Below are 72,089 nucleotides of genomic sequence, written 5' to 3' on the forward strand. Positions count from 1 at the left end.
TTTATTGATTATATCACATTATTTTTATTCCCGAAATATTTTACTTGTGTTTTTAAAGCAATTGAAGTGCATAATCAATGTAATTATCTTACTCTTCGCTAAAAAATTAATCACTCATTCCAGTCCAATTAAATTGCTTTCATGGAATGTTGCACGTTAATTAACAATTAATTTTCTTGCACTTTCTATTTTTAATGGAGTTGTTACGATATGTATATAAAATAATTACTTCTTTCCTATCTTTAATAAGAGTGAAAAAAAATTCTTTTTATTGATTAAGTTCCTTAAAGTCCTCGAGAAATATCGTTTCAATCTATATATCGAGACGAGTTGATAATAATAATAATAATAATAATAATCAGTGCAGAGCCCAAACGGTTAGGAGTTGAAAGTTGAAATTTGGTACACAGGGTACGTCACGAGAACGCACACTAAGAAGGGATTTTTCAAAATTCCTCCCCACGGGGAGAGGGACAGGATTAAGACTTAACACTTCCATCAACAATGGAAGTGTCAAGTAACAATGGAAGTGTCAAGAGAAAGCGACGTGCAAGACGCAGATGCAGTTTTTTCGTTTTTGCGGGAAATCGAACATATTTTTAGACCCAACTAAAAATTCTCTAATTAGTCTGGAAACAGGGGGACCCAATTCTTGCATTTTGTGAAAACGGGTAAGGTTGATTATAACGTAATAATCTTAATCTTCGCTATCGTTACTTTTGCCCGATCAACGCCGGGCTTACCTGCTTGTTTTAGAATAAAGTAAATAAATAAATAAAAACACTAATGTTATAAATTTTCTGAAATAACAAAACCGTAAACTTTGAAGTGCAAGAGTGCAAGTGTCACAAATGAGTTTTTAAGTATAACTAAAATTATTTTTTTCAGTTTTTTTTTTGTATTTATAACTGTAAAGTTTTCTTGCACATACAGAACATGAAGATTAACATAACAATTTTAATAGTTAATTGAGTATTTACAAATACATTTTTAGAAATAATAATCGATTAGAGTTTATTCAATTATTTAAACATTTCTAGTGAAATTTAATTATTTTGAAGTTTCTGGTTTTAATTTTCGTTTACAAATTTTTTTTATTCGAACTGAATTATTTAATTTTATTATTATTATGTTTTCTTCTGTTAACGAAACAATAATTAGATTCACAGAATGTTACTTTCATTTGTGTTTTCTAATAACGTTTGTTGTTTTGATGTATTGGAATTTCAGTCACCAATGTTGGTATGTTTTTTTTTTTTCATGTTTTAAATTTAATCGTACATTTGTGTATATATATATATATATATATATTTTTTTTTTTTTCGTTCAATTCGTCTGTTTATTAGTATTAAACCCTGTTTGTTTTAACGGTTCTTTCTACATTTGTTCGTTAACATTACAGTAGAAAATGAAAATTCCAAATTAAAGCTAATATCTGACGAACATTTTCTCATAAATGGTTTGATTAAAATAAACATTTAATTTTTACTTAATCGTCTCGCTTAGAAGCTCTGTAATTACTTCACGGCTTAGTTGTCTTGAATTTAAATTTTAAATTGTTTATCACTTGAACAGAACTCTTTGATCAAATTATATAGTTTTGGTATTATCGGAATTGAAACTGTTTTTGACCCTCGATGTTGAACCGTCTCTAGTCCGAAGCAGTTTCGCCAGAACTATCCACCCTATCTGAATTGTTCGAAATTAAAACGTAACACAGCATATTTGTCTTTTATTGGATACGTATTCGAATTTACGTATACGAATTTCGGGCGAGAATAGAAGGGTTGAGCTTCAGTGGACGTTAGTTTATTTCATTAAATTGTGTACAGTTTATGCATTTTATTATATTTATTTCAAAGTTTATTTTATGTTTCGTTTTTACTTATGGTGATAAAGTGATAAAACTTTTATCACTTTTGTTGGACATCCAAAGAGAGGAGGGAGTTACGGAAACTTGGAAAAACTGAGAAGGGAAATACACATTTTAAGAAAAATGCGGACGTAATTTATGGACAATTACTAATGGAAAACTGGACGATTTGCACAAGTCTTGTTTTGCCCATATTTTACAATATTGTACTTTTTTTCTATGTTACCACCAAATTATATCCAATAATCCTGCAATTATATTCCCTGTTAGGTACGATGTCAATCATACACAAATTCGGCTTAGCAACGATTATTGAATTTGTACTTACTATGACACAAAACGTATTCGTATATACGATTCTATAAATTACCGTAAAATACCAACGGAATTTAAAGTATTCTTACTGAGATTATATCCTCATAATAATACTGACATCTCTGAACTTTCCGAGAGTACAAGCAACGACCGAATAAAGTCAAGTGCTATTTAATCGTTTTCTGTCCTCTTAGTATTTGGTGTCAAACCCGATACAATTCCGTACGATCATAAATAAATGCATTTTCATTGGTTAAAAATATTTAATTTGTCTAAATTATAGCATTTTTCGCAGATACCATGTAAAGCTTCAAAATATATATAAATGGTTTGCTGTATATGTAGATAATGTGACGAATTTAGCCTCTGCAATCCAAATTATTCTTGGTAGACCAATCTCACAGCAATCTTGTTGGCAAATTGATTTTATTTTGTAAAGACTACATCATATGCATTTCGGGCTGGTCTAATATTTTCCAGTTCCTCTTCAGTGCTACAATAACAAAGAAAGCAAAATGTTTAACTAAAACACGACGTAGATGTATAGCTACACCAAATTTACAAACTTCGGAGGAAAACTTACAATAAACGTTGGTGGTAATTACAACAATATTTCCATGGATAGGGATGGTAAACCTTGTACACATTTACAGGTATCCTAAAATTTCAATTATCTTTTTTGTACATGACTAATATATGGCTAATACGAGTAATATTGTAAACAACACTTATACTTACAAGTTTAAAAACAGTTTCCACACACGTGTATAATAAACACACTAAAACTCCCAATTACTAAATAAGCTGACACACAATTGTATAGATATTTCCAAAGCACCACAAATTTACGACATATTAGCACAAGTATACTTCATTCAACACGTTTACAACAGTAATCAAGTGGTGACGTCTTAATACTTATCAATTTATTTTATCCTAGCGCCATCTATCAGATTATACCAACTATAATTAATTTCCATCCCTTTCGACTGATTAATTAAATTATTATTATTTTGTTTTCTAATTTCTATATGTTCCTTAAATTTCCTTTTATACATGTCTTTTTCAATATGTAAAATTTTTACATTGTTTCTATTAATATTACAATTATTGCTATTAATGTGGTTAAACTACGGAGAATTATTATACTTGAGCCGAATGGCTGCTTCCTGTTCTTTGACTCTAATTTCTAGCACACGCCCGGTTTCTCCTATATATATACACGGATTATGGCAATTACATTCAATTTTATAAACAACACCAGCTTTTTTTAAAGGGTCTAAATGATTATTACTTATTTTATTAATATGTTTACAAATGTTTTGTGAAATTTTATTGGTCAAAGATGGGGCCAAACAAATATTATGATTATTAATACTTTTCTTGCAATGCTCAAAGATATTTTTAATGTACAGAAACGTTTTATATATTTTATCAGTTTTAAACTTAGTATTATACCTATTTTTTAAATAATATATTTTCCATTTTTTAAGGATAAAGTTTGGATAATCGTTCAATAGGAATTTCGTATTTAATTCTTTTAGTTTAATGTTTATGTTATAATTATCAGATATTCTTGTATATATGTTTTTAATTCAACAATGTATGCATTCTTTTTAATGTAATCCGGAATATAAGAGTGGTAATTAATAGTTTTGTTAACGTTACAAGATTTTTTATAAGTTATAAAATCAAATTTTCTAGGATTATTAACTATGGTAATATCTAAATAATTAATTTTCTTATTTATTTCCTCTTCAATATCAAACTGTATATCCCTGTCTATGTTATTTATTAAATTATATATAGTTTCTTTATTAATCAAATTTTATTATGTACTATCAAATAGTCATCTACATACCTCATTATTAACTTTATACCCCTAATTTTACTAATTTTTTTATCGATGTCAATCATTACCAATTCAGCTAATTTTGGCCCCATCTTTGACCCCATACTGATACCATTTTTTTTTGTCTATAAAACATACCTTCAACTTCAAAATAATTATTTTTATAAGCAAATTCTATTAAATTTACCAAATATGGAAAATATTAGACCAGCCCGAAATGCATATGATGTAGTCTTTACAAAATAAAATCAATTTGCCAATAAGATTGCTGTGAGATTGGTCTACCAAGTATAATTTGGATTACAGAGGCTAAATTCGTCACATTACCATGTAAAGCTGTTAGTTTGAAAAATTAACAGCTAATATTTCAGATACAAGCACGCGTATTATCTGAAATAAGCCCATGGGTTTTAGAATATTGAAATTTTTAATTTGTTTTGTGTTTTTCTTCATGTTTACTTTAATGGAAACTAATAGTAAATTTTTTCTTTCTCGTCTTACCTTTCCTATCAACCGGGTGTCGTCGTTTTTTTCAGAATTTATCCTTTAAAACCAACTGTGTTTTGGTTTTATAGGTTAATCTTCGTATTTAGTGAAGTTTATTTAAACATTTTTAGGTAAGTCATATTAAACATTTTTTAACCGTAGGTAAGCAATCATTCAAAAGGTGACAAACACAATATGACAATATCTCGGAACTCGAACACTCGAACAGTAGCTCGGTACTGTACTGAACGAATGCGATTTGCTAATAAGAATTTTTAATTAATATCATATTTTGTTTCATCATTTATAAAAAAAAAACTTTTACGATAAAAATAAAATATATAGCAACGAGTTGCTTAACTTTCCTGCCATATTTAGTGGCTCCATTGTGTGAAATCTTCGCTACAGTGTGAGTCGAATTTTAAGATGATGTCGAGGAAGATTAAGATGATGTTGAAGATGAAAGCATTGCAATAGATAAGTGGCTTTAAATTTGAAGAATACTTAAAAGTGATTTGTGTATTTCATTAAAGTTTTTTCCACATTTCGACTGTTTTAACCTTTAGTTCATTGTCACCATCGTTTAATGTTTAGAATATTTCCGTTTGAAATTTATACATTTTATAGTTTTAACAAGTTTATTTCTGACTGAAAGTTGTTAATTTGGTCGTAAAAAATAAAAATAAACAATATTATTTCTATGCGATATTTTTTAACTTCCGCTAGAATATCTATTTTTTTTACGGTACTTTTCTCATTAGTTTTGCATTAAGTTCATTAATTGTAGTGTTTAGAAGCGATAACATGCAATTAATTACGTTCTGTCGTATTTTTTTTTTTTTTTGAATTATTGCCCTAAGAAGGTTTTTCCCTATACTCATGCTGTGTTCGGTTCTGCCAATAATAGGGGTGACAAAAGTGGAAGCCAGATATAATTAAGACAGGCTACTTATAATAAATTCCTGGGTTTATTGACTGGATTTTAACATTTTCGGCTTCGAAGAATCACCTGTTTTCGCTTATTTTTAACAATGTTTATTTTACAATAATCTACACATTAATTCGACGTGTTATTGCATATATTTGTTTATAATAATACTTCACAGTAAAATCTTATAAATGTTGATTTATACAAAGTAAAATAAATCAGTATTTATCAAGTGTTGTTTCAAACTTCCTGAAATAAAGAGCTGGATTTTTTTTATGGTGTATGGAAACACAACACGTGGGAGAACAAAGGGTTTTCTGTGAGAAACTGGCCCCTGGTTTATGCATTACACAAGTAAAGAAAACTGTAAATAATCCCCGTGGCCAGGCAACTACATAGTTGACGAGAGAATCTACTAGCAACCAGCACTCAGTGGTTTTATTTATTTGGCCACTGAATGAATAAACTGGAAAAACACGGTAATATATTTTTAGCTATTGATAAGAAGTGATAAGAATGATAAAAATAAATACGGTTAATTCTCAAAAATGATATATAAGGAATGATAAAAACAAGAAATGGCCTAAAATAAAACTGAAAGTTTATTAAATTTAATTAATTAATTAGTTTTCCACTGCAGTAATAAAGTACAACTCGCATTGTGACGACGTCACAATAAATAATTGCTCGTATATTTATAAATATACACACAATATATGATAAAATAAGATAAAAATATGAGTTTAAAGTAATCTTTATAATCATTTCTTTGACAAATTATAATAAATTTAATTAGTTTTATTAACGAGTATCACATTTTATTTTTATTATAACAAATTTTTATTTTATATTATTTTGTCCTGCGATATATAAATACTCGAAACCTCCACTCCCATTCTATAGAAGATATTGCTTAATTAACTTATTAAACATAATACATTTATTATAAAATTACTTATAATGTGTTACATATAATTTGCACGATATAAACTATTAACACTTCTGTTTTCCTAGATAAATTCAATTATCATTTCGTTAATTACATTTAAGTATAATTAATTATTTTTGGAGTAATTAACAAATTAATAATACGTAATCTTTACTAATTCTTTATTTATTTGATAAGTTTTGTTTATAATTAAAATGTCTATCATCGGAGCAGCTGCCTGGAAAATACTTTTTGAGAATTTAACTCTCTCAACAGCCGTAATGCCTCACTTCTTAAAACAGGGATAGGCAGGAAGTTCGATAAAATTTTATTCTGATATGATGAAATATTCTTTACGACTTATATATACGTCACACCAACGTTATCATATCTGTTAATTCTACCTGTTTGCATCAGTAGTAAGTATGGTTTTTTGCTTTGAGTATATGTAATTTAAGTAGATATACTTGTTAAATTTAACTGAGTTAAATGGTGTATTTTTATAAGTAGAATCTTAAGAATTATTACATAAAAGTGTATTCACTCAACGTAAAAATCGACTAAAATTATGGCTTAATTATCTGTTATAAAAATACTTTCTAAGATTACACCAAAGGGGCACGAGAAAGAAAATATTATACATTGTTTACAGTGTTTTAGACATTCTAATCTTCATTAGAATTCTATTTATTTAATTGTTAAATATAATTCTTAATGTTTAAGCTGGAAAACTTCACAGAAAATTTTTTCGGTTGTACGGAAATTTAGAATATATTCATGTAGAAAATTTCCTTATATTATAGAGTAATTCGATTGAAAACAGAATGATGAAATCTCTCGTCTTAGTCTTTTTACTGGTTCTTCTGATTACCATAATAGGTAATGTATTCGTTAAATTTTTCATCCTGATTATTAAGCATTATAATATATAAAAATAGCCATAACACTTATGTAACCATAATATATTATAAGCTTACGTTAATATTGAATTTATCGTATAGGGTTCGTTTATATGCAAGACTTAATATGCAATCCCAGACCTTGCAATTTATATTGCATAACTCGTGGCCGCAGAGGAGGCTATTGCTCCGGAAGTCATTGTATTTGTAACTGGTAAAAACAGGGTACGAAAGAAAACAAACTTAAAAATTATTCAGTAATAAATTTAAATGTGTAAAGTTATGTAAACAATGTTGTATCCATGCAAGAATATATTGATATATTCAATAAATATATTTTAATTTTTAAGACAGTATTCGTGTTGTATTAAATTGTCCGAATTATTTTCTCGTGTGTGTTTTTGTGTTTTTAGAGACTATAATACAATAATCTTAATTAATATTTTTGGATTTATGGAACCGCTTTTCATTATTATATATTTATCTCTACATGTAAGAACATTAACTCAATACAACGCTTGCCTTTTTACTTTTTCGGCTGTTATATATAACAGAAAGAGTCTCTCGCCCTCTTAGTGCCCACAGGACGGAAACAGTTTTTTAGAACTATGATGACTATTCACATGACACATATTTAACCCTGCCAATAGTCAGTAAAGTAGTCCATCGCGTACTCCTAGATTGGTCATACTATACTTTGACGTAGATGAAAAAACATATCTTAATGGAAAATGGCAAACATTTGGATATATTCGGCTAATTCCGAACATTTACCGGAAATGTATTGTTTGATTTAAGCATTCCGTTCGATAGCTGCTCTCTACGTAAATTTATCTGTTATTCAAAATAATTTTCCAATCATATAATACAGGATACCTCGTACAGTACAGATTTATCACACTAAGCCCAATTCTGAATGTTTATTGACAAACTATCCTAAAGTTGTTAACCAAATGCATTTCGGCTTTTCCATGCCTTTACGAAGTGGTATTTTTTAAAAAGACTTATACAGATATTAGCTATGAAACCCACCAACAGATCCATTCAGATCTGCAGACAGCATGCAACACTGACTAAAATTACATTATTATTTTCAATTAATTTTTACCAGATATTCACTAATTATCAAACAGTTTTATTTCAAAGAGGACTTTGACGAAAGTAGTTGTAAAATAAATTAACTATTTACATTTAAAAACATTAGAAACAGATTACTGTACTCACTTTTATAACTATTGGCAACTTGTATTTACATCAGTGGCCTACTTTCTAAAACCTGTGTATTTATATTTTAAATTACTTCGATGAACTCGCCACCACCTTTACTAATGTCAGCGTTCTCTCTGATATATCAGTAATTATACCAAAGTTCTATTACTTTTCCTCTATTTTTATCATTTAATTTCTTATATATTTTTTATTTTCATAATTTTTAAATGTCCGTACAGTTGTTTTTAGAACAAGTTCCTTTTTATTATTTAGGTCAGGCATGCCAAAGATACGGCCCGCGGGCCAGTCATGGCCCGCGACATCAATTCAATAATGCTATTTGTTTATTTTTTTATTATCTTGATATCAAAGAAAATGTGATATTTTGTACTTAAACAAATAATACTTAATAAACAAAATTGTTGAATTCAATTATTACTATTATTGTTTTTGTTTTTATTTTTATTTATTCATATTACTTAGAGATATTTATTTTATTTGATTTATTTTTGTGTTTAATTTCTTGTTTACATTATGTTTTCTCTATTTCATCTTTTGAATTTCAAATTAAAATCCGTCTCGTCATGATCATTTATTGGATAATTCACATGATTTTGCATATAAAATGAGTTTTCGACATACTGTGGGTGATCGGTTAACGAACATAATCCGTTCCATAATTGTTCGCTATCCGAATTGTTCGTTAACCGATCATCGATTTTCCATATGTTTTTATGGGAATTTGATTAATTCGTTCTGGAAACTCCAAACAATAAAAAACACATACTTTCTTACTACGTTTACAAGTATACCTCGAGTTACGTCGTTCTCGATTATACGTCGTTTGTCAAAAAAGTATATGGAAAAATAAAAATCAAATTTAAGTCATTTTATTCGACTTTATATCCGTCCGCCACAAATATTGAAGTCGTAATATCACTAGAAAAGCGTTAAAGCACATAAAATCATATTAAAATATGTACATTTACAGTAAATGTTAATATAATTATCATAAATCCTAGAGAACGAAACATGAAAACATCTGTGTTTCTGTGTTGTCGTCTTATTTAGCGGTCTTTAAGTGCATTATTGGCGTTTTCCAACGTAGTTTCGACTTACGTCGTAACTACACAAGGAAATTCGACTTGCGTCGTCTTACGTCCCTCTCCTGAAACCAATTACCGACGTAAGGCGAGGTATACTGGTATTTATATGTAATAATAAAAATACATACAGTCGACTCCACATAAGTCGTCATCTGGATAACTCGACACATTTCCACTTTCCCTTAAAGTGTCGACTTATGCGGACTCGACTGTATATAGTATACACAGTACACAGTCTTGCATTTTTTTTATTCGTGTTTTTTCCGTTTGTGGGGTTTAAAAAATCTGTCTGATGTCGATTGCTTTTCTCTTTCCTTCAGGATTTTTCAGAAGTAATTAATAGCATTGTAATTGTAGAGATCCCTCTACCAATTAACCTCAACCTGGTTTTGATGCCATTCTAAGACCGTTGTTCTGACATCCTCCCACTGGTTTAAAAGATGTTTAATAGCGGATATCGGCATTAATCCTCTTTTTCAGAAGAAAACATATCTCTCCGAGTTCCTTGGTGTTCTTCATTCAAGGGTTCTTGGCGTACTTCTGTCGTCAGATCCGTTTCAGGTTCCATTATGAGCTCTTCAATGTTCTTTATTTCTCAGATGTGATTTTTGTTTATCCTTTAGCTGCTTGAGTCTTGTTGATTAGACTGTATCTTTCTTAGATAAGATTGAACTGCGGCCTGCTGTAGAACTGTACAAGCCATACTGCCCAGCGACATCAGACATCTTCTGCCCACACTCTATCTTTGCTATTATACTCTTACTTTTCGAAGATAAAAACCGACGCAAAACTTAACGATTGCCCACCCGAATACTATAAAAGAATTGTTTTTGTCAGAAAAATAAAAGTCTGAAATTACAAGGTAGAGTTTCAAAGTTCGGAGGAATACTATCCGATTAGTATATATCGGGTTGAGCGTCGATGACGAAGTCTCCCGCGCTCCGAAAGATTTCGAATTGTTGCCTGAAGACAAGGGAAGACCAATCGGTATTTATTATTTATGTGCTTCTTTTTCTGTATGTTCTGTGAAGTGTTCGTTGCCCGAACATAAAAATCTTTCGCGAAAGTGTTCGTTATCCAATTTGTTCGTTAACAGATTCCCCACTGTCTTAGTAAATTACAGTTTATGCTTGTATTTTGATTCTTGTGATCCTTATTTCCGGATCAGTTTGCAGACCTGCTTCAGGTCTGTAAATTGGCCGAAATTGTTTGTTTTATGATTAAAGTTATTGCTGAAAAAGTACAAATGGTGTTTTTTTTTATTTTATTGTCAAATCTCGAGTTATTAAAAACTAATTTTTTGAGTCGGCTACTTTTTAAAAAATTTTTGGCTACAAAAGCTAAAAACATCTGGCCCGCAGAAGTACTCGAGACAAAAAATTGGTACTTAAGCAGTTTGAGTTTGACACCCCTGATTTAGCTAGTCGGGAAACTAATTTCGCTCCTCTCTTTCTTACAATGTTTGGAAATTGCAGTATTATTCTACGGAAATTTTTTTTGATGGGGAGGGAAAACAGACTCGGAACCACAAAGGCGGTACGTGCTTCTCCTGTTCGGAACGAACGAATAATGGTTATTAGAAGGCAGTGCGGTTTTGACGCGATGTCTACCGAAACCCTGAAGAAAAGTAACTTAAAGAAAGCATAGGAACTGTTAAATTCGGACACGTTTCCAAACTAATAGATTTCCATGGATAAGAACACAGATCCAAATGTGAATCGAGGTTCAACTGTCATCACTGGAGAAGTTGTTGGTTATATACTTTTTGGTTATTAGGTTTAGGTAACAGCTTTTTACAATAAATATTAGTTTGGGTACCCACATCATTTCACGTCATTTCACAAAATAAGAGTGCAATTCTATCTGTGCTATAAAGTGTTTACCCTACATCCGTTTGTGTTCCAATGGCATGTTTGGTGATCACAGGTTTCGGTGTCCACATCCATGCTGTTATCCACACTCTCCTCCACAATTTCTTCTTTCCTTCTTGCTTGCCTTAAAAACTTATCAACATTTCCACAACCCCGTTTCTTATATCACATTGGAAAAAGCGGGAACGTATGCTGAATGGTGTGGATGATCAATTTCCCGTCTACCTACAAAATGCTGACTGCAGACTTTGCTGAAAACTTTTTCAAGTTTTACATATTATATTGCAGTTATCAGGCGACTTTGGTCACTTTTTGAATAATGAATTACTTGAAATGATCTTTAATAGTGTATCATGGCAAGTAATAACACCATTAAGCATTTTTTTAAATTTAGTTGTTTATTATCAGAATTTTAGATTTTTAGAAACACAACGAGTTATTACTCAATGCACGACGTAAGCAATGGGTAGTAATATATAGTGAACTACACCTATTTACCGCTAAAAAACACCCTAGCGTTTTAAAGAGATAATTACAATATAATGCTATTAATTAAATGTCACAGTTATGTATACACACACAACTTTAAAAAATACCTTCAATGAAAATGCCCAAGAATAATACTTAATTGCAGACAGCTATTTCTCTTTCTTCCCAAAGTATTGTCCATTCGGGAACGAATAAAACTTTGTACCTGGCGGCGCAGTAATAGGCCTATAGGTAACACTACAACAGACCACACAACAGTTATTTTTTGAAATTTTGTGCGGCAGAAAGCTGTGGTTCATTATCACAAGAATAAAACAAGCACCGCGTTTCAGTACGTATCCAACCCAAAGACGCACGTTTTCCCGAAGCAGTTCTCTTTGCCTGCGTACAGGTTGCGCTCAACCCAGTTCCACTAGCTCTATACAGTACTTAGATTTTTACAACTGCAACTAAACTTAAACACATTTTTCTTATCTAAATGTATTTTTGTTTCTGCCATCATTTATTAGAGAATAGTACGAGATATAAATATGAAATTCGTTTTCTATACAGCAAGACACAACTTTGAAAAACAGGTTTATTCAGAATATATTACAAGATTATTTATCCGTTCCAAAGTAACAAATTCTTCTATGGAATTTAAAGTCATATTTGGTTATTTAGATATAATACAGATTCATGTTAGATTAAGTAACAGATATTATCACTGTCTCAAGCAGGCCGCAATATTGAATTATGACGTCGTGGCAGTCCTCGATCCTGATTGATCGAATATAGTTACATGACGTAAATTCGAATTCAACAAGCGCGGCTGTCATTTCTGTCATCTGACACGTTTTCACCAATCAGTTGCGAATCGTACACATATCGTCATTTATTAACAGTCAAATAATGTATGTTCACGCTATTGTAATTACTTAAACTAATCAACTTCTTACCACCTTACCAACACCACCAATTTATTATACAATGTGTACAACTGTGTAAAGGCAAATTATTTCACAATAGCACCAATAATTTCAGTTTTTTATTGTGTGGAAATAACTAATCAAACGTTAATCGTCATACGTTTTACGATAATACATACCAATTATAGAGCACTTTACCTGACACTTAAAAATATTAATAATAGTTAAATTTAGACAAACTTACTAAATTAAAAGCCTCACCGAAGCAGAAGGTAAAATCATTAAACTTACTAAAGCCTTAATTCTCCATAATAAAAAAAATTGACGAAACGATTGTGTGACCATAGGGCCGGTATCTCTTTGATACCACGTCAGGATGACACCACTGTATCCTTAGATCGATACAGAAAATCAATTGCGCGAGCGGTTACGTATGGGTTAGACCCGGAATGAAGCGAATGGAGAGGATGACGGAAAGAACGCACCCAGAGATTTATATATAAAAATATACCCGTTTATTTTTTCCATAGGACTAATTAGATACAAGCGATTACTTTACAGAGAGACACGTGATAAGGTACATGGCTCACGATCCGCGAACATAAATTCTACGCGGATTAGAGAGAGAGAGGAGAGCTTACAAATATTCGCGTGTAGGATAAATACCTTAAGATATGTAGTCGAATGTCGATGTAATAATCGATGATATCCTTATAGACCGTTGTAGGCGTTCGGGCTAAGAATAAATGATCTTGTAGTAGATCGTTGGTAATGACTCTGTCCACTAACAGGTAATAGTTGTTCAGTTAGGAAGTGTAACGACGACAGTTCGGCTTGAATATAGATGATGAGGGAGGATCGGCGGCGACAGGTAACTATCCTTTTGAGCGCACAAACACACGGTCAGTAACAACTTCTCCGTCTTACTCATCGTACTCCCTTTTTATATGGGGAGGGAGTTAGCAGGCCCTTCTTTGATTTCGTCAGAAGAGATGATCTTCTTGGACCAATAAAATTATTGGTGACGTAGTCGTGTCACCGAAATTTGACTCATCTTAACAAGGAACTCAACTCGTGGGAATCGAGTTTAAACTGTTCTTATCAACAGAATTTATCAGTTGATTTCCCGTTTAACTAACCCTTTTTGGTCTATTTCGTTCCGTTTTTGTATAAAATGTAGAGGTTGTATAAAATATAGTTAAAAGATTATAAAAGTACATATAAATGATAAAGTTCCCAATATCCCGATCGTCACAATTGCATATTACTTATATTGAATCGATAATTATAATTTATAAGAGTTTACAGTTTTAACCAACTTCACCAATCTACCCAGCAATAATATTTTGAATACGAATGAATCGCTATTAATTGACAATACGTGAAGAAAAATACATAATTATCTGTTTTGTACATTTTGTTTTGTTATTTTATTAGCTATTCGATAATCTGTTAAATATTGCAGATTTATTAGTAGTAATTTAAAACCTAAACTCCACTTCTATAATTTAAAAGATGCAATGATTCTATCTTCTGGAAATAATTAATTGTGATATGTCAATGCATACAATTAAACGCCATCTAATTTAAATTACCAGCTTATAGAGTTTACTTACTTCAAGACCTCTGCATTACATTTAAATTGAGTTAATATACAAAGCAAAAAAATCTACTTTACAATTTGTGATTATGTGTTTTACATACACAAATGAAAAGAAAGTATATCGATCTGATAAACAACAAATGTATTAGCTAAACACTGAATTATTTTATTTTCCCCAATTAACGGATTTATATGCTTTTCTAAAACTCTTCAATCCTTCTTATGTAGTATATGATGTTTTTCCAGCTTTATTTATACAAAGAAAACACGGAGTGATCGATAATACGACAGGAATTACGAATAAAGCATGAAACGCAGTTTGAGCAGCAATTATCACAATTATTTTAACAAATATTTTACTCAAAAACACAGTTTTGTGTAATACAATCAATACACCTATTCCGGTTGAGAATGCGCCCTGAAATATCGGAAATCCCACATTATATAAACTATGCTGCAATTTACCTTTTATGGTTTTATCTGACGAAGTTAGAAAAGAATAACATATGTGAGTGGGATAATTAACACAAAACCCCATAGAAATTACTAAGCAGAACATGGAGCCGATATCCAAGTTGACACCCCATAACGACATATAACCCAGAGTTTGTGTCGTAATAGACGAAATAGAGAGAGCAACGACAACCGAATAGAAAATATTTGGATTAAAGCAAATAAAAATAACAAGATTTATTAACGACGTCATCCAAAAAAATTGAAAGACCACTTCTCTAATAACGATACTTTGCTCGACGACAGGCGATATCATGGTGTGTATAAAAACGTCAAAAGGAAATTCTTCTGCCATCTTTTGTATATCTTTGATTAATTTCGACTCCGTGGTTCTATCCGAAACATTTCTTGCTAAAAGAAAGAAACGACTGCAAATAATATCGGTATAATTATGATTAAATACGATATCGTTCTGGTAATGTTTGGCTCCTGGAAATTTCAAAAAGACTTGTCGTAAAGCATCGATGGAATCTTGTTTAGTAGATAAATCGTATCCTGAAAAAGAATATTTCGCTGCTACATGTTGTTGAAAATCTTTATAATACTTCAACCAATAAATATCCATATCTGCCACGTTTGGATGAGACTGGAACTTCTCAATCATGTCGTCTAATGATTTCTGAATGACTTCGTTTAAATAATCCAAAGTTTCGTTAATCACTATGTGAATAGTAAATGAATATTCAGTAAAATATTTATAATATACCCGAAATCCTCGGGTGGTTTCGGAATTTTCGGGATAAAAACCAAAAACATCAAGACCTTCGTTTAAAGAAATGACTCCCCACATACAGAATGATAAACTAACGACATAGACAAGTAATATAATAATCTGATTTGACGAATAAAACAGAAATGTTGATATCTTTTCTTTGAAAACTTTCATAAAAATATCTTCCTGCTTCTCGTTTTCATAACTATTATTTATGCTGAATTCTGGAAAATATTGAAAACAAAGTTATCGCATTTTTGCCCAAAAGCAATGAAAACAAATTTGATGAAATTATAATAAATTATAAAGTTTTAACAAAAATGAAAACTTCCAAATTTATTAAATTATTATCAGAATCATTATAATTCCAATTTTTACTTTCCCCTCTTTGATATTTTTTGAGGAGTCGATTTTGAACTCGGAAATTGTAAGAATTCGCATTTTTTCTGTATGTATAAATGTTAGAGTGTAAGAGTGTGTATTTGTGTGGAGTGAGACTTTGTTCACTTTCTTTGAAGCTGAATAACTCCTGTATCTTATGTCGAAAATTTCTGAAATTATGCAGTGAAGTTGGTGTATTTAAAGGATTGATTCTTTTAAGTTTTGGTAGTTAAAGTTCGAGGGGAGTGAAGAAAGAACGGGTTGTGTATCCTATCTCCACTGGAGTCCCATTTAATGAAAATTTTACTTGTTATTCGCATTTATAGTTTTCTTTTTGAAATATAAAACTCATTTCTATCCTCATAAGGGTTTTGTAATTTTATAACAAATAAAAATATAGAAATTTTTATAAGAAAATTTCATAACAGATGGCGCAACAAACAATTTTATTTATTTATTATGATTAATAATACGTAATAATTTAAAATCTTAGACAACAAGTACAATGGAACTGAAAAACCGTTATAATAAATGTGTGCAAATTCTCTAAGCAACACAGCCGTTACATTTGTCTATATAATGTTGCCACCCGACCATCAAATACAATTATAATTGTCAAAAATTTAGCTCTATTGTCTGATTTAAATCTAAGTAATTGTGATTTAGCTATTACCTTCGCGATCAGTTAAAAAGTATTGACATTTTCATTATTTTTTCTAAGTACGGTACGGACAATTACAGAGCTGTCCAATTACAGACTGTCCATATTAAATACACACGAATGGTAACCCCACAATTACTTCCTACCTCTTATCGCTTTACAATGGTTACATAATTTTATGCTTTCCATAAAATAGCTTTACAATTTTATAGTTAATCGGGAATCTGCTTCTAGGCCACCCATATCTAGTCATATATTCTTTCTATCTGTCTATTATTATTCTAGGGATTGAGGAAAAACAGACAGTCAACAGATAGGAAGGCCAGTGAAAACTTATAGGTCTGAAATTTGAAAATTGTAGTCTAATTCAAAAATAACAGATTTGTTTATTCGACACTTTGAAGTGTAATTTACACATGACACAAGGCATTTTATTACTTTTTTTGCCGATACGCGTTTCGGGATTATACTCCTCTTCTGTTGGCTGCATGAAATTACAAAATACTGCAAGTTACAATATATGAAACAAGTAAAACGTCAAGGCCATTTTTGTGACGACACTATGTTTCGGTGACTCAGGGCTCGACTACGCACTGTTTTCAAAAGAAAAGAGAAAATGAACACTTTTCAATGAGGAAAAGCGACACCGGTACTCGGGATCCTGGCATAGATTACGGTAAGGCTTCGTAGCCGCCGAGGTTACGACCGGTTGCGTTGTCACGGGCCAGTTCTTGGCTACGGTAAACGGGAAGATATTTGTACCCGAATTGTCCCAATGTTGCTCTCGTTGTTTCGCAGGAAGGTGAAACGACGAGAGCAAGAGAATACACGCGTAACTTGTGTCAGAGGTTTGTCAAAATTCGATTTCGCAACGGTTTCGCATTTCGAAATTCCAAACGAGCAAAGCATGCGCAAATCTCGCACTAGCGCCTGTTTCTAGAAACAGTGTTGCCATTTTGTATTTTATTTTGATTCGGTTCTCGATCCCCTGACTACCTACAAGTCTGGTTTTTTTTCATGTGCGCATGAATTGGGCACCAAATACTGTGCGCCAAATTGTAACTCCTCACATATATCCTTCATACCTCTAAGATGTCCAGCCGTTGACAGAAGCATGATTTTCTAGACTACACATACTCTCGTCAGAAATATAGTTATTCAACAGGAAAAATAGTCAAAAATATTCACAAAAAATAAAAAATCAATAACTAAATATACTGTCATACTGACTTCCCATATAGCAGAGGATTGTATGAAGAAATAAGGTAAAGAACTGAAGAAAATTGACATCAAATTAGCCCCTATTTCACATAAACTATATTCAAAAATAAAAAGAAAACAATTAAATCAGAAAGAAAGACAGTTAATGTTATATATGGTTCCAAGATGGCAACTCGTGTGATTTCAGCAAGGGAACAGTAGGGATGCACGATCTAACCTAACCTAACCTATTCTAATAATTTTCTTGGTATTAATTATGGTAATTTATTAGGTTTTTTTTATTTGTGGTTTTAGGCCCTTTACCGCTCTGAGAGCACAAAAATGCCAATATTAGAATAGGTTAGGTTAGGTTAGAACGTGCGTCCTCACTGTTTCTCTTCTTCTATTTGCTGGAATCAGAGATGAGCCGCCATCTTGGAACCATAGGTAACATTAACCAAAAAGACAAAATGTGCAAAAGGCCAGTAACGTTGGAATTCGATCCTATGCACTTTTAAAAACACTAAATACTATATAGGCGAAACAAAAGGAAAATGAAAATCAGACGAAAAGAACCCATAGCCGATTTAAAATATTATAGAAATAATTCTGTATTTTATAAACATTACACAAAACACCTGTATAATTATCTAAAAATGATCAAAAAATATTGTAAAAAGGCTAGTTTAAATATTCTATACGTTCGGAGATTATTTAATCCTCCAAAAGAAAATTGTCTTCGAGAGTAATAAAAAGAGACTTAGAGTACTGAAAGATCAGAAAGAATCTCCATGTAAAAAAGACAGAAAGAAAAATCGAAAGAAAGAAAGATCAGAAAAGTGTGGTTGAAGAACCCAACTCTAGGCATGCATACATAGTCTTTTAAAATGTATTTTATTGTTCTACAATTTATTTAATATGCTCAACATCTCAAAAAATTAAAAGGTACGACTCTTGTTAAATTATTACATTTTTTGATATACTATTGTAACTTACTGTATTTTGTAAGTACATGTAGCCGACAGAAGAAGAGTATAGACCGGAAACGTGTATCTGCAATAAAAAGGAAACATACAACAAAAGAACGACTTGTGTCATATGTAAATTACACATCATTGTGTCGGATAAACAAACAAAAAGGAAGACACTGTTTCAATAGTGAAAAAAAAATAACATGTTATTATAAAGTGAGAATGTATATCCTAAGGTATTTGTTTACCCGTATCTGACTATTCGACATTTCCAGTATCAGACAGGTAAAAATACATTTTCTTGAACAATTCTATATCAGTGGTATTTGTTTTTTTTTCTGCGAATATTATGTCAACTACAAGTGATTTCACATAATGCTTTACTAAGTCTCCCCATTTTACGTAAACAAATATAAAAAAGTCATCAACGAAAAGAGAAAACAACGAAGTTCTAATGGCAAATGCACACAAAATGATCAGAATATTTCTACAGCATAAGCTATGTACAGAAATATAGACATTTTATGCTGAGAAAACAAGATTTACTACATTTTATGCAACGATGAAGTTTTAGAACACAACGAATAAAGAAATCGGGAAAATGTCGACTTTGAACCTTTGCAGATAGATTTTTGTGTTTAAAAACTTGGAGTTCTGTTATCTTACTTTATTTTCCTTTTATGTTTTGGAAATAATAATAGTGAAATTTGATTTCTTGACTTAATATTATTAAATGCTGTTATATGAAGTATTTTTTATTTAAACTTCTTTCCATACATTCGATAATTTAGCATATAAATATATTGTAATAACTGTTTGTTACTAATAAATAAAAATCGTTTTCACGGTGTCTAAATAACATTCCTTTTTATTTGATATTTTTAAACGCATACTGTTAAGTATTTGTATTTTTCTCGAGTAAATAATGTATGTCTGATCATTAGTTAATAAAATTAATTTTATGATTTTCATTTATTATAAATAATTTTGAAAAACATTACGTCTCTGGCGTTAGACAAACATCAGCTAATGATTTACGATAAAATTCGGCTTTATTTTCATTCAAATATTTTACGTTATTTTTTAAAATCAACAACGTGCCTATGTATAGAAGAAATTAATTGAAAAAGTTATATTCAATAACCTTTACTTTACCTGAAACAGATTTATAATAAATGGGATTAAGACCGTTCTCCTCTCTGTATCCACTCAAAGCCAGACAACCTCCGAAAAACGTCAGCTGAAAAAAATACGTAAAACAGATGCACGTAGCAGCGTAAAAGCCGAATATTCTAATTGCCGGAAAAGGGCAATTCATCGCAATGCAATAAGAACAAAAGTTGGTTAACGAAGTTATAGTTATGGATACTGACTGCTGCATTCGAATACGTATCTTCCATCCGCTTTTCAACAGAATCACGAGTATTTGTTGTTCTCCAACACGCAATAACTACGAAAGAATCATCAACTTCTGTCACTGAAAAAGAATTTCAAAATATTAGACACAAAATAAATGTACACATTATATAAACTATTATATAACCTACCCAGAATTGCAAATGGGAGAGCAACGTTATAATATGTGCTTTCTACACCACACGCAAATAGAAAGCCAAACGAGGCAGCTACAGCCATTCCAGCTGACACGACACTGGCTACACCCATCCACGGTTTGCTTCGAATCTAACTATTAGTCATGTTGCTCAGCATGCTGAAGAGACATACAACAAGTACGGTGACGCTTATAAATGGTATCATTTCCTGAAAATCTAACATAACATTAACATCAGTCGAAGAGAATGGCTCGAAAAAAGTGTCAATGTACTTGAAATTGCATTCTTTTATTTTTCTATAAAGTGCTTTACTCCACTCTTTATTCCACTCCGCTTTACTTGTGTTAGTATAGTCCAATGCATATGTTAAACGCACAGCGTATACTTCTTTTATATAATCGTTATCGTCAACGATTACACCTCTTAAATTCAATAGCATTATCTTATATGAAAACGTTAAAGGATCAATATCTATGGGATATTTGAATTTCAGTCGCCTAGAAACCACATCATCCGTATGATTTAACAAAGTAGAAATAGGATTTTCGAAACATTTGTCATAGACCCGTCCACAAACATCGTTGTAACCAATTTGTCTTCCATCAATATACACTGTGACGTTATTTGCTATTTCGCTTAACATTCGAACTTCGACTAAAATATTCTTCTGTAACATGTTTTTGTCTTCTTTGTGTTTTATGTAGATCATAGGTACGACTGGACGATGAGTTTACCTTTGTAAATCGTAAAATTCCGAAGTATTCATTGGAAATGTTTTGTCTATGAATTGTCTAATTTCAAAAATATTTCCTCTGTCAGCACATAACAAGTAATTGATATCATGAGTGACTTTCATATTGAAGAATCCAATACACAGGAAAGCACAGACAATGCAAGGAATAACGATGTAATAATAGGGATGTCGTCCAATGTTTCTTCCGAGATTTCCTAAACACTTGCATAGACTTTCACTGACACATGTGAACTTCGTGTTTTTCATCATCTTGTAACGTTGTGCTAAAACCTGAAACAATTTTTCGAAAATTAATTAAGTTACAAGTTAATTAAAAACTATAAATTAGAATAAATTTAAAAGTGAATATATTATTTGTACGTTGAGTGCAATAGACCGACCTACGGCGAAAATTGTATTAGATAAGCATAGGAAAAATGCTACGAACATTTATTGTCGGAACGTAGTGACGACTAATACTTGACTTCGTGCATTTCTTGTCCGCAGAATAACTCTGGAAAAAGTTGTCCGATCTTGATGAAATTTTCTACGACGACTCATCATCACTCAAGGAGGAACTGTTTAAAATTTCAACTTTCAAAAATGATCCGTTTTTGTAGAACTGGATATAGGTGTTTTTCTTCAGTATGGATCATTTTTGAGAGTTGAAATTTTAATCAGTCTATCCTTGAGTGATGATGAGTCGTCGTGGAAAATTTCATCAAGATCGGACAACTCATTCTAGAGTTATAATGTTGACAAGGAATGCATGAAGTCAAGTGTTAGTCGCTTCCACCACGCACGTGTAGAAGCGCCATCTGGTGGTCGGAAAATATGACAAGCATTAAAACGGTAATTTTGAAAGGTAAATGTTGTCGCTAACTGGACACACAACAAATATAAAGAATCTTTATAGAATAATAAGTTTAAACAAGTCTTCTTTTTAAAACGTGGAGCAGCAGCGATCAATATTGATGGCTTTACGATCCATTCTCTCCTTCGTCTTCCTATCGTTAGTACGAAATTTCGATCTCTAAATGGAGAAGCTGCGCAGAGATTCCAAATTGAGATGTAGTCGCTCAAATTCATCATCATCGATGAAATGTCAATGATTGGTGCAAGAATGCTTTACATGATCGAGAAAAGATTGAGAGAGATAAACCCCAAGAAAGATGAGCTTTTTGGTGGATTCTTTATCTATTTGTTTGGTGATTTTCGACAGCTTCCTCCTGTTAAAGATACTCCTCTCTACTCGAGTGTTTTTTACAATGTAATGTCTCAACAAGGTAGGGACCCTGTTGGGACATTACATTACATTTGCATTTCATTCTTTTGAAAAGTTCATTGAACTTAGTAATTCTCATAGACAAAATAGCGCAGATAGTTCCTTCACAGATGTCTTACAACATCTAGCTTCGGGTGATTTCTCTGATACAGATCTGAACACTCTGACGACAAGAAATGGAGCCTATTTATCCAGAGATGAACTTGATCAGTTCCAAACGAGCAAGTTAATCAAAGCAACAAAGACTACTTGCAGTCAACTTGGCACCCTGTTGCTTATATAGCATCTGAAAACACTCCAGATATTGCCCCGCCTTCGTCCAAAGATGACACAGTTCTTGGTCTCTCCAAGTATTTGAATCTCTCAGTTAATGCTAGAATCATGTCGAGAGTCAACTTATGGGTGCAAAGAGGTCTCGTCAATGGTTCACTGGGAACTATACGCTACATTATATACAGGATGGGCCAACGAAAACGAAACGGCAGAGTGTTCGTGTTCGTCCAAGCTAATCGCTCGGACAGGTCGATTTTATTTTCGAGGGGACATCGTTTGCAATAAAGTTTTTGCGATTCTGAATACAACAGACAACAAAAATTTTAAAAACTCATTTATTTTGTATTAACTAAACAAACATTTATTTCGAAAAAAAAATGTTTGTTTAGTTAATATTCAGATTCGCCAAAAACTTTATTGCATAAGATGTCCCCTCGAGAATAAAATCGACCTGTCCGAGCGATTTGCTTGGACGAACACGAAAGCTTAGTTCACACTGAGCGAATAGCGAAAGCGAATGAGAAAAGCGAAAAACGAGTTTTATTCGATTAGTGAAATTGACCCTACAACCAAAAGCGAAAAGCGATTGCGAATTTTAAGGAGCCAATCATTTGCAAACAAGAGAAAACGTCATCTCGAAAAACAAAATGGCCGCTTCCGATATTCCGTCGTTAACCACGTTTGTTTATCTTTTGAGAAAAAAAGATACGTCAAAAAGAAAACGATGTTGGGTGAGAGAAATATTAAAAAACCGTAATTACAACATTTACTCTATTGTGTGAAAAAGTTTCTGTAGCCATCTTGAAAACAACAAGAACCACGTGACAACTAGCGGGCATCCGATTGGTGACGAAATTTTTTCGCTAGCGAAAAAGCTCGACGGTTCCGAACTTCAAAGCGATTCGCGAAATGGTAAAATTCACAGGAAAACGGCGTCATGTCTGACGTGTTATTCGCTTTCGCCAGCGAATCGCGCTCAGTGTGAACTAAGCTGAATACTCTGCCGTTTCGTTTTCGTTGGCCCACCCTGTATGCTCCTAATGCTCGCCCTCCAGCTCTTCCTCTGTTTATTTTAGTGGACTTCATCTATGGTAATCCGTTTCCAATAATCCCCATAACACCTCTTCGAACGATGGCAGTATATTGCGATCTCGTAGACAGTTTCTCCTTACCTTAGCATACTCGATGACTATACATAAATCACAGGGATTAACTCTTCCAAAAATAAAAATAGATAAAGGGAAAAAAGAGAGAGCTATCTGTCTTACCTATGTTACATTGAGTCGAGTGAAAAAAATAATTCAGTATTTTTAAAGTGTTACAATAAAAATCGCTACGAGTCAATCTGTAAGTCCAAGGCCCGTAGTGAAAGACAGAATTTCGTGAAACGTTGGCATAGCAATTAATTAATGGCTTATTCTGACCTTATATTTGTACCTTTAAATGATCCGATAGAAATCAAATATATTGTTGAGAACGAATGATTCTGTGTTTCTTTTTTCCCTCATAATCTAGAAAATAAAGATGCGAGCAGCTTCGTTCCGACTACACGCTGATGTAGCGTTACTTAACTAGTTTATAAGAAGTTATGAACGTTGAAGATTACGAAATATTAAACTAAGCAGAAAGAATCAAACATATGCTATTATAATTTTCGAATTGTTACCTGTTGGTCAACAAATGAAAAATTACCCTATGAAGGTTAGCCATTATACTTATCTCTCATATTTCAGATTATAATTTTTAATAAGATTAAGATACCTACAAATAAGTGTTTTTCCTTTAAAAAAAAAGACGATTCGCAATTACTAGTGAATAAAAAGAAAATAATTTAAAATTTATCTTGTATACTAGTACTTTTATCTATCAATTAACAGACTTGTTATACTGAAGTTATGGATGCAGATATTTAGTCTTACAGATCAGAAATAATATTTTTTATTTAATTATTTCTGATCTGTAAGACTAAATATCTGCACCCATAATTCCAGTATAACAAGTCTGTTAATTGATAGAAAAAAGTACTAGTATACAAGATAAATTTTAAATTACGATAGAGGACACAAAGGCATAATAATTAAAAAGAAAGTAAATTTATTAGTTTTTGCAAAGATGTAATCTTTAATCTGTCGTGTTGTTGCTGTATAAAGGAAAAATTTCTGATTCAGAGGTAGGACGTCGTACTTTCTGTTCTCTAATTAACGAAGTTTATAATTAATACGATTTATGATTTAAAAAATGCGAATCGGTAAATAACTACGCAGATTAAAAATTAGGATCTGATCAAAAAAGAAAAAAACGTTATTGATGATTGTGTGTTCCAAGACCTTGGAAAAAATTGTTTCGGAACCGATTATTTGAATTAGTCTCTGCGGTGAACAGTTGCTGTGAAAAGTGTCAAGAAGAAGAGATTTCCCATAAACAGGTATGCTTCAAGCATTTTTTCTTTTTTCATTACTCCTTGCATTCTGCTGGTGAAAAACAACATCTAATGACATGATACAATATGGCAATTAGGGCTTCTCTAACGGGATTCCGGGATCCCGGCTGTTTTTTTAACCCGAGAAATCTCGCAAAGTTCTTAAAAGTTCACTTTTTTCCTATTTTGTGTTAAGATTCAGAGATTTTTGCAAATAGAGAGTACGATGAACTCATAAACTGTCAGAATACATCTGTATTTATTAATTTAAGACCTACTTATTAGTTTTTTAAAAAAATTTTTACTTGTTACTGCGTAAGATTTTCAATAATGAATATGTAGCCTATTTGTGGCAGGACTCTGAAAATTCTTTACTTGTCAGAACCTGTAATATCTTGAATAATTACGCCGATGGTGTCTTAATTTTAACCGCACAGTAGCTTTAATAACTGCATTATGCTAGATTGCGCAAGTTGGGCAAGGATACCAACGAATATGAAGAATGCAAGTATGAAGTTTTTCTTCATAAACCTGATTATTAAGGCCAAACGAACTACCGAATCATCTAAAGTTTTCAGCAGATCTCCTTGCCGCTATTAAAGCAGCCGAGGTTGATACACGAGGTTTGCTTTTTAAAATTTTATAAAATGTTATTGTGAGATTCGCGGTTTAACGAGTTTAATTTTTATGGGATTAATTACTAAAACAAAATATTCTAGAATTTAAAAGAAAAAAAGTTTAAAAATTTATTATAATAATTCGAAATTTTTATCAAAGCTAAAATCAAAGAGAACAAGGAACAAATTGTTTCCTTTGTTGAGAGTCAGTTTCTGAGAGAGATCTTTTTCTCCCATGACTAAATCCTTAAGACACATCAACTACACCTAGTGAGATGATCTTTAAGCTCGATCTCCATTAGAGATCTGGATAAAATAAAGGTATAAAAAGGGAATGCGCGCCAAACTCGGGGCACCTCAGCATATCTGCATAGAAGATGGCCATAGGAAGGCTCCTCAGTAGATCTCCATACGTAGGTAGCCACATGTAATTGCGCAGCTATTTGAAGACAGAACTGGACATAAGTAAAACTACTCCATACGATCTCCGAAAGGAAGCGAAGACAAGAACAGCTTCATGTTATGAAGGTAGTATAATTTATATTGATGGAACATTCTCTCGCATATAGGTTAATTACAATTAAGTTTAGACAGTTTGATCTTTTCGAGAGATAAGTCTGGAATATATCGTTGTAATTCCATTAATCTGTATATCATTTGTATTTACTTGTATTCATTCATTCAGTTTAGTTTTATTAAATATTTCGTTGTTGTTTTAACATGTTCTCATTAACTAAGCTCGGAAGATTTACTACTCACGTAACGCTCCACTTCTCAAATTAACATTCCTATGATATAATACGGACGTTGTCACTCGGACGTCACAGATATCTCTAAGTAACTTAACGCGTGATAGCTCGCAAAATTGACTATCTGGTATCGAGAGCCTGACATTAAGAGAAGGGTGATTACGAGATGATCGCTCTCCGCATTTTTATTTTTTTCACTCATACAAAAAGCCACCCCTTTTGACAAGAGGGCCTGTTCTTCCAACGGGCTGCCGAGTAAGTGGTAAAGTGTATTTTCTCAACTCTCTACCCCCGGCTAGCCTCTCACATTATTGTAAATTTTTATAAAGTGTTTTATTTAAAAAACAAACATTACCTTCTAAGTTAAGAGTTTGATCTAAGTTCATTTTTTTTAATTTTCAACTCAATTAAAAGGCATTTCCCCCCTGAAAAATTCAGTTTTTCTCGAAACCGGCTAACCTACCAAACAACGAGGAAATGAGAAACCCTAATGGCAATGACCTAATTTGTCTTTAGCACGCAAAGTCTTAATTCCTGATTTCAAAACATGGATCTTTTATAAAATAATATTGTGGTTAACATTTCACTTCAATATATTTATTTAATAATGATGCATGAAGGAAAGAAAATTTGATATTCTATAAAACAAATATTTTCACAATGTTTCAATTTATATTTCGTACATATTATTGATATTTCTTTATTTATATACGTGCAGTTTAAACAGAACACAACGTGCTACGCTACCTCCAGACAAAAAGTAGGTATGTTTTACTCTTTTACACCTGAACTGTAGATAAGATTTTATGAGATATAATCTAATAATTATTTTTTTCAGTTTTTCTTTCTTATAGTGTTATGTCGATGGACAGATTTTGAGTAATTCCTAATAAAACAATCGTATGATAGAAGAAACCGAAGCTGAATTTACCGCTGCACAAATTGCTTCGGCTATCGTTTACATGCATTACGAAGATACTATTTATAAATAAATTTATTCTTTTCTTTTGTATTGAAAATCTTTTCTTACTGCGATAGGAATTATTCGCAGAGATATTAGCTCTAACATCATCATTCTAGATAACACCAAAGGAGCATTGTAGATCGTTTTTGGTCTGTGAGTTTATCACTAAGTTATGTTTGTATTCTAATTGTTCTTTTACTATATATATGCATGACGTTGAATTCATTACGTTCGTCATTCGTGGGACTTTGTTGTATATTTGCCACGAAATACTTTAAAATAAGCGAAAAGAAAGTTATTTCATAGAAATTATTTAATTATACGCGATGTTCTTTGTTTTCTGGAGTTAATTAAAATTTTTTGTTTAGGTTTTCGTGTATACATTATGTAATTCGATGTTTTATTTATCTATCGTAATCATTGTAAATTAATTGTTTTCCCACATCGTTACGTTCTCAACTATAAAAATTATTTAACATTTCTATCTACTTTTAGTGTATATATATACATATTTATTTATTTATTTATATATACTCTGTACTCGTGTATAACGTAACTGTCGGATAATGCGTAATTATTTAGCCGCAGTTTTAAAAGCTTTAATTAATAAATTATGACAGTCGGGTACGTTTACGAGAGCCCATTCCAAATGTTCCTCTTCTGTACTTCTCTCTTCTCCAAATGTCAACATTATTCAAACAAGTTTTTACTGTTATTCAATTCTCTCCCGTTTATCATGTCTTAGTTCTACGAACATATACTGAAAAACGTTTAAAATTATTATGACAAGTTTTTAACGGTTATTATTCTGAATTTGATCCCGTTAGATTTGAAATGTTAGGCACTGTTTCAGACAATTTCCTTACTTCTTCTCATTTAAATTATTTCGAAAAAATATTTGAAGTAATTTCATTATTGACTCGGAAAAATTGTTAAAATAATTGTATTCTTGGTATAATAATCGGATTTCAAGTGTTTATCAAAGAAAAAAAAATAGAACAGACGAGAAATATAGATTCAACTTCAGTTTAATCATTAGCAGTAGAGGAGGTCATCTAAAAACGCTTTTAATCCACTCTATTTAATAAAGTTTGTTTATTTTTAACACAATGTATATAGTTATTCCAATAATCATTAATTTCATAAAAATTTTCTTTTAAAAATCCTATTTATTTCCTTATAAATTTGTATCCTATTAAAGTCATAACCAGCTTTTCGAGTGAAGAATTTACGACTTTCGTAAGGAGATTGAAAAAACGTATTTTTAATTCATTCATATGAGGAAATTTCAATTTTCCTGTTAACTAGATATCGAATTTTTAAACCTTTCGTATGTGACATCGCAGTGAAATATCGACATTTAGTGCAAAAGAAATATGACATTATTTATTAATGTAAATTAACAGATAAATTTATAAGAAAGTATACAGGAAGGTAAGAATCTATTTTATTGAAGGTATCTTTTTCCTTTACTTCTCATTAAATTTACACAATAACCACAAACCTTCTGAAAAGAATTCGTGTTACATTAGAGCCATTACCAAAAATATAAAGCATGCATTCACATCTATTTAAATTTTTGTAGATGGGTTAGTGTTTTCAGTTAAGTATTTTCCAACACACGTAAATACGTTTCTCGTCCTCGTCAAGATAACACTTAATCGATTTTCAGAAGCAAAATTGGCATTCATTTAAGAGTGTTTTATAACAATGTTCCCTGTTTATTGTCCCTATTTTTTGATATTAAATTTGTGTAATCGCGAAAACCTTCTTCCTAGTCGATAACAGTTTCCGGAGAATTTGATTGGATCTTACTGCCTGCATTTGATATGAATGCAGAAAAGTATGTGCAAATGAGAGAAAATTGCATTTTTCACACCGTTTCTTGTGATGACAGATTTTTAAGGAGTAAAGTTTAGAAAAGGGGCATCCTTGCAGTTCATAGCAATGAGTAGGGAGTAGCTCAGTTCTGCGACGTTTGTAGTTCAGTTACACACATGACCATCAAATACTAAAGGAAAATAATTTAAAACATAACTTTTTTCTATAAAAAAGCACTTACAAGATCAAAAGTAAATGTATCGTAATATTACAATTAAAGAAGATAGAGACAGAAAAAGAACTAATTTTCTTAATTTAAATACATAACTGTCGATATGCTTGCTTTTTCCCCCCTCAAACACAATTTGGAAACTCCCATCTTCCATTGATCCTATAAATATTTTAAAAGCCATTATTATTTCAATGATATTAAATCAATCTTGAATTTTTTTTAAATTTGTAACTGTAATTAAAAATATATATAAAAAATATTTTCGATATAGACATTACGCCATAATAATCAAAACAATAAAGCACTCATTTTTTAATGTCCTTTCATCGGGTAATATTACTTTATTCATAATTGCCTTGCCATATTCTACTTATACTTTCTATATTCACCTCTATTTAATTTTATTTAATTATATTTAATCGAGTTATTGTTGATTTTTACCTCGCATAAACTGATATAATAAGAGTTAATTAAAACCTGTACTATTAAAAAGCCCTAAAACGACGGCTCCACAGGTAAGGTGACGTTCGTGATCTGATATTTGCACCTTCACTGTGATAACTGGGGAGTGATTACCGAATAGATTGAAAACGCTCACATTTCTAAGACTATTTCTGCAATGAATAAATTAAGGAAACTAATAAACTGTAATCAGATAATAGTGTGACCGGGGGGTCGGCACCTCTTTGGTGTCACGTCAGGGCTGACACCACCGTGTCTCGGCTGACACGGAAGCCGGGGCGATTCTACGATCGGTCGCGCGAGCGGTCGCGTTTTTCGGGCGAATTGGATTCGGGATGGAGGACAACAGATAACAGAGGCCATTTTAATAAAACATAGCGTATATTTAATTGGAACAGGATTCATGTACATTATCAAGGGTCTAGTGACGCGATTGAGAGAGAGAGAGCTTACAAGAGAGTTCGCGTGGCGATAAATACCTTGTTGAAAGGATGTTCGATGGTATCGACGAAAGTCCTGGAGTTTTGGCACTCACGGCGATTTCGACGTTGATATCCTTGGTCCGGGGGGGATTCGGCACAAACTCCAGGGAAGGTAGCGCACTACGTAAAAAGTACTGCTGCACGAGAGGCTATCCGAGCGACAACTGCTCGAATTCTCGTAGTAGTGTTGTTCTTTTCGATGCACGTTAGGGCGAAGGTGATGAGAATTGCGTCTGAGAACTAAATAGAGCATACGTTCTCACGTAGAAAGTTGACAGTTAGTCGTTAGTAAGTGACAACAAGACGACAACTATGACGTCATGGAAAATTTACTGTAGGTTCAAAATTCAGACACTTACAATAGAATGGCCACAGATTTGTGTGTAGCTGTAAAACGATTGAATCAGAAAAAGATTGTTTCAACTAACGTATTGTTTATTTTAAGTATATTGAAATGGTTACTGGATGACAAAAAGTTATCTGTGTCTAAAATTACTGCTTATATGACCAACAAACACCTCCATATCCTGTCTTCGACAAATGTGCAGCAATTATTCGTAAATCTTTGTTACACAGTAAGTAGATTATCTTTGCCTACAGAACTGGCAGTATTTTCTGAAAAACCAGTTCCCCAAGTGTGAAGTTGCTTGCTGATTTCTAAAGTTTTTCGAGTCGTTGCCCTCTTGGTTCTGTAAACTTATATACCCAACGCTTTTTAACTCGTTTTTCCGTGCATGAGAAAGGCTTGGAAATAAACTTAGAAAACTTTTTTATGAACTTCACATTTGTCGTACATTGTTCTCCACATCCGGAAACCAGTATTTAACGCAGTATTTTTCTAACTCGTTTTAACACAGGAAAGAAATTTCTCGGTGTCCCCAATCTTCGCCTATGGTTATCGTTCAATACCCTATATCCAACGACCCCTGCCGCCGACTTGTTTATTTTTACTCCCTTAGATTTACTCTTTGCCCTAAGGGGGCGAGAAAATTTAAGGAATCACTAGCAAGGATATTCCATTGCACACTAAATTCGAACCGAAGGCACTGCTTTTCCTGCTTGCAGTGCTGATGTTGAAAAAAGTTTTACTGTTTTTAACAAAATTTTTGTTCCTTAAAGATCCAATATGATAGAAAAATAGTTAAATATTCATTTTCAGCTAGCTTTTAACGAAATCAGATGAATTTTTATTCTCAAACAAGGTTTGTCAATTAGATAAAGTGCTAAACTAAAATCTCGTTAAGAATTACAAACAAAGATCGTTTAGAGACTTTTTCAATGTTGTAAAAATTAAATAAGCATTAAGGACAACAAAAGTGCTACAGAAATGCGGCTGTGCAGAATAATGAGTGAATTATTTCATCTTCCAAAGCATTTTAATCGTACTTAAGATGCATGGTTACAATGAAGTTCCGATACAATTAACTAAAACTGGTGGCACTTTGTTTATTCACTGAATCAATGTTCCAACGTATTAATATTGACGAATACAATTTAAATAAGTTTAATGTTTTTTAATGTTATTTAAATTTTTGACAGAAAAATTAAAATTTAAATGACGTACATAATGACGAACGCGCATTTAGCGAATATTTCGCGAGACGTAAGTTTTTGGCTGAAGGAAAACAGATTTTTAAGATAAAAGGAAAATATCGATAAAATTCGATATCCCAGAAACGACTAGATATAACTTGAAGAAATGTGTTACGTAGGTCACAAATGACGGCATAATAAGGTTGGCCAAATATCCAAGCGGTGGAAGTGGCGGCCTACCGCTGTGGGAGGATCGGAATCGAATCTGGACGGGTCGAAAACCTCCAGAAATTTTTCGGGTGGTGGTCCGTCAGGATATATCGGGCTCTCTATCTCACAACCTGGCCTCCCGATTGTAGTTCTGGCCGATCCCGTAATGGGCTTGCTAATATAAGCCCTGTTAGTGTCCATCGGGCAAAAAGAGTTTAAAAAAAAGTATAGTAAGATCCGCTTTGAAATCCGTTTGTCGTAGCGTTTCCGTAACCAAATAAACCAAATTAATTTTAACGAGCCATTATTTATTGTGACTAGAGATTGCAACCCAGCAGTGTTTTCAATCCAGCTGGATTTTTGCTGGACCAACATCATTCCAGCTGGATTCAGCGCGGATGTATTTTTGGTGCAATAAAGTGTTATCTATCTATCTATCCAGAAATTTATGGTATTTTTAAAAGAAATAAAACATTTTTTAAAATACTTAAGAAACTTTTATTATTTAGACTGGTCACTATAAATCAGTAAAACTTCTTACACATTTAAGTAGTAAACTTAACTTTGGTTCGGTTTAACACTTGAGATAGAAATAATTAACTTTATAATTATAATCTAACTAAACATTTAATGTAATCTTTAAGTTAAATAATAGCAAAGGTAATACTACTAATTAATTTATATTAATATATTATAATAATGTAAGGACGGATAATCAGTGGCTATCAGTCTTACCAGTTTTCTTATATAGGCTCTACATATCAGTCTGTAGTTATTTATAAGTAATTTAATTATTAGTGTTAGTAAAGTAGTGAGGAAGTAATTAGTAGTAGTCAGTTATTATCATCACAATCATGAATCACATACGTTCATATCATCATATATCTAAGATATTGATACTCATTAATTTAATTAACTATTTAACTAACTAGGTAGTCTCAGTTTCTCACCAATTTTCACAATAAAATTGTTTAGCCTAGCCCATTAACCACTTATAGAATTAAAGTTAAAAACTCATACTTAATAGAATTAGAGTAGAAGTTATAAAACATTAGTCTTGTCTTGAATAAAGTATTTTAAAGGATTAAATAAAATTAAATCAATCACTTCTGTTATTTTTTGACTTTTCTGAAAGTAGGATCGCAAGAAACAAATGGTATTAATGGTGTTGTCTCCCAACCTACTTCTTCATGAATTGCATATATACCCGCTGCGGAGAAGACCCTTTTTGCCTCTACGCTAGTTGATTTCGAGGTCATCAAACAATCATAAATCGTTCCGTCACGTGATTCATTGACGTCACAACCGACTGTAAATTAGAATTATGCACCAGGACTAGGAGAGGAGTTACTTATTTTATTTAGCGCGAAGACACTTTATTTAGCGAGAGCGGAAAGTCAACTGGCAATTAGATCAGCAGAGGTAAAAAGGCGGGCGGTGCGGTATAGAGAGGAGGTGTAGCACGTCCCACACTGAACGCAACGTCACTTTCGCCGCCGAGCGAAAGCGCACGTAGCAAAGCAGCAACATCGACAACGTAGAATTTTGCGCCATTATTTAGAAAGTTAATTGAGTATTTGCGGATCCGCAGCGCTGGATTCAGCACCAGGGGCTGGATCCAGCAGGCTGAAGAATGCGCTGGATCCAGCTGGATTGCTGGATGAGGGATCCAGCAATTGCAATCCCTAATTGTGACATCGTCGAAATGCCGGGCTGCATCTTTTGGTCACGATGTTCTCAATTCTTTTAGTGGAGTCTTGTCCCTAAACATCGACTGAGTCAAGATGGCTTCCTGGAAGTAAGGTTGTGTCTGTGCAAACTCTAGTTTTAACCGTTAGTTTCGCCAGATTATTTTGGATTACCACGGACTTGTGGACTACCATCTCGTCCAGTACGTCAACCCGGTTCGTTCAATATATTTTTTGTCTCAATATCTTAATTAGGGGGAGTAGATTAATTTCTAAGCCCTTGGTTTTCGATCGTTTCTAAGTTGTGGGGAGGTTTTTTTTTGGGAGGTGGCACCAGGGGGTTTTTCTCGGCTATGTTTCCTTTAGTTGCCCCTAAGGGTGGGTTAGGATAGATTAATTATATATCGAGTTACGGCGAGTTTTAGATTTTTATATAAGCTTTTACGGGAAATTTTCAAATCTAAAACGATCGTTAGAGCCGTTTAACGTTCTTTCTAACGGTCCGCTTTAAATCTTAACGATTTTCTAATGTTTTTATTCTCATTGCCGTATTTATCTTTCGTTCGATTTTTCTCTCTTTCTTTCTTTTTTTTATTATATATATAGTTAAGTTAAGCTAGTTTGCAATTAAGTGTACATTTTTGTAATTTATTAGTTAAGTTTTTATTTGTGTTGTCGTGTTTTCGTTGCAAGACTACAGTCTTGATCGGAATCAGGGTAGCTTGCGTTACTTAGTACTTTTGTGAGTGTTTGATGGCGACGGGCAACTCATCAAAATTTCTTGACGAGGCGCTCAAGCTCCTTGATGAGCTTAAGGGTTATCTTGCTAGAAATAGAAATAGGAAGTTGGGCTCAGGAGCCCATTCGCGGTTTATAACTGTTCAGTTCCAGCAGTTGATTGATCTAGTGAGTTCCACAGTATCAACTTGTTCTGTTCTTGATTCCATTGACACTCGATTGGATTCGCTTATCACCAAGGGTGATCTTGATGGCACGTTTACTGCACATGCTGAGAGGACTGGGGCAATTTCCTCTGAGGTCTTAGAAGCCGTTCGTGGATTGCAGCGGGTTGTTCCAGCGTCGGGGGTCGGCGGTTGGTGATCTCACCGATGCATTTGCTGCACATGCAGAGAGAACGGACGCTGTTATCTCTGAGGTGTTGAAAACCGTTCGTGGAGTGCAGCAGGTTAAGAGTGTACAGAGACTTCGTGGTGTTCAGACGTGTGTAGCTCTGCTCTTCAGTTTTCTAGCTTAGGCTGTGTTTTAGCTTTCTTAGCCCTAGTTTTAGGCTTAGCTGAGTCTCCTCCATACTTTTGTATAGGAGGTTAGGCCCTTTTTAGGCTTAGCTAAGGTGCTGGTTTTGCTAGGCCTACTTTTAGGCTTAGCCTGTTTAGTTGGGGTTGGTGCTGCTAACCCTAACCTTAGGCTTAGCTGTGCTCTGGGGTTGTGGATCTACCCTCTCGGTTATTGTGCTTGTTCCTGTTGTGTTGTGTCTAGTGCTATGCCCAAACAATGGATTACTACATATGTGTACCTGTAGATTACTGTGTGGAGTTGTGCAATCAATACCTACAAGTGTTTTTGTTTGTCTAACCAGGGCTGTTGGGGACCAACAGTTGTCTAACTAACATAGACTGTGTTGGGATAGCTGTACACCTCTGCATTTGTTCTTGGTTTGCTTGGAGGGAGCCTGGTGCTGGACCAGTTCCTTCCTCCCTTCTGTCTTCCAGGTCCCCCATGTGACAACAGGTGTCTTGTTGACACTGGGGAACAACAGCAACAGGTAGTGAGCACTGCCATCTGCCAGTGTTGTTATTGGCCAAGCTAGCTTGGCCTACGTCTGTGTAAGCCGGTCCCTTATAGGCAGGTGTTCTTGGCCCTTCTGGTGTGGATCCGGTTTTCAGCTCTTCCTGTTGGAACTATACTGTGAACTGCCTTCTTCTTGTGACTCGGACTTGCCTCTAGCACCCCTAATTGGATTACAAAGTAACTTTTGCATAATTGTTTTCCTTGGCTGGCAACACTGCAACTAACTTCCATACTCTGGGTGAGTGTGTTGTATCCATACTAACCTAGTTTTAGCTATCCTATCTTTTCCCCTCTGCACTCCTTGATCTCCGGTCAGCGGTGCAGAGCTACCTAAGGCATTTGGGCCTCTCTTTCTCACCCTTTATACATATTACACTTCGGTATGGCTCAGGACGCCATTACTAACTTCCTAGACAAATCCACCGCGATTCTCAACGAGGTAAAAGATTACTGCAATGGCAACCGAAATGGACATATTAATAGCATTCGGCATATAAAATACATCACTGAACAGTTTGCCAAAGTGATTAGTATGGCTGAATCCACCCTTCGAGAGCACACATTCACTGCTGCAATCGAACAGAAACTGGCTCTTCTACCCACTAAGGAAGACCTACATCTAGTTATCACTGCGACGAAGGAGAATACAGAGGAACTGATTGCCAATCTTAAACAGATTGACAGTCGCCAAGATAATACAAAAACTCCATCCTACAGCAGTGTCCTTAAATCCGGCATTAAAGTCAACACCCCACGTGGTATAAATTTTAACAAACAAAACAAAGAAGTCCTTCTTGTTTACAAGAAAGGAGAAAATAATAACAGTGATCTTACCCGTAAAATATTACAAGAAAAAGTTCAGCCTTCCAGGCTCGGCATCGGAGTTAACCGCATTCGGCGTATAGGATCTGGAGGTGTAGCGATAGATGTGAATAACAAAGAGGATGTCGAAAAACTTGAAAAGACCATTCTGGACAACATACCCGATTTACAGACTAAACGACCCAAGAAAAGACTGCCACATATCATAATCTTCTCTGTTCACAAAGAAATTGCCCGTGATGAACTAACCAAAATTATCTATGATCAAAATTACCATACGCTCAAACAAATTTATAATGAAGAAGACTTTACTGCAAACTTCAATATTAAATTTAACACGGGCAAACGTGACAGCCATTACTCCAACTGGGTTGTGGAGGTTTCCCCCCAATTGTGACGACAACTCCTTGCTTGTAACAAACTTAACTTAGACTGGTCCAGATGCCGGGTAGCTGATTTTGTCCCTACTATGCAATGCTACAGGTGCTGCAGGTTTGGACACAATGCCAAAAGCTGTGCCATGGAAAATCCCACTTGCAGCCACTGTATGGGTGAACACACCTATAGAGAGTGCTCTAACCATGATTCGACCCCAAAATGCATCAACTGCCACCTTGAAAAAGCCAACGAAACTACCCACAATGCACGTGAAGGCTCCTGCTCTGTTTATCTCCGGGTCAAAAACAACATCATAGAAAAAACCGACTATGGATCTTAACCGTAACAACAATATAAGTATTCTGCAGATCAACCTGGGGAGAGGAATCGCTGCCACCTCCCTCCTTGCCACCAAGAGTTACAAATACGACATCATTCTTGTACAGGAACCGTACTGCCGTTACAACTACAAAGCCTGCCTTCCGACTCGCTGCACAGTATTTAAAGGTACAGAGGCTTACCCTTGGGCCATCACCGTTGTTACTAATCCCAACCTCTCCATCCTGCATCACAAAAACCTTTCCGACGATCATATCATTTGCTGCGAGCTCATTTACAACAACAACAGATACATTCTCATAAATGTTTACTGTCCCCGGAAAACCAACGTTGAAGCAACCACTAACTGCATCCAGAGAGTCATCGACAACTTTGCAGGTGCTAATATAATCCTCGCCGGCGACCTCAACGCTCACTCTCCTGCTTGGGGAGGCGACAATCTAGATCAACGTGGAGAGGTTTTCGGGGAGTTCATCGCCCACAACGGACTTCAAGTTTTGAACAACCCCCTCTCCCAACCTACTTACACTTCCTATCAGGGCGACACCTGGATAGATGTTACTGCCTGCAGTATAAACTGTGTTACTGATTTTGACAACTGGAGGGTCCTTGGTGACTGCAGCTTAAGTGATCACTCATACATTTCCTTCAATCTCCTTAACAATAACTGCACTGCCAACACTCCCTCTTACCCGAAAGTTAACTACAACCTCGCACTCGCTAACTGGAATGATATTCAGACCTTCTTGAACACCAACATGACTGAGTGCAATCTCAACGACAGGGACGAAGCAAGTAGTGCTCTCGAACACAACATCAATTTGATCCAACAAGCCTGCGACAGATACATTCCGAAGTCTACTCCAAGGCACCGTTCTGTTCCATGGTGGACAGACAGGCTTACCCATCTTCGTAAAACAAATAACCGACTAAGGAAAAACTTTCAAAACTGCAGCTCTGATCCAGGTCGCTCCAACCTTAAACAACTTTACCTTGACCACCAACGAATATATAAAAATGAAATTAAGATAGCTAAATTACAGTCATGGAAGAAATTTTGCACCGCTGCCTCGAGTAACCCTTGGGGGTACCTCACCAAACTTTGCACAAACAAACTTAGGAAAACACAGTTTTTGGTTAACAACAACTCTGATGCAGCCAACAGCAACTACCACGACATCCTAGACGCACAGATGAACTCCTTCTGCATTGCCGACAACCTAGACAATGATACTCCCTGGCATCAGCTCATCAGAAGAAGTATGAATGATCCAATTCTTACCGAAAACTCTCCCATCTTCACTCACGATGAAATCAATAAGGCCTTCCTTAGCCTGAAAGAGAACAAAGCGCCAGGCATCGATGGCATTGACAGTAGGCTGGCTAAGGCCATATGGAACCTCATCCCTTGTCAAATTACCAACATCTTTAACAGCTGTCTTCAAACTGGGACCTTCCCTACCAAGTGGAAAACAGCGAAAATAATACCTGTACCAAAACCTGGCAGGCCTGATGAGGCCAGACCTATCTCCCTTCTTCCCGTGTTCGGCAAGGTGTTGGAGCGCCTTATTACAAATAGACTAACCTGGCACGTTGAATCTCACAACGCTCTTAGTGATTCTCAGTTTGGTTTTCGCCGTCAGCGATCATCCTGCGACGCTATCTACCAAGCCACCAACAACATCAATCACCTCCTTGATACCCACAAATATGTACTGGCCACCAGCCTCGACATCTCCAAGGCGTTCGACTCGGCCTGGTGGCCTCTCATTATTCATCAGTTGAAAGAAATTAACTGCCCAGCAAATCTCTACTATCTACTTAAAGACTATCTTAACGAGCGGAAGGCCGTGCTTCAGCAGGGGACTCAACACATCGAAAGAAACATTGTCCGCGGCTGCCCCCAGGGTTCCGTTTGCGGGCCGTTGTTGTGGAACCTCCTTTTTGACACTTTTCTACAGAAGAACTTTGGCCAGGATTGCACTATCGCATATGCAGATGATGTTCTGGTCATCGTAGGTGGCAACTCTCGTGCTGCCCTAGAAACTAAAGGCAATGAGATCCTTACAAAAATTCATGAATGGGGAATACAACATAAAATTGACTTCAATCCAAATAAAACAAAGTGCGTTGTTTTCAACAAGCCCGGCCATCCGAACTTATACCTTCGTACACCTACCATTCGTATGAATTGCCACTCCATCAAAGTCGAAAAATCTATTAAGTACCTTGGAGTCTGGATGGATCATCGCCTTGGTTGGGACGATCACATTAAATATATCACAAACAGGACCAACCTAATCTTTCAGGCTTTCTCTCAGATTGCCCGCAGGAAGTGGGGTCTAAACTCCGAAGCTATGGGCGTCATCTACGATTACATCTATATGCCCATCATTACTTATGCCTGCGGCAGCTGGGGATGGGCTGCCAAGAAGGTCCATTCTCACAGGAAATTGATCTCTTCGCAGCGCAAAGGCCTCATCCTCATTTCAAAAGCCTACAGAACTACTCCCAATACTAGTCTTCAGGTGATTACCAAGAAACCACCCATCACTGATATCATCAACAATAGGTACCAGCTTTGGAGCCTCAAGATGGGGCAAGACATACACACCACCAGCCTCACTATCCCTGCAGCCAGGTATGAGGGCATGTGCACTACTGCTGATCTCCCTGCTCCTTACATCAACGACTATATTATCACTGACTCTCCCATGGACTCTGACCTAAACATCTACACTGATGGCTCTGGAATCAACGGCAATACTGGATGTGCCTTTGTTGTTTATGGTAACAATTCCGAAATTTTTCATCAGGGCTTTAAGCTTGACAGTCTTTGCTCGGTCTTTCAGGCCGAGCTGAAAGCAATCCACTTAGCTATAATCTGGATTGAAGAGTATTACAACAACCTGAAGATTACCATCTACACTGACTGCCAGTCAGCTATCTCTCTCATCAACAGCGACAAACCTCATCCCATAACCATTGCCATCAAAAAAGCCGTCCTCCACTCTAGCAACCGATACTACATCAGCTGGACCCAAGGACATCAGGGTACCATCGGCAACGAGCGAGCTGACCAGCTTGCTAAGCAGGCCGCGAATGACAACTCACTCCAACCCATTTACAGTAAACTCAGTCTGTCTACGATTAAAAACCTACTCCATAAAGACCTGATTAACTGCTGGCAAAGCTCCTGGAGCCAAAACCATAGCAATTCTACCTTCAACTTTATTCCTGACATCACTACGTACCTCAACCAGAAGATTACCATTGACCCTGACTCTATCCAACTCATCACTGGACACGGTAAATTCTCTAGTTATCTCCACAGATTCACGGGCAAACACTCCCCTCTCTGTGCCATCTGCAGGGAGGTTGATGGTCCAGACCACTACTTGTACAGATGTGTGTGTCTTGAGCGGGATAGGCTAGCCATCGAGATCACTGCCAAAGATATGAACATTCCCTGGCCCTGTCCACACCACGAACTTATTAACAATAAGGATCTCTATCCTCTTCTTCAAAAACTCGCTCACAACTATTCGAGGATTGCAACCAACACCACAAGGGATTGACTGACTGTCTTTCTAGTTGTGCTCAACCCTACAATGTATACCGTACCTTTGCACTTGTATCATATTGTATATACTATTGTATTATACCTGTTTTTTATATCTTATCTTTACTTTTATTTTTGTAACCATTCTGTATTTGCTATTTTATTACTGTATATTTTTGTAATCATCTCATTATATTCTGTAACCATTTAGCTTTATCCTGTAATCACTGTTCACCTATGTGAACATTGCTTATTGTATTTGTACTGTCTCCTGTAATCAATTATACTTTATCCACCACGTGTTATATCACATTTCTGTTCCACTCCCGGCAATGCTTTGCGGTACCGGGCATGTACTATTTTGTACCTAATAAAAGATTATTGAATGAATTGAACCGTTCGTGGAGTGCAGCAGGTTGTGCCGGCTTCAGGGCCGGTGGTATCCAGGGCACCCGGGCTTTATAGTGACGCTGTTAAGCTTCCTGCTCTACCCTTGGATTCAGTTTCGGTGCCTTCCAAATCTTGTCACACTGTACTGGTGTACAGTAACCCTGAGTCTAACGACTCTGAGCTTACCAGAAAGGTCCTAACTTCTGGAATCAATCCGCATAGCTTAAAAATAGGTGTTCAGAAAATACGCCGTATTCAAAAAGGCGGGATTGCTGTTGATTTGGGATGTAGAGCAGATGTGGGAATTTTATGTAATGCTGTTTCTGAGGTTTCCGGTTTACGTTCAGTTATTCCGAAAAAGAGACGCCCACTAATCAAGATTAGCTCGGTACCTAAATCTATTGAGAGGGACCAGCTCTTAGATGCCATTTATGAGCAGAACAGCCGGGTTGCCGTGTTATATTCCAGAGAAACATTTCTGGAGAAAATTAGAGTGCGTTTTCCAATTGGACAGCATAGTACCACTTTCGTTTCTTGGATTGCAGAGGTCTCACCGGACCTCAGGTGTTTCCTCCTAAAAGAGGAGAAGGTGAACTTGCAGTGGACTAGGTGTAGTGTTGTAGACTTTCTCCCATCGAATCAATGTTTCAAATGCCTTAAATTTGGGCATTTCGCCAAGAATTGCGATGCAGAAGATCGTACATGCAGTCAGTGTGGAGGCAATCACGCCTTCAAAGATTGCGATAAGAAAACAGAAACTCCAAAATGTATGAACTGCATTAGAGAGAATAATAAGAAAATAGATCATAATGCGCTCGATAAAGTCTGTCCTGCCTTTATTCGATCAAGAACACAGCTCCTTGCCAGAATAGACTATGGCATCTAACAGAAATACTGACACTTGCCGTAGCAACTCTCAACTACGCATTGTACAGATTAATCTGGAACGAGCGATCTCTGCCAGCTCTCAGCTCCGACAGGAGATTAACAACTATGATATCGCTTTAGTGCAGGAGCCCTATTGTCGCAAGAATAGGGTAGCTTGTTTTAGCAACAAAGACATTATCATTCAGAGCCAGGATGAACGACCGTGGGCCGCAGTCATTGTTACTAACCCTACCTTGGCCATTATCTCCCACCCAAAGTTTTGTTCATCTACCTGCATTTGTATCGAGGTCTGCCTTCCTGATTTACACATTATCATCTTCAACGTCTATTGCTCGAGTAAGTCAGATATCTATGAAACCATTCAGAACTTGGAGTCGGCTGTGACTCATTTCAGTAACCATAGATTTTTAATTTCGGGTGACTTTAATGCGCATTCGCCTACTTGGGGGGGCGAGTATAGAGACGGCAGGGGTGAGGCCATGGAGAACTTTATTGCTGCACATGGCCTTCTGGTTGTTAATGACCCAGACTCTCCACCAACCTTTTCGTCATCTAATGGTCATTCTTGGATTGACCTGACCATCTGTTCTAAAGGCCTCTGCTCTGTTATTCAGGATTGGCAGGTAGGCATTTTTGACTGCCTCTCTGACCACGAGTGTATAACCTATAATCTAGGCTGCAATAATTTGCAGGTTGCAGAAGCTTCGAACAATAAGAATGCTTTCAATACCAAGGCAGCTGATTGGTGCAAATTTCAGGACACTATTCAGCAAATCGGCAGACCTTCATCTAGGATTGTATCACATACTGAGGCCAAAGCCTATATTGAGTCAGCTATTATCCAAATCTCTTCTGCATGCGTGGAATCCATTCCTAGGAGGAAGAACAAAAAACGGATAACTCCATGGTGGAATTCGGATTTATCTCTTATGCGCCAGAACAACAACAGACTGCGCAGGGTATTTCAGAGATGTCATGATCAAAGGAGGGAGGAACTGCGAATGCAGTACCTCTCTTACCAGAGAGGGTATAAGGAGGCCATTAAGAAGGCAAAACTTGATTCTTGGAAGTCCTTCTGCGCAGGTGCAGGTAAAGACCCATGGGGGTTTATATATAAGCTATGTGTAAACAAACTCAAAACTCCTAGTTTTTTTAGTAGTAATATTGACAGCCCTGCCAGTCTTGAGACCACAGTTTCCGGCCTTTTCGATTATTTCTGTCCTTCTGACTCCCTCGTGGAGGACACTCCCGAGCACTCTGCAATTAGAAGATGCAGGAATGATGGTGAGCTCTCAGAGGATGACCCGCCTTTTACCTTTTCTGAGGTCAATGACTCTATAAACCGTCTCCCAAGGAACAAAGCCACGGGTCTAGATGGGATAAACAAAGACATTATTCTAACAATATGGAAAACCTGCCCAGATCTACTTCTCAGCATTCTCAACTTTTGCCTCAAGTTCGGTATCTTCCCTCAGCCATGGAAGAGGGCTCTTTTTGTTTTAATTCCGAAAAATCGGGGAAAACCTGTTGACATTCAAAACATGCGAAATATCTCCTTGTTGTCAATCTTGGGGAAGATCTTAGATAGGCTCCTTTTTAATCGCATTTATTGGTTTTGGGAATCCAGAGGACTGTTCCATGATTCCCAATATGGTTTCCGGTGCCAGCGTGGAGCTGTTGATGCATTGATGGACTTAGTTGGGCACATCAAACATTTGCTACGAAGCAACAAATTTGTCTTTGGCCTCAGCCTAGATCTGAAAAATGCATTCAATTCGGCCTGGTGGCCGCAAATTTTACGCAGATTGGGTGAGAGCAATTGTCCGGCTAACTTATTCCATCTTGCTGCTAATTATTTTAAGGATAGAGAAGCAATTATCTCTCTGGGGCATCTTCAATTTACACGTAAGCTACAACGTGGCTGTCCACAGGGGTCTGTTTGTGGGCCCCTGTTCTGGGATATTTTATTCGATAACTTCTTCCGTACTGATTTCGGCTACCAATGTCGTGTCTATGCATATGCAGACGATGCCTTCTTGGTTTTTCCTGCTCCATCAAGAAACTACATAGAAAGGGCAGCTACTGACATTCTTAAGAAAGTGTACAACTGGGGTATGAGTAATAAACTCAGTTTTAACATGGCAAAAACTAAGGGAATCGTTTTCTCCTCTCCGGGTGCCTCCGATCTTTACAGACGTGTACCTTGTATCAGGTTTCGTAATGAATCGATAAAGGTTGTAAGTCATCTCACTTTCCTTGGGGTTGTGATTGATCATAAACTCTCTTGGAAACAGCATATAAAACACATTACTAGTCGAAGTAACTTGACCTTTAATGGTCTTTTAAGGGTCGCTAGATGTAATTGGGGCCTCGGTCTTGAGGCAACTAATGCCATATATGATTGCCTGTTTTTACCAACCATTTCATATGCATCTGCTGTTTGGAGCGCTGCTGCCTCTCAATCTCATAACCATCGGCTTCTGAGGTCTGCACAACGGATTGCCTTATTACGACTTACCAGGTGCTATTCCACTGTTTCAAATGCAGCCCTCCCTGTTGTGGCTGGGAAGCTCCCCATCCTACAGTTTCTCCAATTTAATAGCAAACGTTTCTGTATCTCTAGGGGCAGGGATGTTGATATTAATGGAACCATCTTTAATGCCACCATGTTTGAATTAGACAGGCCTGTATCTACACTCCCACATCCTGCTTTAAGGAAGGGACTCTCTCCTCGCGTTACCTCTACAGAGATTGAAGCTTTTACAGATGGATCCAAATCGACGGATGGCACGGCAAGTGCCTTTGTGATCTTTCAGGCCGGTGAAGAGGTCTACAATAATTCCTTTGCTCTACACCCAGAATGCTCTGTCTTCCAAGCTGAGATCTTTGCTGTGCTGATGGCAATCAACTGGTGCAACACTAACTTTGTGAACAAACTGATAAACATCTTCACAGACAGTGCTGCGACTGTTGCTGTTTTGGGGAATAAAGATAACACTCACCCTGTTGCGAACGACATCTTCGCTGCAGCTTCTACGTCTTTTAACAAATATGCCATCAATTGGATCAAAGGACACAGCGGCATTCCGGGTAATGAACGGGCTGACTTTCTGGCACGAAACGTAACGCCTAATCCTGATACCCCTCCTGCCTACAATCTCATTCCTAAGTCAAGACTTAAATACCTTATCTGGGACAATGCCTTGGAGACCTGGCAACTGGATTGGGACAAGATCCCAGAACAACACATAACAAGACGTTTTATCCCAAAGGTCAAGGAACGTATTCAAAGCAAATGGATTCAACCCACACATGATTTAGTCCAATTTTTGACTGAACACGGGCGCTTTCGTGCTTACCTGAAAAGGTTTCACCATTCTAATTCTGACTGCTGTCAGCTCTGTGGGGTGCGGGACGGTGTCATGCACTATTTATACAACTGTCCTATGCTGGATGACATTAGGCATCAGTGCATGCAGCATGCCAATATAAGCAATATAGACTGGCCAGTAAAGCCTGATTTTTTTCTGCAAAACAACAGCAACTTTAACTTGTTAAAGAAATTTGTGTCACTCTACTCCATTAGATGTGGGATCCGTTGACCTGCTCTCTTGTGATCTGATTCACTCTAGCCTTGATGCCAATGCTTTTACATGCCTTGCACTGCTATTACAGCATTTAGACTTTGATGTACAGTAATTTTATTTTAGTTATAGTGCACTTTTATTTTTAATCATTTATTTAATTTTTATTCTTTTTTATTTTAATTCATTTATGTTATTTATTTTATTTTATTTTCCTTTTCTCTACCATTTTATTGTATCCCTTGTATGACTAACGGCATGTATCTACTATGTACTTTCTGTATTTCTGCCTGGCTGTGCTCAGCGGTGCCAGAGAATAAAGATTATTTGACTGACTGACTGTCCCTAAACATCATACTTTTCGTGTTAGCAATAGAGTCGTGTCGGTTATCTATCTAACTCTGTTCGAGTAAATATTTGAATTGAAATAACATGATTTCTGATGGAAACCGGAAGTTCGTATACAGTTAATTCGGACCTCCTACTCTTACGTAAGATAACCTTTGTAGTTATATAAATCAAATACTACCATACAATATAATGGAAGGGATAGAAGTAATAATAAAGTGTAATAATCTTATAATCTTAATGTTTATGCTTATTTTTTGCCCGGGCAACGCCGGGCTTAACTGTTAATTAATGATATATTTATTAACAAAATTAAATTGAATATTAAATGAATACGTTTTATCTAATTTTTATATAATAATTTAGAAAATAATAAAAAATAGCTTCAAAATCGCATGCAAACATTTATTCAACATCTTAATCCGAGTTCAATTTTATCTTACAGATAATAGCAGAAAGTTAAATAATATATGAAGTTGCTGGATTAGAATCTTCTGAAAACTGTTTGACTAGGAAAGGCGAAGAGTTACTTGTGGTTCGTATGAGGAATTCAAGTAGTGTCAATTGCTTAGCTGTTTTCTTTCTTCGTGTACCATAACGTTAAACGACGTTACACTACTGTAAAATAATTTTCTCTGCTAAGATCCCGCGATAACATTCTTTAGATATGCAGTGGTGTTTTCTATTATCTTTAATGTTTTTTTCAAAAGTGGATGTAGTCAAAAGGTTTACATGTGCAGGTCGTGCTTTTCAGCGTGGTAACTATCTCTAATTCAGTAATATTTGTCATCGAATTTTATCTCAATTTTAAGTATCTCAGCGACATAATCTTAAACTTTTATTACGTTCAGTTAAGGCATTCAAACCAAATTATTTTTCAAACGACATTTTTGGTTGTTTTTTCGATTTTTCCAATGGCTTCAAGTATATGTTATGAACCTCCAGAAACAGCGTCAGTCTTGTTTAATACCAATCACAACAGTTAATATTGCATTAAAAGTCATCTTCACATACATGAATTTCCTAATCTATGAAGTGGAGTTTGGAACATTTTAATTTGAGAAAGATTAAACAAAGGACTCCAGCAATTGTCTGTCAACATTAATGACTTGTAAGTAATTATTTATCTAAGATACAGCTCTATGTATAGACGAGTCTTTCTTAAATTCACCTTCAGATATTTATCCTGTCTTCTACGTTGGATCCATTTTCATTGAAAGATGGAATGCTTTTGATCAGTAAGTTTTACAAGCATTTAGATTATCAAAGGTTTCAAACTCAGCTTTAAAATTACCGAAAGATTGCATAATTTTACGGTAATTGCAGGTAATTTTTAGATTTTTAATAAAACTTTTTACTACAAATCATTTACAATAAAAATCCGTTTTTCATGATTACAGATTTTCTTCATTTCATAGCCATTCCTGATAAAAAAAATTTAGCAGTTCTGTAGGAATGTTTAAGTTGCAGTTTACTATGCATTCGTATATCCAAATTATTATTTTATATTATATTCTTTCGACACTGTGCTCAAACAGTCGGAATTTTAAAAAATCTCTATTTGTATAGTGCAAATAAAGGCCTGCTCAGATGACCAGACAGTTGATATAAGATAGCTAAGTAAATAAACTCTACCCTTAAACAAAATTCCAATTTCTGAACAATTAATCGTATAATTATCATTCAATTAAGATTGCTGAATTGATATAAGATTACAAGATACGTAAAAACAAAACTCACAATGGTAAGTAGAAGACTTTTGTTTACATTAAACATATCCCAAGCAGAAAAACATGGTATTTCTTGCAAAGATTTTACGTATATTCGGAACATATAGTCCATAGATTTAGCATCGTGTGGATTACACACGTTGAATAATGAGGAATAAAAATTCTTTGTTTCCTTTGAAACACGAGTAGTCGAACAGCAAATTTTGATGAAATGGTATGCCGGAAGACAAGCAATACTAAGCCTATTTGAATATTCAATCCAAGTTAAAGAAATGGGCGTATACATAACATATTGAGCAGGTAATGCAACGAACCCTACAATTAAAATCGTCCACAAAAATAATGTAAATGAGAAAATATTTTCAATAACATTTATACATTCCATTAATTTGCTGGCTGTCGAGATTGCACGGTAAATATTTTCTTTTTGGTCATTTCTTTTCAGTTCATTTTTATTTAATCGCCTGAAAGCATTTTCTAACTCTTGGCAGATGGCATCGAAATACATAAACAGAAAATTCTGTGGCATAATAAACAAAAAATGAACCAATATCTCAGTAAAAGTAGACATACAAATCATAAAAGTTTTGTTTTCGAAGAAGTTTAAATTTAGATTATTGTCGAAGATTTTTGAGTAAACATGGATCATACTTATTGCAAGAAAATAAAACCAAATCAATCCGATATTTACGTTTAATCTTGTACTATTTACCGCGCTACTAGAAGATATCTGAAATACTATATCCAGCTGCTTAAGAAGCTTTTGTTTGCTGAAATGAAAGTGATAAAAAGTGGTGATAATAATAATCTTTGCAGCAATCAGAAATAATACTAAGCATGCAGAAATAAAGTTATCCTTTTTTATAAGAATACCAACAAATAGGAAAAATTCAAGAAATAACATTATTTTCATTAATATCAACACTAAAATTCCTCCAAAACCAAATCTTTTCTGGTTAATTTCCAATCCAAACACACGTAAGTTCCGCAATAATGGATTCCAGTTCTTTAAATACTTATTTGTTATATTCTTATTCGGTTGAGAAATTTCTCGAACTGTTGAAGTAGCACTGAAATTATTCATTTTAAAAATTTAAATTAAGTGACCTTTCTACAGCAAGACTAATCTTTATGTAACTGCTTATACTCCAACGTCATTGCAAAAAAAGACTACTAATTATGTTTACTTTCTTTACCTATAAATGAAGCTTCTCTGACATAATTCGAGATAAATCGATAATTTGTTCACATCGTATTATCAAAAACACATCAATAATATTCATTATCTTCGTTACTTATTTGCTTTACAAAGATGATCACTCGCGATTAAACGATCGAACTTTATTAAGGAAACAAAATATGTACATAGTCACGTTAATTTGCTTTTTGTCCTGTCGTTTGTGACAGTTAATTCTATGACGATAATGAAATTCAAGTCAATTAATTGGAGCGTGTTAGATGCAAAACTGAGTCATGTTTCACCATGAATCATTTATACGAACAGGTTGAACAAGGTACCAAAGAACGTATTGAAATTCAGTGCAATATAAATGTAATTTTATCACCGACTAATAAAGAGTTTGCAACTATACAAAAAAATGTTTTTTTTCCTAAAATTAGGAATATTTGTTAATAAAAGTATGGAAATTTATACTTCACATTTCTCGCCATATTATCTTAATAGACTAGTCACTTCTGATAGTTGGACGGAAATGTCTAAACGATGAATAAGAACGTCTTTTTACCATACGGTATTATGGTTTTAGTCGGTTTTCTACAAGTATTCTCAAGTGAGAACAAATAGTACATGAAGTTATTGAAATCAGGGGCTGTTCCTAAATTACGATACTAATATACGTCATGGGAATGCAGATAATCGTTACTATGCGTTATAAGAGAATGGGAATATTTGCAAAATCGTTTCGTTATGCTGCGGTACGACCCCTGTCGAAAACAATGATTTATTTTGTTTCCGAAGTGTTGCGTAGAGAACCGTACTATTAATGTCATTGAAATGTATGTGTGGGGCTAGCCACGAGTACCGAGTCGGGAACTTACTCAATACTACTTAATCGGCTGTCATGTTGGCGAAACAGTCCTGCGGTCGTCGAAGGATGGCTTCCTTAGATGCAAATGAGAACAAGGTTCTGTAAAGATCCCATGTAAGTTTGTTTCCTGACACCAGCGTAGTTATAGCGTTAGGCACGCTGACGTTAGTTCGCGAGGAATTTCGAGTGGAAGGGACGTGAATAAGTTGGAAAGGCTGTCGGCTGGTGATGAGTCAGAGACGAATAACAATAGAATTTAATAAAACAAAATTAATGAAATTAGAACACTAACTATATTAGTGTATTTACTCGGACACATGGCAAATTTCATCACTAATTTTTATTCAGTTGATACGTGTATTAAGTGCTTGTACACGTTTCGGGCTGTTGACGCCCCTCTTCAGCCAACTAAAATACAAGTATACGGTTACAAATTGAAATATATAAAAAATAAAAGGTTATGCTGTATAAAACATACCTTCAAATCACAGATCTTTGTAAACATAAAATTGGTTTAAAACTTCTCTGTACATTAATCAATTTTTGTCATCTGATGGAAAATTATACATTAAGTATTACTTTTATCAATTTCGATGACAATTCCATAAGTCTTTTTTATATAATAATAATTTATAATACAACATACCTAGTCGATCTTTTTACATCGAAACCAGAGATTCTATTGTACAAACTCATCGAAAATGATAAAAAAAAGTAATACTTAATGTATAATTTTCCATCAGATGACAAAAATTGATTAATGTACAGAGAAGTTTTAAAACAATTTTATATTTACAAAAATCTGTGATTTGAAGGTATGTTTTATACAGCATAACCTTTTATTTATATATTTCAATTTGTAACCGTATACTTGTATTTTAGTTGGCTGAAGAGGGGCGTCAACAGCCCGAAACGTGTACAAGCACGTATACTCTTAATACACTGAAATATCAACTGAATAAAAATTAGTGATGAAATTTGCCATGTGTCCGAGTAAATACACTATATAGTTAGTGTTCAAGTTGCAGAATAAGTACCGGCACGGTTTCATAAATACAATACAAAAACAAAATTAAATGGATAAATACAAATTAATTGGACTATTATATACTAAGACCTATCTCGCAGAGAGAGTTTACAATATTTCCATAGTTGCATACAACCTTAACAAGTTCGGATGATATGTAGCAATTTCTTGAGGTCTTGTTCGGTGTATTCTAGTCATAGATCTCGGATAATTTGTAGATATCTTTAACGACGAATTTGGAGTCGGCAAATTCTTATAGATCGGCGACGAACTTTACGTTACTGCTTCTTACGAAGATCAGTGACGAACTCTGGCGAACTCTCTGGGTTCTTCTTCTCACGAAGGCCAGTGACGAACTCCCGCTGAAAGCGTAAAATTCGGTATATTTTTAGGATTTTGTGCAATAAGAATAAGGGATTTCTCTACGTCAACGGGATATATCGAACAATCTCAAGGAGATGAATCTTCAGATGACGCTAAAAACTTGTGATGGAAGGGGAGACAAGAGTTCGGTAGGAAAGGAAGTCAACTTCCTTTGAATCGGAAATGTGACAAAACTCCTTCCTTTCACACCACCAAAAATGAGTGGTTTTTAGTCGTTTTCCCAATTTAATTTATTACAATATTTAAAATAAACAGTAATTGAATATAAAAGATGATCACAAATTTACTCTCTTCTACAATGACATAAGGAATTTGACGTTAACGGATGGGAAACGAAAGTTTCGATGTACTTCCGTTAACAACGACGTTTCCGTTCGGAACTTCCTTAGCAAAATGCAAGATTTTGTGAAAATGTTAGAAAAATAAAACGTAATAAAAATGTAATATAAAGGGCGAATTTCACACATGTAATGCACAGGGTGCGGCTACGAACTACAGTACTGTACACAGGAGAGCATGTAGGAAACTCCATGCCGTGTGTGTGAGCAGTGGCAGGGTTTTTTCTGAGCAAATAAAGGAAACGTTTCGGTTAATATTTTAATCTCATATTTGCAGTTAATGATTGAGAGAGAGAAACTAAGTTTAAGAGCAATTATAAAATAATAAAAAACAAAACTTTTATGCGGTTGAGTGAAATTGGTATTATCTTCGAAATTTTTTCAATCAAGTATTCATGGAAATAGAGAATAATAAGGAAATTCGTTGTAGACAAAGAAATTAGTCAAAATAAGAAATGTAAGGAAACTTTCGTTCTAACCCGTTTTTTCATTGCTCGCTATCGTACATCAACTTTATCATTGTTTGAACAACAATTTATTTGTAGTTAGAAATCTGAGTTTCATCTAATTCAGAGTGACTAAGAATTGTTTGTAAAAAACCTAATATATACAATATCAATACGGATAAGAATAACGAAGCTGAAATAAATACTAACTTTGCAACTTAAGATTCCTTACAGAACATCTAATCTTTGTCAAAACGAAAATATATACGATGAAGAAATACTTCAATGCTGATTACACGAATCATTATTGGAAGCAGAAGACAATATGAAAAGTGAACTAAAAGCAGAAAGAAAACAGTAACAGGAAGAAATGCAGAAAAGTCTAAGGATAGACTAACAATTCAATTTTGCGGTACCTTGCAACTTCAGTGCGACTGTTATGCTTTCTTAATCTACAAGTCTACAACCGCTATAAAGAAGAGCACTTTACTCGTTAACTTAAAGTTGAGTGTGGCTGAGAAGATATATTTTTGCTATTTTGCGTAAAAATATTCATTCGAACAAGAGCGGCATTGTACAAGATAAAACATTAGTTACAACACTATTGAGAGTAGACAGACAATAGCTCTAGTCATTCGCTTTATCTTTTTACTTTTCTGGCTTTGTTATATGCTATATAACAGAGGGAAGATGTTTTGGTAGGTCAAAAAGTTACCCCTCCCAAAGACTTTTACATTATTGGACTCAGGAACGTTGAATCATCGAGAAATTTAGAAAATCGACGGTTTTTTCTATATTTTATGTATGGTCGGTCACCATATTTTCTCTCTGTTATATATAACAGTCAGAAAAGTAAAAATAACTCTGCAGTAAATACTACTTAAGTATTTACTGCAGAGTTATTTTTACTTTTTTACTATTGGTTCGTATGACGAATTTAAGTAATTCGTCATACGAACCAATAGTAAACCTCAGCTTTTTCGAGTCTTAACTTCTTTTTCAGAAGATTCATAGACAGAAAGTCAATATTATTCAATTTTCTAGGATAATTTGAAAAATAAAATCGAACTGGAATTAAGTTGTTGATTTCACATTTGCATGTGATTTTAAACCAAATTTTTACTTTCGCGTTTTTAGCATTATTATATAAAATTATCTATTTAGTGTCCATGCGAATTTGAGTATTAAAAAGTAGAAGTTTTATTATTAAAACTTCTACCTTTTAATACTAACATAATAAGTAAGTAGCTGATAAAAATTCTTCCTACAGTAAATTTTCAATTTTGAATTTATATTAAAAAATGGAAAGTGGGAGTAATAAAATTACCAACGACTTTTTGATGTTGTAAAAGATATGATAAAAGAAAAGAAGTGTTAAAAATGAATATCTCTTGGTGTTAGTGGCTAATTAGTAGACTCAGACAAATATTTAAAATGTTAAATGTAAGAAACTCAGACGTGTATAGTTGCATTATCTCGTTTAAAAACAGATAATGCGTGTGTCATCTCTTATATCCTTCCACCCAGACTGTCTAACTTAAGGTAGATACGGCATTAAAGTTTAATGTATTCTAGCAATATTCGTGCTAAATATAATTTTAAATATTTTTTAAATTAAGAAAACTTGCATTTCCTAAAATTAACTCGAAGATTTTCTATGTAATTTTATAATACAGCAATATTTGTGATTACTTCCGTTCTCCTATATGTTTTTTTTGGTTTTTTTTAATGGTTTAAAACATTCAAAAATAATTGTTGGTGAGGATGTATATAATTGAATTTAGATTATAACACTGTAGTTTCGAGTGAGAAATTTTAAGAAAATTTGAGGCTTTTTTAAGGGCGGTATATTTGTTTGATTCGATTTTTTGTTCTGAAAATTAGGGAATTTTTTTAAATGTATTCTATTTATACGTGCAAAACAGAAGGAAATTTGTGCTGAAATTTATGAAAAACTTTTTCAACGCATTTAATTTAAAACAGAAGGAAATTTAATTAATAGGATGAAAATCAAGATTTTTATGCATGTCTCTGGTCGTACGTCACACGATTTCCAGCTCGAGCGTATCATTAGCAATGCTTAAGTGGGTGTGAACTTGATGTATTTCAGTCATAAGAAATAAGATACTATAGAGGAGTTGTGAAAAACTCGCACATTACCAAACTGAAGTTTCTTAGTGCACACATTCTATCGAATAACAACACAGTCTTCAGGACCAAGACAAATCGATCTTTGAGTTCATTGATAAATTCACGAGTAATTTATACTATTTTTTTTTTAATTTAAAAATTTATTTTCAAAATACGAAGATAATATTTTCATCCGATACAAATTTGATTTAATTTCGATTTTAAATAGATAATACAAACACTTTTATCAGTTTTCAATGAAAATCTGCCCAAAGAAATAAAACTGGCGAATCAATATATATTATGGAATTTACTATTTTTAAATCATAAAAGTAAATCGAAGATATCGAATATAATTTTTCGCTTAGATCTGTTGGTGCAATCATTCTCTCATGCAAACAGTTAAATGCATTTCCAACTTCATTACATAGTAAAATAAAGAAAAGAAAAACAACATCGAAAGCCATTGATATGAAACATAAACCTGAACAAATCCAAAAAATATGAAATTATTCTTGAAACGTTATTTGGTATATTTATTCCAACAATATCTTTTATAAGTAATTCACGGTATAATTCGTCTTCTTCACCAAACGCGTATAGTGTAATTGTATAGATGTTAAATAGCAGCAAGCAGCACCACATTAGTAACAAATTAACGACAATACCTTTTCCTTTATCCGCACTGGAATACGATGTTTTAAATACTGTTTTCACAAGTAGCCAAAGTTTACTTTTGTTTATATGATAATGGTAAAGTATTATCAACTTTATAAATTGAAAGAATATTATAATAGACTTTAGGAAAATATCAGTATATTTAAGGGTGAAATTGTTATTCAAAAATACATTGATTGTTCGAACTATAACACAAAAACTCGCAATCAGTAAAGAAATGCAGTTGGTAATTGTAAATCTTTTCTTTTCCAACTTCATTTCAAATAGGATCATGTGCTTCAATAAGAGCAATTGTTTAATTGTTCAATCAAACTTCAATTGTTATCTATAACCGAGTTTGTTTAATTCTGTATTCTATAAAATTAAGAGTGAAATTATTCCATGCAATTTTTGTCAATTAAGAAACAGATCTTACATTAAATGTAAATCCTTATTTTTAGTGCGAATTGTTGTTTACAGTAATGAATAATGGCGATGGCGACGGTGCTGAAGCCAAATACAACTGAAGGAAAATCGCTGAGTAGATATTATTTATTGTATATAGTTATTTAAGCTTACGCTTGTTTATCGATGAATACATATAAGTAGAATGTTGATTGAAAGTACACAAGACGAGTGCATCGGACGAAAATTATTATTGTAAAGACGTGTATTAAGAAAGGAAAGAAACTAAAAGAAATTAAAAATTTGTAAACATTAAAGACATTGTTCATTCGTTGTGATAGAGCTTCATTTGATCACGAATTCGTTTCGTTTAATTTTAATATTATAATAAAGTTTTTTTTTTCATTTTAATGCATAAATTCTGGCAGAAATGATTCATTTAATACAAATGTGTAGTGAAATAACTTTCAAAGGCTCTTATATATGAACAGCTCGATAAATAATTTTATCATATTGGTAGGATTCCTTTATGTTGAGTAGTAGCTGTTACTACTTGCAAATATAAATAAAGTTATTTTGATTTAACAAATAACCATTGATTGTCTATCCATCCAATTAAATAAGTTTGATTTTTATTTTGGTAGGCAGTTTTAGAACCATTCTCAGTAGTTTATCTGTTAATTTCGTTTTTAAGTTAATGTAAATTAATATATTTTGTATTAAATAATTATTTGTATATTGTTGTTTTACTTCATTAACGACGCATTTATTATCATTATTTTACTAAATATAAGTTCTAGTTAAATTTAACGAAAACACTTTTCTTAAGGTTAAAGATTCAAAATGTTAATTACAGAAATGTTGGCTTCTATATATTGAAAAACAATTGAAATAAGAAACAAAACGAAATATTGTTCGTGACTACAAGTACAATTTAAAATCAATACAAGTCTGTAAAATTTACGTCATATAAAGTGAAATAATCATTTTTTAAAATAATATTTATGAAATAAAATTAAATTCTGTACTTAAGAAACATAAATGTTTTACTTATTTCTTGGATAATAGAGTACTGGATTTATTAGGAAAACACATTACATTAATGTATTTCGAAAATAATACTTATCAGACTTTATTTTTTTGTCTAAAAGTTAACCAAAATTTAGCTAGAATTGAGAAAATTCGAAAATACTGTCGAAATCATTACAAATTTTATACGACACGAAACAGGTGAATAAGTGGAAAGTTATTCCGTTGGCGATACTAGTGTTAAATTAACAAACAGTGTATTGATAGAATTTTTTTAAAAAAGCGACTATTACTTAATTACAAAAAATAAAAAAACTATTATGCGGTGACAATATATAAAACTTGGTTTTTCACATATATTAAAAGATGAAACTTAAAAATCCTTCCACACCTTAGAGAAAAAGTTTCTACTTATAATCGTAATCTCCTTGAAAAACTATATACGAGAATAACGGAACTATTATATAATAAAATATAAAAAAATATATTTTTTAATATGTGAAAGTAATGAAGCATTATTTACGATGGAAAAGCGGAAAGTTTAAATTATTCTTGACCTTATATTTTAGGAAAAAATCTATTCAGTCTTATTTCTAGCTTTTTTATAATGAAAGTAATCATATATATATCTCTATTTTTCTTCTGCAGAGTAATAATTTTTACATTATGTATTGATTTAAGTTGATGTTATATTATTTAAAAGCTTTATGGTTCATGTAAAAAGGAAAAAGAAATGGCAACTGTAAAATATTCATCTAGTTTTTTAAAAATAAGTAAATGCAAGAGAATGATTTATTGGGAATTTTAAAAGAATAAAATTAAATCTGTGTGGTTATAAAGTAACTAAAGATAGCTTCTTGATGTTTAAATTTTTAAAATTCTATTAATTTATTAAATGCAATTTTGGCAGAAATGTTTCTGAAAATCCTAACTTAGATTCGACTTTTCTATGCCTTTATATATACCTAGCTGTATATTTTTGAAATTCTTTCCTTTAAAACATTGAGTATACCGTTATAAAACGTGTTTCTGAATTATCATATTTCAGTTTTTTGTATAAAAATTAAAAATAAGAATATAGAAAATAAGAAAAAATTAAACTGAAAAACCATTTATTTAATACGAAATTGCCGATGAATAATCGGTGTTAACTTTTCACACAATAATAATTTTGATAATAAATAAAAGCGTTTATCTAACTAGCTTGTGAGCACTATGACTGGCTCTACTTTACCGCTAGACTTATTATACCACCACAGGACATCAAATTAGATTTAGAAAAACACTATTTTATTTTCAGAATGAATTTCGGACGTGGAGTCCCTTATCAGCTTTTTGCTACAAAATTAATTAATAGGGGTTAACAATTTTTTTTTTAAAGGGGTAATTGAAAGGAATGAGAAGGGTGTAGATTTACATTGTAAGGAACTGAGTCCGAGCGTTATTTTTATTTTATTATTATTTTTTTGGGCTTATGTATAGTTAGGACGTTAGCTGCCAGAAAGAAATTTGATGTTAGAAAAATTAAGTATGTAAATAAGGGGAGTAACCTAGCTGAATTGTGACGTCACCTCACAGCATAAAACCAGCACGCTAACCGTAGACGATCGAGGTGATTCCTGAGTGAAAATTCGAGGCGAAGTCCAGATTGAGAATTAGGCGATCCAAGGTGTTTAAAGAGGAATTCGATTTGACAATAGCGAAAGGATGAGGAAACAGGTTCCTAGTAGTGGGTACCGAGGTGGGTCGACGAGGTCAGACCTCTGTTTAATTTCGGCAACAAGTCGGAGGGACTTGCCCACGTGTCAGAGATGGCTTATTTATCGATAGGGATCCCGTAGGGACGGGACTTCGTTCATCCGGTCGAGTGTAGGAGGGAAAGTGGAGTCGTGGTAAGACGATAAGCGAATATTCGAGCAAACAAGACACCATTTAACAGGATAACAACGATTTAATGGAAACCAAAATATACGTTACAAAAATCTGACATAAAACGGGTGACATCTATAAAGCTATATATCCCTATCACGCGAAGGGAGAGAGAGAGTTCACATAAATGGGTTCCATACCTCTAGGACAATCAGTAATTCAAATATACTGTTCGTCACGATGGTCGAATATTCCTTTTTAGGAAGGGTCCGTGGCACTTGAGGCACAATAGTCAAGAATTCCGTCGGCACAAGCGTAAGATCGCGACTTGATCTAAATCGATGATTGACTCTCCCCCCCTCTAGAGGGAGGAAGGAAGCCTCTTATATATATCTTTTTGCTGGGAATTTTGGTCACGTGCAGGTGCTTAGGCCATAGGTGTTCCCGGGATTGGAAACAATACGGCGAATTCGGACGCTAACTATAAACTTAAGTTGCAAGATGATCTGTACTCAGCGTAAGAACAATGGATAGTTGACACTTATACGGCCGGGGACGCATTTTTTCTCGTCTAGGACCGTTTTTAGGCGGGATGTTTACATCCAGGACAGTTTTTAGACAGGATGTTTATAATAGGAGGATATTTGATTCGATATAGGGAATAATTTTATTATAGTTCGTATTATATTCGGATTATATCCGGATATAAGAAAGGGGTAATTATTAATTCGGATATAATATATTAAAACTTTCGTCAAAGGGGATTTCCAGATCTCACATTCGTATAGTGAGGTAACGATAGACGTTTAGTTCGTAAGAGATTTTGTTCATAGTTCTTAAGTATTTGATTTGTCGAATTTTCAAAGGAGGAATTAAGATTAAGTTAAGCTAAGTAGCTGAGTTTTATTGTCGGGTTGACTTGTTGATTTTCGTTAATAAATTTTGTTTTGGATTATAGACAATTGTACATAGTTAAATTCGATTTACTAATTAAATATATTTGAAACTTTTGCTTTGACTTGATATTTGTCGTTATTCTCACTAATTAATTTTTGATGCACGCGTAAAAGCCCAGGCCTGGCAAACTAATCTCGAATCTGCGTAAAGTACCCGTCAGGTTAACGGAAGTTTTACCGGCCGCAGTTAGTGTCGGTTTCCTAAGATACTAAAAATAGTACTTTACAACATTTAGCATGTCGATTCGATGTTTTGCACCTCAAACATTAAAAGATTAAACACGGGATAAAACAAAATTTTTGTTACAACAACACAAAACTGAGGTGCTAACAAAACAGTAAAGCAGTAAAAATTGTTAACACAAAATAAAAAGCAAATTCACAGTAAGACGAAAAGAGTAACATGACGATTCGGAGAAAATTCCAGAATAGCCGTCACCCTCTCCCCCCTCACCCCACGCCTCGTCTGGTTAAATATGCGTACCACGATTCGTGTAATTTTTGGCCGGAATTGTTGTTTATGATTGTTTTCACTTATTATCTTAGAAATAATTATTCATACCATCTTCTTTTATAAGTATTTTTTTCTTTCTTTTTTAAGGATTTGGACAGTATCCTTTACAATCTGACAGTCTTCGTCGTTACAGTGGGCAGCTACCGCCGAGTTATCATTACAGTATGCTATGGCAGAGATATGTTCTTTAAATTGTACCTTTAAATTCCTCCTCCTAGTTTCACTAATGCAAGATTTGGGTGTGGTAGAGTCGCATTCAAATTTGTAGACAATGTTTTTTTGGTCCCATATGTTAGTTTTACTGTTAGGTACGTTTATTTTCTTATGTAAGCTGTTTTGGTGTTCGGGTACTAAAATAATACCATAGTTAATTAGTTTACTTTTTATACTTTCAAAAATATTCATAACGTAACAGATTTTAACAAATTTGTAAGCTGTGTTGTCGATTGGTTGTTTCTGCGCATTGATATTTCTATTATTAATCCAGTTACTGATCATGCGTTTGCTATAACCGTTCATTAAGTACATTTTTATGATGTCTTCGATTTCATTGGTTTTGTCGGTATCATATGTGGTACGCTGCATAATTTTATCCAAGTATATGTAAAAGGTATTCTTAACATCTGAAGTACCCACTTATATAAATAAGTGTATGACGCTGTCAATAGTGCAGGGTTTTTTTATATTTCTTAAAGATAGTTTTGTCTTTGAGTCTCGTAACGAGAATGTCCAAAAATGTTAGCTTGCAGTTGTTTTCAGGTTCTAAATCAAATTTAATGTCAGTATCTAATTGACTTAAATGCTACAGGATTCCATACAATAATGATAACTCGGCGGTAGCTGCCCACTGTAACGACGAAGGCTGTCAGATTGTAAAGGATACTGTCCAAATCCTTAAAAAAGAAAAAAAAAATACTTATAAAAGAAGATGGTATGAACACTTAGAAATAATTAAAAACAAACATAATATCATAAACAACAATTCCGGCCAAAAATTACACGAATAGTGGTACGCATATTTAACCAGAGGGGAGTCGGGTGAGGGAAAAAGTGTGAAAACGAATAGAAGAGAAGGTGATGGCGATTCTGGAATTTTTTCCGAATCATCATGTTACTCTTTTCGTGTTATTGTGAATCTGCTTTTTATTTTGTGTTAACAATGTATAATTTTTACTGCTTTACTGTTCTGCCAGCACCTCAGTTTTGTGTTGTAACAAATTTTTGTTTTATCCCGTGTTTAATCTTTTAATGTTTGAGGTGCAAAACATCGAATCGATATGCTAAATGTAAATCTACACCCTTCTCATTCCTGTCAATTATTCCCTTTTTTAAAAAAATTCTTAACCCCCTATTAATTTTGTAGCAAAAAGCCGATAAGGCTGAAATGCATTCTGAAAAGAAAATAGTGTTTTTCTAAGTCTAATTTGATGTCCTGTGGTGGTATAATAAGTCTATCGGTAAAGTAAAGCCAATCTTTGCTCACAAGCAATTAAGAAGACTAGACAAGTAGCGTATCATAGTGTTTATCTAACTGTTGCTGTTCACGATTGTTCCTTCTAGCCCGAGCCATCATTTACATCTGTTTCATACAGTGGGAAACAAAGGAACGCAGAGATAGTATGAAGAAATTGTTGCATATTAAATATATTAAGTTTAATTATACATTTCTTTTTCATTCTGATTAAAAGGAAAACTTTAATCTTTCGGAATTAATGTAGGAATTTGAAACTGTTGCTTTTATTTCCATGTAAGGTTTGCATCTATTCGAACATATTGCATTTCGAATGGCTCCACTGAAACATCCATTTCTGTTGTCTGTAGGAGCCAATATCTCGTAAAGTAGTGCAGTTGTATCTCCAGGAAGCGCGAATAAACAGCAAATTCACGAAGAAATAAATTCATACGATCTTAATGAAAGTGAGCAACACAACCGATGAAGGTAGGATTTGATCGCTTTGATCATCATGAATAAATAAGTTATTGTAAGTGCAAAACAAACAAATGTTGATTATTAGAGATTCATTAAGTACTTCTTAAAATATTGTTTTTATCCTAATAACTTATTTACTACAATTATTGTAAATACGTGTTTAAGTAAATAAAGCATTCTCTGATTGTATAGTTATGTCAGAAAATGACTATTAATCAGTTATATATTTATTCGATACTTAAATGCAAAGAAAATAGTTTATTAGCCGTTCTCTTGGATAATAGATGAACTTTGACCAAATTTATCAGAGAAATTTATGATTCTGTACATTAAAAGAATTATGTTTGCTTCCATGACATATTTTCCATTGTATTAATGAAATAATCATTGTTAATGTAGACCTACAAATTCCTACTGTCATCTGTCTGTCCGTTTGTTTGTTTGTTTGTCTGTCCACTGTCTTTTCTTAATCTAGAGAACGAAGTTATATAGATGACATCCGAAACAGGTTCTGGAAATTACAAGGAGCGGAAGCCCCGATGAACTATACAAGATGAGTCTGATGTAAACCGAAAGTCATGTTATGTCAATTGAAATTTCCCCTGAAAGCAGTTAATAGATGACCTGCATGACTCTGTTGTTAAAGGAAAAAGATAATGTACAGGGGCAAGACACTACTAATTTTAATTGAAGAACATATATTTTAAATTAAATAAGATAAAAAAATTGCTGACCAGCATTGCGATGACCTCACAATAAATAATCGCTTATTTTGTCTTGAAAAAGGGGTAAGAATGGTTAATTTAGTTGTCAATAATTATATTAGCATCATCTTCCATTACATATTTTTATTTATTAAAAATTCTTTATTACAAATGAAGAAAAAAATGTCATTTTGCCTTATGAATCCGTTATAGTACACTAAGATGATCGAACCCAATGGTCAACTCTGTTTTCACTGACTATCCACAAATTTCCAGAGAAAGTTTAGATATTCTCCCATACTGTAGAGACATCGTCGCCGCCATCAAGTCTTGAAAAAGATTATATATATATATATATATACTACAATAACTATGGATCCGTAGTACTGTAAAATTGAGATCATAATTGATTTTGAAATTCCGGTTAATGTTACCTTAGATGCCAAGATGGCGGCTCGTTTCTAATTCAAGCAAGGAAACAGTGGGAAACACGTTCTAACCTAACCTATTCTAATAATTTGGTTACTAATAATTGTGGTAGTTTATTAGAATAGGTTAGGTTAGAACGTGCGTCTCACTGTTTCCTTGCTGGAATTAGAGACGAGCCGCCATCTTGGCTATTTAAAGTAACATTAACCGAAATTCCTTGTGTAACTCGAAATTCATCATGTAAAAATGGATGTAACTGGAAGGGTTGAATACATGATAAGTTTGCAGATATGAATGAAACTGTTGTGACCTTAACTGAGCTGTAGAGCTTGTCCATAGAAACAAAAAAGCCAAAGAAACCAGACTTCTAAATGTGATCCTTTTCGGATCCTTTTCGGATCCTTTGCGACATATAGCCCCCGAAATTAGCCTAATGCTTACTTCCAGGCACTATAGCTAGTCAGGCTGCGTGTTTCGTTAAGCCTATCATGTGTTTGATAGTACAACACGGTGATCAGCCATTGGTAAAGATATTTCGAGAAAAATACAGAAAAATCTGATACCGAACTCTTTACGAGATATTTGCCTTCAAATGTGGAACCCAACGGCGGCAGATCCCATCACCGTCATGCTTGCAAGCAAGTGATGTTATAGACACGACGATCAGTGCCTATAACAAATAATAAATGCATTAATTTTACTAACCGAAAATAGTTTTTTCCGTGTACTAGTACTACTGCCTCTTCTCCATGCTCCGCATGTCATCGTGCGGATCGGTGCTAGCTGTCGCTCGCACCTCAGCGCCCAGGCGGGGGCGAGCCCTACACTCTCTGAAATTACATAACATCAAGAACTCGACCAACAGTCAACTGGGCTACTCGAAGCGGCATAGTGGCATGGGCTAAATAGTCAAACATGATAGTTTTAGCTAAGCGTGCGTTTCGCGACTTGCCATGTCGTGCGGCTGATCTTGGGAATTATATCTCGGGAATGATCACATTTAGCGTTATTATTCCTAACCGAAAAAGTATGTTGTGCCGATACAAGACACAACTAAAAGAATTGAGAACATTGTAACGAAAAGTTGCAGCCCGGCATTATGACTGTGTCGTAATAAATAATCACTGGTTGGGATTAGCTTGGTTTATTTGGTTACGGCAACGTGACACATGAGCGATCTGCTGAGGGGGACGCATTCCAAGAAGACTTTAATGGTAAGCTGCATTTTATTTAGGTGTTACTGACGTGAAGAAAACACGGAGAACTTCATGGAGCCTGACTGTTGGCCTTGCCTAAACCCACGACTAACTAACTACCAGTGTTCAGAGGTTTTATCCACTCGACTACTGTAGGACCCTTATTAGAATTAAGAAAGTACCGTTCAGAAGTAAAAACAGAGTTGTTAGATTGGGAAAGTTAAATACTTATAGGCTATTTATAGGCTTTCACAGGCTTAAACACCCGATTCCAACAGGCAATTGTTATATGCTATCGATTTCAGTAATTATATAAATATAATATAACTTTTAAAAAATTATTATTTTTTTATAAGAATTATATTAAGTTTATTGTTTTGTTAAGTTTTTTGCCAACAGATAGTGCTACTATGGGTCTTCAGAAGTGGGCTGAAACGACACTAAAAATAAAAAAAATAAAATAAAAACATTTTTTTGTAGAAGAATTTTTTTATAAAGCCATTTAAAAAATGGTATAAGCTTTATGCCCATATACGGACACGTTTAATGGAATTGTTAGATAAGAGAAAGATTCTCAGGTTAAAACAATAGATTAATGTAAGTCCTAAGATCGAACCTCTTCGATAGGGATCGACTTGACAGTCAGTCAGTCAGTGTTAACTCATCCCGTCACCTGGGTTCCGATCTCGTTACATTTAGTAACGAGAGGGGACCAATTGGAGAACGGAGCGAGTCGGCATCGACCTATCGGAATGTTCGATCTGGGACCCAAAAACTTTTTTATAAAAATCGCGTGAATCAAAGGTGTGACGTTTTTGATTCTTGGTTCGTGGATCTTTGTTTATCGTTCCAACAACTCGGTGTGTCCGAAAACATCTGCTGCTGGATTTCATCTCCTTTGAAGTGATACTCACTCCCCTGGAATTGTTCTCCCGCTTCAAAAATCATCCCTATTACCAGAACCGTCTGTTCGAAACTGAACAGTGCGCCCCGGGACCATCGACTCTTGTAAAAATATTTGAAAACTTTTATTTTTGGACCTTCATCGTCCGGAAAAAGGGACCCAAAACATTTGGCCTCCGCCGCCCGTTAAAAGTGTACTATTGTTGTAAGAAACTTTTTGTAATATAAACGGGTTAAAAGATGAACAGTCTGTCTTTGAGTCTTCTCTGCTCCAACAAGATGTTCATGACCGCGTGACAGTGGCGTGGCGTGGGTGTCAGCCGCCCGGGGCAGAGAAAAATTTTCGCCGCACCCTTATTTAAGTATTTTTACAAGATATTATTATTTATTGTAAAATTTTGCCGCTTCCTATAAGTGCCGCCCGGGGCGGGCCGCCCTTGCCGCCCCCAGTACGCTACGCCGCTGCCGCGTGACGATCCTGACTAACGCTGTCAGTCGGCAAACCTCACACCACGTGTAACTCAGCAAATCGAATGTATATAAAAATTAATTGATGTATAGAAATAAAAATACAATTAATATTGAGGTTGGATATACGACATTATCTAATTTGGAAGTATCTAAACGTAACTGCCGAGTATTTCAACAATTGATCGAACGGCCTAGAAATGTATAGCGAACAAACAAACATCATCATTTATATATAGATTACATTAGAAAGTGAAGCACACGAAAAGCATGTATCAAAAGCAGTTTCAACTTAGTATCCAGTCTTTAACAAATAAAAACGTCAAGTTGAAGGTAGCTCTGCGACATATAACACACTTCTATCGAAACATAAGCTTAATAAAAGTAAACACAACACAGCCGGTCAGTAAACGGCAAGCTGATAGCATTGTAAACGTGACAAGAGAAACTGGCAAATTTCTCGCGCTTATTTCTGTGATTTTTCGTTTTGTTTCTTTGTCGAGTATAGAATAAAAGGAAATTAAAGCAAAAATAGATCCAATAAAGAAATTGTTTTCATAATAATATTTAAGTATTAAATATTTAAAATTTGGCATGATGCATACTCTCAATTATAATTAATGCTAATTTTGTAAAAAAAAAATTGTTTATTATTTTTTATACAACGTATATCTCTTTTTAAATGAACTAAATTTCATTTCATTTCCTGTATATCTTTTGAAACAACAACAACAAAAAAAAGAAAAATGTAATACAGTAGAGCGTCGAAAATCGGAATCAATTGGGGACTGGGTTTGTTCCGATTAGTCATTTGTTCCCATTACCGACTTTGTACGAAAAAATAAATTAACCTGTCAGATGTTCAAATTTTTCTCGGTTGCGCGTTGCTTCGTGTTGAATTTTCGTCGATTTTAAGCCTAACGAAAATTTTCATAATAATAATCGAGGCTATCGTATCGTTAAAAATTATTTCTGCATTTTGTACAAACAAAATAAATATATTGAAGAATATAAAAAACATGAAAATTATACTTTAGAAGTAAATCTAGTATCAAAAACATTCGATTCAGCACGACACAGTCCGACTGAAAATCGTTCCGATTACCGGCGTTCCGATTAACGACTCTCTACTGTAATAATTAAACGAAATTTATTCATAGTAATTGAAGAGCTGTGATTACTTATAAGAATAACGTATTATCTATTTTTTCCTCTTATTCTTAGCAGATATTGATCTCACTCAATACTTTAAAAGCGACGAATTCTATAAGAATTAAACCATCCAAAGGTACTCAACTGTTTAGTTAACAGCAGAAACAACAAAAGAAATTTAGAACACAGCTTATGATATACGGCGTGACTATAAAAGGATGTTGCGCAAAGCACGTAAAGCACGAAATAAAACAGTTTCTGCTTCTATTTGAATAACAGGGAAAACAGAATTGTTGACACGTGCGACAGATTGCAAATATAAATCATCATATTATAACTAAAGCAGTATTTTAATTTAAAATATACGAACGAAACTAACAACACCGGACGAAATCGTTCTTGAATTCGAGCAACAGGTCGCAATCTCTTCTACAGTTGCAAAACGTTGGAATCATGCAGAACATCCAACAGGGGTCTTCAGAGTACAAGCATTTTCGTCAAAACTTTTTCATTTTTATTTTTAGACAAGGAAGGAATCCGATTTGCGTACAGCAGAAATTCACTATTCTCGTAAGATATTTATTAATATTATCATTTTATAAATAATATAGTTATTATAATCTATTAGCTTACTGTTGTTGTACAGGCAAATCACAACAAAAATTATGATCACAATCTTGATGACATCTGGTACAGAAGGAACTCCTCTGATGCCTAACGCATACATAACAGAGAGACTTTCACCTAAATTAAGATATTGAACTTTTACTTTTGTCATAATTTAATGAAAGTCTTATAAAAAGTAAAATTTCAACAAGGATTTCAAGAAATTTAATTATTCTTCAATTATGTAATTTTATTAATGCAATGGTTACGTACATTTTTCCATATGTTGCAAATATTTGTTCAGTTTTATCATATTTTAATTCATTTTCTTTTATTATTCTCTACAGACTTATTGCTTGTTTTATCCTATATTTATATCTATATCGTTTAATTTTATTTCAATTGTTTGAAGATCAAATATTTAGAAAAAATTAAGGTTTATCTTGAGTTATATATTTTAAGACGTCTGTATTGAATAAAACTGAGTTAATTTACAAATAAAATCTACTCTACAATTTGTGATTATGTATTTTACATACACAAATGACAAGAGAGTATATCGATTTGAAAGACAACAAATGTATTAGCTAAACACTGAATCACTTTATTTTTCCCAATTAACCGATTTATATGATTTTCTTAAACTCTTCAATCCTTCTTATGTAGTATATGATGTTTTTCCAGCTTTATTTATACAAAGAAAACACGGAGTGATCGATAATACGACAGGAATTAAGAATAAAGCATGAAACGCAGTTTGAGCAGCAATTATCACAATTATTTTAACAAATATTTTACTCAAAAATACAATTTTGTTTAATACAATCAATACACCTATTCCGGTTGAAAATGCGCCCTGAAATATCGGAAATCCCACATTATATAAACTATGCTGCAAATTACCTTTTAAGGTTTTATCTGACGAAGTGAGAAAAGCATAACATATGTGAGTGGGATAATTAACACAAAACCCCATAGAAATTACTAAGCAGAACATGGAGCCGATATCCAAGTTGACACCCCATAACGACATATAACCCAGAGTTTGTATCGTAATAGACGAAATAGAGAGAGCAACGACAACCGAATAGAAAATATTTGGATTAAAGCAAATAAAAATAACAAGATTTATTAACGACGTCATCCAAAAAAATTGAAAGACAACTTCTCTAATAACGATACTTTGCTCGACGACAGGCGATATCATGGTGTGTATAAAAACGTCAAAAGGAATTTCTTCTGCCATCTTTTGTATATCTTTGATTAATTTCGACTCCGTGGTTCTATCCGAAACATTTCTTGCTAAAAGAAAGAAACGACTGCAAATAATATCGGAATAATTATGATTAAATACGATATCGTTGTGGTATTGTTTGGCTCCCGGAAATTTTAGAAAGACCTGTCGTAAAGCATCAATGAAATCTTGTTTAGTGGATAAATCGTATCCAATAAAAGAATATTTCGCTGCTGAGTGTTGTTGAAAATCTTTGTAAACCTTCAGCCAAGATACATCCATATCTGCCACGTTCGGATGAGACTCAAACTTCTCAATCATGTCGTCTAACGATTTCTGAATGACTTCGTTTGAATAATCTAAAGTTTCGTTAATCACTATGTGAATAGTAAATGGATATTTAGTGAAATATTTATAATATACCCGAAATGCTCGGGTAATTTCGGAATTTTCGGAATAGAAACCAAAAACATTGAAACCTTCGTTCAAAGAAATGATTCCCCATATACCTAATGATAAACTAATGACACAGACAAGTAATATAATAATTTTACTTGAAGAATAAGACAGAAAGAGCGCAACTTTCTCCTTGAAGAATTTCATAAAAATGTCTTCCTGCTTCTCGTTCTCATAACTATTATTTATGCTGAATTCTGGAAAATATTGAAAACAAAGTTATTGCATTTTTACCCAAAAGCAAGCAAAACAAATTTGATGAAATGATAATAAATTATAAAGTTTTATCAAAAATGAAAACTTCCAAATTTATTTAATTATTATCAAAATCATTATAATACCAATTTTTACTTTTCTGTTTTTGATGTTTTTGAGGAGTAAATTTTGTACTCGGGAATTGGAAGAATTCGCGTTTTTTCTGTATGTATAAATGATAGTGTTTACGAGTCTATTTGTTTGGAGCGAGATTTTGTTTACTTTCTTTGAAGCTTAAATAACTTCAGTAACTTATGTCAAAAAATTCTGAAATTATGCAGTGAAGTTGGTGTATTTAAAAGATTGATTCTTTTAAGTTTTGGTAGTTAAAGTTCGAGTAGAGTGAAGAAAGAACGGGTTGTGTATCATATTTTCAGTGGAGTCCGATTTAATGAAAGTTTTACTTCTTATTCGCATTTATAGTTTCTTCTTCTTCTTCTTTTTTAATATAAAACTCGTTTTTTTCCTCAAACTTAAGAGTTTTGTCATTTTATAACAAATAAAAATATAGAAGTTTTTATAAGAAAATCTCATAACAGATCGCGCAACAAACAATAATTTTGCGTCTGCAATAATTTCATTTATTTATTATGATTAATAATACGTAATAATTTTAAACCTTAGACAACAAGTACTATGAAACTGAAGAAACCGTTATAATAAATGTGTGCAAATTCTCTAAGCAACAGAGCCGTTACATTTGTCTATATAATCTTGCCACCCGGTCGACAAATACAATTATAATTATCAAAAATTTAGCATCTATTGTCTGATTTAAATCTAAGTAATTATGATTTAACTATTACCTTCGCGATCAGTTAAAAAGTATTGATATTTTCATTATTTTTTCTAAGTACGGTACGGACAATTACAGAGCTGTCCAAGTACAGACTGTCCGTACTAAATACACACGAATGGTAACACTACAATTATGTGCCTACAACTCTCTTCTTATCGCTATACAACGGTTATATAATTTTATGCTTCGCAGAAAATGGCTTTACAATTTTATAGTTAATCGTGGTTTCCTGTTCTTATGCCACCCATTCCTAGACATATATGCTTTCTGTCTGTCTATCATTATTCTAGGGATTGAGGAAAAACAGTCAGTCAACAGATAGGCAGAGGCCAGTGAAAACTTATAAGTCTGCAATTTGAAAATTGTAGCCTAATTTAAAAATAACAGATTTGTTTATTCGACACTTTGAAGTGTAATTTACACATGACCCAAGGCATTTTATTACTTTTTTAATGCCGACGTGTATCGGGTTTATACTTCTGTCGATTACATGTAATTACAAGGCCATTTTTAGGACGAGACCATGTTTCGGAGATTCAGGGCTCGACTGCGCACCGTTTTCTAAAGAAATAAGAAAATGAGCACTCTCCAATGAGGAAAAGCGACACCGGTACTCGGGGTTCTGGCATAGATTACGGCATGCTTCTTTGCCGACGTGGTTACAACGGTTTGCGTTGTCACGGGCCTGTTCTTAGCTACGGTAAGCGTGAAGTTACTTGTACCCGAATTGTCCCAATGTTGCTCTCGTTGTTTCGCAGGATGGTAAAACGACGAGAGCAAGAGATCACACGCGTAACTTGTGTCATACGTTTGACAAAATTCGATTTTGCAACGTTCGCATTTCGAAATACCAAACGAGCAACGCATGCGCAAATCTTGCACTAGCGCCTGTGTGTAGAAACTGTGTCGCCATTTTGTATTTTATTTTGATTCTGTTCTCGGTCCCCTGACAACCTACAAGTCTGGTTTTTTCATGTGTGCATGATTTGGGCACCAAACACTCTGTGCCAACTTGAATCTCCTGACATGCACTCCTTCATACCTCTAACATCTTAGGATGTCCAGCCGTTGACAGCAGCATGATTTTATAGACAACACATAGTCGCCTCAAAAATATAATTAATAGTTATTCAACAGGAAAAAAGTCAAAAATATTCACAAAAAATAAAAAAAGCAATAATTAAATATACTGTCATACTGACTTCCCATATAGCAGAGGATTGTATGTAGAAATAAAATAAAAAAATTCAAGAAATTGACGTCAAATTAGCCTCTATTTATGATAAACTATATTCAAAAATAAAAAGAAAACAATTAAAACAGAAAGAAAGACAAAATGTGAAAATAGCGAGTAACGTTGCATATTCGATCGTATGCAATTGTAAAAACGCTAAATACTATATAGGCGAAACGAAAAGGAAAATGAAAATCAGATTAAAAGAACACACAGCCGATTTAAAATATTAGAAATAATTCTGTATTTTAGAAACATTACACAAATTCTATCAAACATTGTGAATTAATAGTTTTTGTATTTGTTTTTTGTATGAACTCATATAAACCGGGTGATTGAAATAAGGAAAATCTACACTTCTAGCGTGTTCTATCTATTTTTGTTTGATCGCACTTTATATATTTAAAAAGTTTTTAAAAACGTAAGAATGTAAACTTTTATAGCAGTGAACAGTGATACAATATTTGGATGTTAAAATAGAATTGCACTTTAAAGGCGCTGATATTTCGCCATCGAGTGTCATGGCAGTGACTCCGCGCTGGATGAAAAAGTTACTGATTGACTGTAAATACAGAAATCAGGTCAATTTCTCGCCCTCCCCCAAATACCTATAGAAATTCGGAATATCTCGTTCGAAAGATACTAACTTTCTTAGGTAATTGGCAGAAATTCAAGCTTTTCTATAAATGGGTTACCGAAATATGAGAATTCGAAGAGAGCAAAAATGGTCAAAAAAATTGTATTTTTTCGTTTTTCATTGAGAATTGCAGACTCATTAGGAGCGACTACAATGCCAGATGAAAACCCACCCCTTACTTTTTTTTATAAAACCCATCCCTACTCTCAGATTAAGCTTTTTGCCATTGTATAATAGTTAAAAATATAAAAACTTTAATAATTTTAAATGTGGAATTCCGCCAGATGTTAAAAATTTTTTGTAAAATTAAAAATGACACAGACGCTTCTAAACATCTTCTAGACGATCACCATTTATTTTTTATTGGTGTTCCAGAACAAACTGTCTGTTTTCAAGGAACTTTTTTTAAACTAGACGGCTAAGTAGCCTACAAGGAAAGGTCTGGTCGTCTAATGTTTGTTCTGGAACACCAATAAAAAATAAATGGTGATCGTCTAAAAGATTTTT

At 34.0% G+C, this 72,089-nt stretch overlaps 1 long non-coding RNA gene across 1 annotated transcript; it reads left to right on the forward strand.

Annotated features, from left to right (window-relative positions):
• The first annotated feature begins 6,733 nt into the window (after positions 1-6,733).
• Positions 6,734-7,630, forward strand: LOC136972603 (uncharacterized). Its single transcript, XR_010880365.1, has 3 exons — positions 6,734-6,801; positions 7,186-7,261; positions 7,384-7,630. It is a non-coding gene; the product is annotated as an uncharacterized lncRNA (long non-coding RNA).
• Positions 7,631-72,089: the final 64,459 nt, after the last annotated feature.

This window comes from Centruroides vittatus, unplaced genomic scaffold (assembly GCF_030686945.1).
Source record: "Centruroides vittatus isolate TY-2023 unplaced genomic scaffold, ASM3068694v2 contig_298, whole genome shotgun sequence".
Classification (NCBI taxonomy): domain Eukaryota; kingdom Metazoa; phylum Arthropoda; class Arachnida; order Scorpiones; family Buthidae; genus Centruroides; species Centruroides vittatus.